Here is a 67,980-nt window from a genome sequence, read left to right as displayed (position 1 = left end):
CGGGATGTGCCGTGGAAATGCGGTCCGTGGTCCTGTTCCCAAAACCAAATTCGAATTGCTCGCGCCTGGCGCAGTCGCCGCTCCGGCCGCTTCCCACCGGGGAGCGCGCCTCCCCAGCGCAGCTGCTTCTCACAGCCACAGATGCCTCTGATTCCCCGCCGAGATGGCTTAGGGCTGGGGGCTATTCCTTCTCTTGCGCCACCCCGGTTCGGGATTCCAGCTACCCAGCAGTTATCTATGGAGTGGGTTTCTGTCTCCAAGCGCAGCCAAGCGTTCTATACCTCTTCCCCAGAGACAGCTCCATGAGCGCGTTCCGACTCTGTCTCTTCCCTTTGTCTCTCGGGCGCTGCGCACTTGCGCCACGTTGGGCTGGGGATCTTACCTCCCCTGCCCGTCCCAGGCTGGCCAGTCCTCGGATCTCCCCCTGTTCGCCCCCACTCACTCAGATATCCTTGAGGTTCTATTCCTTCTGGAGTTCGTATTTTCTCCTTCCACTCTCTCAGATGAACGTAATATCCTTCTCAGTTCGAAAAATGGTGCGGACGGAGTTCACAGAGCTCCCTTCCTCTCCGCCATCTTGGCTCCCTAACAAGGCCCTTTTAACCTGGGTGCAGCAAGACAAGGAAGGAAAAGGGAGTTTTCCAGCAGATTCCCATCCTCAGGTATCTCACTCTTTTCCTGGAAACACTTGTAAAAGTTGAGCTAAACTCTGCTTTAGAAGCTACCCTATGAGTAGCTACACTTTCAAGCATTCTGGAAGGATTTGCTCTAGGAAGTGAGGGCATCAGACTCAGATCATCAGCCATTGTGGCATGGTTATGGAAGAGAGAGGACAAGAGTCCTGGAGTCTTGATCCCCAGGGAACAGGCCATCTTTGAAGGATTTGGGGCTGTGTTTAAAACTGTTATAATCATCACTTTTCTCTTGCTCTTCCACTGTTCTCGTACTGGGTGATCAGGAACCCCACAGGGCCCATGGACAGCATGCCATCTCTTTCCCTATCTCTCCAGGTTGTTCTAGGCCTAGGAGATTTTAAGTCCTGAAAAGAGGGCCAGTGTTATGTTTTACCATTTCAGTCTGGCCAAGAATAAGAGTCAGTCTGCAAGTATTTATTAATTCCTCAAATATTTATTAAGGGCAAAAGGGATGGTGATGTGTGGGGATTCCCCACACACATTACTTTGAGCCATATCTCTTCCTCTGGAACCTTCCCAAGACCCACACACCCGTAAGGTGACATAACATATGCCCTTCTAAGCTGCAGTCTGGGTCTCTTCATTTGGGTTTCAGTTTCAAGGAAGTCTGTAGGAGTGACAGCTCCACATGGCTGGCTAGGTTTGTCCTCAACTGGCTCAGAGACAGTGGGAGGAGTTACTTTCTCTCTTGGCAGGGAGGTGATGCAAAACACTGTCAAACAGAACTCTGGGCCAGCAGCAAAAAGTTTATTAGTGGGCAGTATGAAAATCCTGAAGGTTTTTATTATTTAACTAAAGAGGGTTCTATGCTTTAATTCCACAATTGATTTTGCTCCTCAGGCCCTATAATATGGAAGACGAGGAGGTAGAAGAGAGGGTCCCTTTCTAATTAGCCTGTCTAGCCACAGAGACAGGCATGCTGATGAGGAGCCCAGTGAGCAGCAAACAGCCTAATAATGCACACCTGTTAGTGGGGAGCAGGGCTGTAAGGTGCTCCAGGCCAAGGTCAGGTGAGTTCACCAAGTGACAGGTGTGAACTCGATTCAAACCACTTACTTAGTTTGACTCAAGTGCCAGAAACTGCGGGGGACCAGCCCACGCATCAGAGTCTAAGGGTCCCTGAGTAGGGGGTTGGTGTTGGCGAAATATCTACAAGAAAGAACATAGACAACGTGAATGGTGGAAGAGACCACACTTTACTGTGAAACTTGGTGTCTTATATACCATAGGTGATTACATCTTTCTTTTAATGATTACATTGTTTGCAACTTCTTAGGAATCACATGTTTCAGAAAAGATCATTGTTTTCACAGAAGAGAGAACAGAAAGTTAAAGACAGAAATGAGGTACAATACAGAAGATCAAAAAACATAATTCATCACTCAAAATACATCAGCGGAGGTCTTATTTTGCGTACATAGTGTAATATTAACTGAAGCTTATGACAAGGCTATTTTTCTTTAAAGGTTAACAATAGTCTGTGAGTAAGGTGCCTCTAACCAGGGAGGAAATTTCAATCAGAAAATCTGCCCATTTACTGAAACCGCAATTACCAAGAGGTATGAATAATAGGAGAACTAACTCCAGTCTCTGATCCTACTTAGGTCAAGCAGTCAAGTGCACACATTCTCAAGTAGGAGAAGCAGGGTCCCCATAGGCCACACAGCACTGCCGGCTAGATGGGCCCCAGCAAGAAACCACTTAGTAACCTGGGGATTCCACTTTAGGAACTAACTTTACTCCCACTACAATATATTAAAATCGTATTTACCAGGGATAGGAGGGATATGGAATTAATGTATCAAGGTGATAATATTGTACTATAATTACGTAATGAGATAAATATATGTAAGGTGGTCAGTATAAAAATTATGTAATATTGCCACAACTGGCAATCGTATTACAAATGTATAAAGATAGCAAAGTAACACATTGTGCACTTTCAATTTATACAGCATTATATGCCAAATATATTCCATAAAAACAAGAGCTCTAGAGTGTTCAATGTATGTACTGTTGCTGTCAGCTTGGTTCATTCCCCACCACCCCCATACGCTTCATCTCCCCCTCCTCCATTTCTTTGTTAGTATCTGGCTACTGCCCCCACTACCACCCATTTCACTCTGTCTTCTCTTTTCTCCTTCTCTCCCTTTCTCTCTCCATCTGTCATTCTCATGCTAGATCATCAAGAACTCTCCCCAGCCATCCCCAACTGTGGGCAGAGAGCCACCTCACTCCCCATCTCCCCAAGCTCTTCCTGGCCTCAAAGATTTTAAGTCTCTTGAAGAGAGGACCAAGGGTTGTTATAACCAGTTTCCGACCTGCCTGGGAGTAAGTCAAGAGTCAGTCTGCAAGCATTTCCTAAGTCTCCACTGTGTGCCAGTTACTGCTCCAGGCAATGGAACAGACACAGCCCTAGTCCTCAAGCTATTTCTATTCCAATGCAGAAGACAGAACATAAACATGTAACATGCAGAGAGTGAAGAATGTAATTTTACATGGTTCCCCATTATTTCCTGGTAGCAGAGTGTTACTTACCAGTACCTAAAAACACTTGACAAAATCTGCCTATGCACCAATAAACCAAGTTTGACAGTTCCCCAGTGGTAACAACATTTGCCTTTCCCTTAGAAGGTCCTTCTGCAGCACCCCTTGGGCCTTCTGGGGAGGTGGATAGGTGTGAAGAGACAAATAATGGGTTCCCCTGAGACTCTGGGCCTCCTGGACTAAGGAGACTTCTGGGACTCTGGGCCTCCTGGAGTAAGAATTTCTGTTCTCCCACCCTCTTTTCTAAGGGTTTTAAGTAGAAAAAAGAGGTTACAGGCAGTTCTTATATGCTGCCTATGACCCTGACTCTAGGTGTCAGGTGTTCCTTTAAGCCATTTTAGAAATAGGGTCACCTACAAGGTGCCAGGCAGTGGGGCAGGAGTGGGAACAGGGACACCACCCTAGAACTCACAGTCAAGGAAGGAGGACACATATTTAAAGAGATGATAAGGTGAAGCATATATGAATAGTGAAATTATGCTATAGAAGGACAGAGCATAGGCACAAACCCCAGTTTAGGATAAGGGGCTTCTCATGGAGCAGATTTGCTCTGAGGTAAGTAGGAAAGGATGGATAGGCTGAGGCGGCAATCATGGCCTCCTGACAGGACATTTTCACTTCCTATATTTCTCCTCCATGGAATACTTCCTTCAGAGTTGGCCCACACTCCAGAACCAGCCACGAACCTTCCCAGAGCTACGCAGCTCTCTCACCCTCTCCACTGTCACCTCAATGTTGACCCTGTTACCCCCTTTTCCTGCAGGTGTCCCTGAGTCAGTCCAATGAGTTGGGATGACCCCTCTCGTGGCTGCATGAGTATGGAAAAAAAGGCAAAGCAATCCTCTACCCTTTGCCTTGTAAGGCCTCACAACTGCTTCCTTGTGCCGGGGAGAATTTCCTCTTGTGCACTCCTTTCTCTGGGGCAGTGCCATGGTCTGTGCCCCCGGCACCACCAGCTCACCATTTTCTGGCTTAGAGCATCTCGCTGAGCTGTGAAGACCTCCTAAGTGTGGAGGAAAAGGCTGGTGAGGGCTCCTGCCTGTGCAGAGCCATGTCGTGACTCAAAAGTAAATCGGAAACTCTGGCTCGCAACCTCCATAAATAGTTCTTAATCATTGAAAACTGGAAGGACAGTCTCCTCCATTACTCTGTAGCAGAATGTGAAAATGTGAGATTAGTGGTGTCAGGAACAGAGAGAAAAGCGGTAGCAGCTTATTTCTACATTTCTCTATGTTGTCAGCTCACAAAACCAAAAATGAGAGCTATCTGTGGACCTAGCACCCAAATGCTAGTGCTTGGGCCACGTTCTAGGGCTAAACCCCAGAACACTCACAAATATTTAAATTTTTTTCAGGAGTCTTTACCTCACACCTTCTATCACCATAGGCTTTGCCTTGGAATTTATACTGTGTGTGTGTTGTGTATGAGTGTGTTGTGTGCATGCATGCTTGTGTGTGTGTAAACTTGTATGTACATGTGTTTGAGTGTGTGTAAATGCATATGTGTATATCTCTGTGTGAATGTGTGTGTTTTTCTAGCTGCTAGTGGGGTTGAGGATTGCCTGAGTTTACCTCTTGTGATTAATTTTTGTATTAATTTGGCTGGATCACAGTACCCTGATATTTTGTTAAACATTATTTTTAGATACTTCTGGGAAGATTTTTCTTAGGTGGGATTAATATTTAACTCAGCATTTTTTTTCTCCTTAAGAAGGACAGCCTAGGATGAGTCAGATGTTTCATGTGTGTGTCAGTCCATGGCCATTCCCTGAGGCTCCACCAGGGCAGTTTACCTGAGTGTAGAAACTCAAGGTTAAGGAAGGATCATGATGGGGGTGGCCTCTTGGAGACCAGGCTGTAGCATCCAATTTCTTTCAGCCCTCCACCCCTCATGCTTCTTTAATGCCATATCCAAGATTCCTTTATTTTCTATTTGTAAAAATTTTTAATTGAAGTATAGTTGATATATAATATTATATGTTTCAGGTGTACAAAATAGTAATTCAACAATCTTATACATTACACATGGTTCACCATAATAAGTGTAGGGTCATCTGTCACCATACAAAGTTAATAAATTAGCAACTACATTCCCTGTGCCAAATTCTTCATCCCCATGACTTCTTAATTTTATATCTGGAAGTTTGTGCCTCTTAAGCCCTTTCACCTATTTTGCCTATCCCCCTACACCCTCCCCTCTGGTAGCCACTAATTGGTTCTCTATAGTTGTAAGTTCCTTTCTCCTTTCTTTGTTGTTTTTTAGATACTACATGTAAGAGTTGCCTTGAGATGGCGACCAAGTGGTCACTTTGCAGTCGGGCGTTCCATGTACCAACAACCCCCACCTGCAGACCTGGAATATCCCACGCCATTTGAAATACAGCCAGTCATGGAATTCCAGCCTCCCCTCACTCCGATAAAAAAAAACAATCAATCCCACCCTGCCACGGTCCAAGGATGCCCATGTTTGGCAATCTGCCCGCCTGAGGTCAAACTCGGAGCTCTTTCACCCAGAAAACACCTTGCCCTCCTGTACCAGGCGCGACTTCTCTGTCCCATCCTGTCCGGACCAGGGATCCTTGCCCAAGAGCGCTCCCATTAAGGCCTTTTATATTTATCTCCGATTCTGTAATAAAGGGTGCTCTGTTCTCTTTTCCCAGTCTCTTGATGTTGTAACTTTTTACTCCGCCGACTTTAACCTTACACTACATATAAGTGAAACTATATGGTTTTTGCCTTTCTTTGTCCAACCTATTTCATTTAGCAGAATACCCTCTAAGTCCATCTGTGTTGTCCCAAATGGCAAAAATCTCATTCTTTTAATGGATGAGTAATATTCCATTATGTATATATACATACCAATACCACATCTTCTTTATCCATTCCCAAGGTTCCCTTTAAGTCCTATGCCAAGCTCGTCCTTCTCCACCTTATATTTTGGGCAGATGTATTAGTCAGGTGCTAGAAGCCGCACCAGCCTTGCTGGATGACACGGTCACAGTAAGGAAATGGCAGACGCTGCACAGCTCCTGCCATGAAAGGCAGAAACTGGCATCTCCTTCTGCTCCCACTGCTTATGTGAAATTATGCCTGTTGCTACTGATTAGGCCTCACAATGTTCCAAGTCAGACCGATATTCCCCACACAGATACCTCATGGGAAGAAGCATATTCTCACCTCTATAAAGAGGAATTTAAACAAAGCACTGCAGATGTTTTGTTGAAAGGCTCTTCTAATGAGGCTCACAAATTTAAGGCATAGATAATAATATTAACTCTGGCCTGGAGAAAAGAAGCCTAATTTAGGAATAAGAAATAAACAAGAGCCAGGCATAAATTACGATGCATACATATGCTAATTCGGTGCCCATTGTAAGGATGGGTAAGAGTAGTTACAACTTAAACTCATATGCAAAGGCACCCTTCAACATCAAAGAACAAGGTTGACAAAAGGTTTATTTACTAACCAGCATGAATACATTCTTCTTCTTGTGAGCCAAGCAGAATGCCTCCTAGCCTTGTTTATGCCTGAATCTTAGCGTTATTGTTATAAACCACAGTGTTTGCTATCTGCTTCTCATTAAAAACATCCTGCTATCTTCTTAGTTGTAAGATTTACTACCGGTTCAAACATATGTGTGTGTTATCTGCTCTTCACTGAGAATATCCTGTTATCCTACGATGTGTAAGTCACCTCATTGTAATTAGAATAGTTCTGTAAAAATGCCTCTGTAAAACCTGTTTCTGCACCCTTTTCAAAGCATTGTTTCACTGAGAATTATTTGTAAAAATTCCACTTTTTGATGTCATGTTAACACCTAATTCTATAAATAAAGGCACAAAACCTGGCAAGATAGAGATGTCAGAATGGTGACCAACCAGGAAAGAAAGAAACTCCAGGCTCTCTCACTGCCATTTTTCACCGATGCTATCACCTCCTTCATGGGACCCTGGACCAGCTGGAGCAGGACTCCGGTAGTCAGGAATCTCTAGAGAAACAGAACCAATGGGATGGGCATATATACATTTTTTAAGAAATTGGCCCATGTGACTTTGAAGGCTTGGCAGGTCCAAAATCTTCAGACAGGCTGTAGAGTAGATGGGCAGGATGGAGACCTAGGTAAGAGATGCACTTCAAGTTCAGAGGCAGTCTGCCAGGATGTGGAGAAACAGGAACCCTCTTGTACTGTTGGTGGGAATGCAAACTGGGGCAGCCGCTCTGGAAAACAGTGTGGAGGTCCCTCAAAAAAAAAATAAAAATAGAGCTGCCCTATGACCCAGATTAGCAATCCAAGGAATTTACCCAAGGAATACAGGAGTGCTGATGCATAGGGGCACATGAATCCCAATGTTTATAGCAGCACTGTCAACAATAGCCAAATTATGGAAAGAGCCTAAATGTCCATCAATTGAATGGATTTAAAAAGATGTGGTTTATGTATTCAATGGAATACTACTTGGCAATGAGAAGGAATGAAATCATGCCATCTGCAGCAATGTGGGTGGAACTGGAAGATATTATGCTGAGTGAAATAAGTCAGTCAGAGAAGGACAGATATCGTATGTTTTCACTCATATATATATATTTGAGAAACTGAACAGAAGACCATAGGGGAGGGGGGAATAGATACAGAGAGGGAGGGAGGCAAACCACAAAAGACTATTAAATACAGAGACTAAGGGTGGATGGGAGGATGGGGGAGAGGGAAAGTAGGTGATGGGCATTGAGGAGGGCACTTGTTGGAATGAACACTGAGTGTTGTGTGTAAGCCAATTTGACAACAAACTATGTTCATAAAGACAAAACAAAACAAAACAGAGGCAGTCTGCTGACAGATTCCCTTAGAGGAGGTCAGTCTTTTTTCTATTCAGGCCTTCAGTTGGTAGGATGAGGCCCACCCACATTATGGAGTCTGATCTGTTTTACTCTACAGAATGATTTTCTTTGAGAAATTTGGAAACCATTAACTGTAATATAACATGCTTCAGGTAAGAAAAGTGTGTGCTACAAATGTTAAGTGACTTTTCCAAAGTCCCAGATGGAGGATGTGGAAAAGTTAGGACAAACTGGACAGTGGACATCTGCATTTTCAATCTAATCCTCCTTCATTTTCCTTGGTTTGGATGACATTACAGGCTAAACAAGAAAGTAGGCTTGGGTGGAATCCTTAAGTTAAAAAAAAACACTAAGATTGAGTACTAATATTCGTATATTCTAGGATTTGGATGTTTACCTGAAAAATGACACCTGCTTACAGCTAGCTTGCTTTGGAGAGGTTATAATACCCCCTCAAATATTATCACAGAGTGAGCTAAGCAGGAGAGGATGTGGAGAACAAGATAATAGGGAAGAGATAAAGGGCTAGATACTGGCCACAGAAAGAGGCCTATCCTGAGGTCAGACTCATGACTTTGTTCAAGTTCAAAGACTATGTGAGCAGAAGGATCCCTGGAGAGACAGAGAGCAGCCTCCTTCCTCAGCAGAATGATGTTGGAAACATCCAAAAGTCACTGAAGAGGGTGATTCAGGATGGAGAAGTCTTCCTCTGTCATCAACCCCATGGAGGACATTTTTGCTCATGTCTAAGGTGTGTTGCTCTGACATCACTGCTGGAAATTTCCACACACACACACATATTTCAAGTAGGGTGGCCTTTCAGGTGTTCAAGACAGGAAGCTCTCATGTCCCTCCCTCACCCCAAAGAATCTATACTTCCCTACCCCCAGGCTGAGCATGACGTCTTACTTCCCCCACACACCACGATACAATTTCTGGTTTTTTTCTCCTTGTCTTCTTCCTTTGAACTAACAGTAGATATTCACAGTGTGCTCACCTCTCTATCAAATTTTCTTTCTCTGATTCCTACGATCTTGGATTGTGGTCATTGTTTATCCCATTTTAAGGTGAAACTTGAGTAAAAATAAATGTATTTGGTTTGTTCCTTTTCACATAGCTAGTGGGTGACAATAAAGGGTCAAAGCCAAGTCTCTCTGACCTAAGTCCCTACTTTCTTGGCTCCACATTTGGCTGTGTCGCTGATGTTAGACTTGCTGGCCTCCTTCCCTAAACTGGACACTGCTCAGATGGCAGAGCCCCAGGAGTGTCATCGAAGAAGAATGGTCACCTCAGGGTGGAAAGAGAGTCTGGTCACAGAAAAACGTTCCTACAGTCCCAAAGTGTTTTCTTATTTGGCAGCTGCTACCCATTCTGCATTCTGTGTCACATAGCAGATATGCCAAAACGTTTGATGGGAAGGTTGTCCCTGAGGATACAGCTGTGATGGTTTCATTGAGGAAGTACCAATGGCAAAAGAAAACAAACAAAACAAAAAAATATTTCTTATTTCTTACAGACTCTCTACAATCAAGAAAGATGTCTTTTCAGCAATAGCAACAATGCAAAATCCCTTGCCAGATACCTCCCCAGGTCCCTATGCCCTGCCCTACCCTGAACACTGTGCCCTGCTTTCCCCCCAGGTCCCTGTGCCCTGTCCTCCAGCCAGCAGAAATGCCCGCTGTGGAGCTTCTTCCATGCCAAGAATGCCTGTCAAACAGAAATGACTCATATGAAGCTACCCTTCTCAACCCAGTCATGAAGCAGGTGGATTTTTTCTCACCATAGACTATATTTTCACCCAACAACGGTGCTGAGAGCTGCATCAACCTTGCTGGATGGCACAGTCACAGTGAGGAAATGGCAGATGTTTGCACAGCTCCGGCCATGAGGCAAAACTGGTATCTCCTTCTGCTACTACTGCTTATGTTGAAAATAAGCCTGTTATCATTAATTAGGCCTTTCAGTGTTCCAAATCCGACCAATATTCCCCACACAGTTACCCCATAAGAAAAAACATTTTCCTGTCCCTGCATAAAAGATTTTAGATCAAAACACTATAGATCTTTGACAAAAGGCTCTTCTAATGAGCCTTGCAGATCCAAAACATAGACTTAAAGGGGTTAAAAATACAAGAGTTTCATTTAAGTCTGGCCTGGAGAAAGGAGCCTAATTTGGTGATAAGAAATAGAAAACAAGGTCAAAACATTGTCCATTTAAGTCTGGCCCAGAGAAAAGGAGCCTAGATTGGAGATAAAAAGTAGAAGAAGACAAGATCAGAACATGGTCCCTTCCGAAGGTCCACATTCTACAAATATCCTCCCTTATACTGCCTTCAGTTATGAGGATGGATAAAAAAATGGAAACCCAGGTACAAGGCAACATACATAGGGCCCCTATTGAGCTTGCATCAGGAAAGGGCTTCCTCAAGCAACTTGTTAACAAACATTCTTTCTCTTGTAGCTTATGAGCCAATCAAAATGACTCCTAGCATATCTACATACGACTTAACCTAAGTTTTAATCTTAGCTTTACTAACTTAAATAATATATATGTTATCCTGTTTTCTACTAAAAACCTCCTGTCATATTCTTAGTTATAAGATTTACTCAACTTCACTGTAAATACATTACATGACTTGGTTGTAACTTGTTAATTAAAAACAAAGTCATAATTTTTGGCAAAAAACCAACCCATACAAAATAAGATAGGTTTTTTACTTTCTTAATCTGGGGGACTGGTGCCAAAAATGAATGGGATGGTTTTAAAAAATACTTCTGTAAAACTTGTTTCTGTACACTTTTGATAATTAAAACATCTTATCACAAAAAATTAGTCAATGTAAAAAATTTTATCTTCTGATGTCATGTTATTGCTTGACCAATAAAAAAAGACACCAAAGCAGACAGAGCAGAGATGGCTGCCTGGTGATCAAGAAAGAAACTTGTGGCTCTCTCATCACTCTCTTATGCCAACATCTCATTCCAATATCATCCATCCTTCAGGGAACCCTGGACCTGCTGGAGCTGGATTCTGGCACAACATGGAACCATGTTTGAGGGGGTATTAGATTCAAGGCAATTGGGGTTTGGGAGGCTGAGGAAAAGCAGGTAAGAAAAGGAGTAATGGCTTATCCAAGAAAACAGGGCACAGAGAAATAGGGAGGAACTCCTTCCCCTTGGAAATACCCATCCAGTCTCCAAAACACTAGCTCCCAAAATGGGTTCCACCCTCAGCTCCTTAGCCTCCTTCCCAAAGGAAGCCTTCTCCAAGGTGAGGAGGTCAGGCACAGGGGTGGAAGAGGAATGAGATAACTGAGGAGCTGTGCCTGCAGGACCCACAAGGAAATGGAGAGTAAATATTTCCCTTAAACTGTATTTAGATTATTATACCACCTTTCAGCTACTGTGGTAAGTAAACAGAAAAGATTCAAAACAGCATGTGAGCTCTACTGTGTAAGATATGTATTTGTAATTGAAAACCCAATGCCACCTCTACATTGTGGGATTCATTTTAATACAAGGAATAGCTAAAAGAAAAGAAACACAGAATTTCAAAATTCCCCCTTGTAGCATTGAGGGGTGGGTGCCACAATGTGTGATGTTTCTGTAACAGCTCTGTTTCTTACTGTTCTTAAGGAGATGCAAATATAAGACACAAAATTTGTAGGGGAGATAAGCAAGCATAACAATGACCAAAACTCTAAATGATGTGTGCTTGTGGATGGATACACTCTTGTGACAGAATGGCTAAATAATATTTCCCAAAGATGCTCACACCCTAACCCCCAGAACTTGTGGATACAGTACCTCACAGGGTAAAAGGAATTTTGTAGATGGGATTCTGTGAAGGATCTGGAGATGGGGAAAGTATCCTGGCTTATCCAGGCGACCTCAATGTCCTCACAAGGGTCCTCATAAGAGGGAGGCAGGAGGATCAGAGTGAGTCACAGTAGAGGTAATGACAGATTCAAGATGTGAAGAAGAGACCATGGGCCTAGGAATTCAAGCAGTCTCTAGAAGCTCAAAAGGCAAGGATACAGATTCTCCTTTGAAAGCTCCAGAAGGAACATGGTCCTGCCAATACCTTAATTTTAGAGTCAGACTTCAAGAACTCTAAGAGAATAAAGTTGTGTTGTTAAACTACTGAGTTTGTGGTGATCTGTTATAGCAAATAGGAAACTAAAAGAAACTTCATTCCTTCTGCTTAAAATTACTGAAGGAGACAGGAGGTGGGAGGACAGGGCAGGGGGTAGGGCCATAAAGGAGACTTGGTCCATGAGCCCTGGACCCCCGAGCCTAGGTCCAGTGGCCTGCTGGAGATGATACTCAGTAGAGCTGACAATTAAATATTCAGAAATTTTGAAAACCTGTCATTAAACCATTGGTAGTTTGAAATTGTCCAGGTGGGAGGATTTATACCTTGAAAAACACATGAGTCCGGCCTTTGCTCCCCTCCCCACAGCAGCATTACCAGCCACCAATGGGTAACCCCAGCCTGGGGAGCTGATGAATTCAGCAGTGCTGTGATGGAGTCAGCCAGATGGCAGGAGGCTGGGTGGCTTCTAGCAGTTGAGGACTTCAGTCCTACACCTGGAAGAACCTGAAGTCAACCAACAATCCATTGAACCTGAAAGCTCCAGAAAGGAACACAGGAGCAGCATCTTGATCTCAGTCTCATGAGTCTCTGAGCAGGAGTCCCAGCTAAGTTGGGCACACACCCTGGACTCAAGGACACCATGAGATTATAAGTGTGTGTTGGTTAAGCTGCTGTTTATGTGACTTATGCAGCTATACAAAATTGACACAAATTCTATAAACAATTTCTTGTCCTTCCAGGTCAACCATCCTTACTCCTTAAAAAAATTTTTTTAATGTTTATTTCAGATAGAGAGACAGAGAGACAGAGACAGAGCATCAGGAGGAGGGGCAAAGGGAGAAGGAGACATAGAATCCAAAGCAGGCTTCAGGTTCTGAGCTGTCAGCACAGATCACAATGCAAGGCTTAAACTTGCAAACTACAAGACCTGAGTCAATGTCGGATGCCTAGCCAACTGAGCCACCCAGATGCCCCTCCCTACTCTTTTATAAAATAGTTCTTACACAGCCCAATGTTCTGTTTCTGCCCCATCTTCATCTCTCTCATCCTGAGTTGTTTCAGATATCAATATTCTTCTAACTATAAGGAGTCCTATAAAAAGGTGGGTCTGACAGGACAGACACAATGATAACCCCAGGAGGTAGGCACAGGGTCCATGTTCTGAAATGAATTTCTGTTGGGAGCAGCTGTGGTGGTTCCTGTGATTGTGGCTAACTCCAGGGTACAGATGAAAATCACAGAGGGTAAGAAAATGCAGGAGCTGTTAGAGAGATTCCCCTCCCCTCTGGGTCCCTCGTGGATATTGTGCCACTGTGAGTTCTCAGCCCACCAATGAAAGGCTTCTGTTAAAACTTCAAGAGAGGTGCCATCACAGCAGCAACAATGGAAAGCCCACTCCCAATCCTCCCCAGGTCCCTAAACATTGCCCACTGACCCCAGCCAGCATGGACACCCCAAGTGCAGTGACCACAGAGTCGCTCAGGAATGCAGACATGCAGCTTCTGAGGCCACCATCCAAATTCATACTTGAGGCTCCCCTCATGCACCTCCTTCCCTCAAAGAGCACCCCACAGCCTCACAAAATTCCAGCTTTCATGGGTTCCAAGTATGAAACCTTCACAGTTCACTTGCATTCCACAGGCAGTTAAGTGACCCATCCCAGATCCTTTTGATGAAGTTTTGGGGTGCTGGGGGTTCATGGGGTAGGCCAGAGCCAATGGCCAAGAAAGAATTCTTGAAGATGTCTTTAGTGCAAAAAGGTGATTTTTTTAAAGCATGGGGACAGGAGCCAGGGGTAGGAAGAGCTGCACTGCGAACATGATAGGTAACTCATTATATACACTCAGGTTGGGAGGGGGTCAGGTAAAGAGTAAGTATCTAAGGAATTTTGGAGGAAAGGTCTCATCTCCAGACCAGGGTCTCATGCACCCACTATTTGTGCAGTCCTCATAAAATAGCAAGGGCAGTCAGCTGGCCTGCACCACAGCTCTCCTGTATTTTTCGTTGGCATGTGGCTGGGCTTCAAAATTTGAACACTTAAAGGACCAGGCATTGCACAGTCTACCCTTTCTCCTCCAGAGTAGAGTCTTTCCATTCTGTGTCTGAATTCTTGTCCTTGAAAAACAGTCTCATGCTGTCGGGGGCCGCCAAGTTTTTTGTCTGCCTCAGGCAAGGATTATCACTCTCCAGAGAGTGCACCAGCAAACGAGATGTGCATCTAGAGGCTGGAGACTGCCATTTCCTGGTCAACATAACTTTGGCGTCTGTCATGCTAGGCAAGACGTGGAGTGGCCAAGCTGCACAAAAGATCCAAACCGTATTTTGGATTATTCAGTGTGAACTCCCCCCTTCCCAGCATTGCTGAGGCAAACCTGGGCGTTTCTTTTGATACTCATTTGACTCTGTTTACCTGGTAACTGACCTTGGTCAGCTGCTTTGTTTTCCCACCTTGAAACTTTTATAAGAGACAGTTTTCTGAATAAAGCTCTCTCTCTTTTGCCTGATCGGAAACCGTGAGTTTTGTCTTTACTCTCTGCGTCTCTCCCTCCTGCCCCCCTGTTTTTCTCTCCCTCCCTCAGGAAAAGAACCCGCGACGATTCTCCGCCCTGCCGGTCGGGGCGGACGAAACAGGTACCACCGAGCTCTGGGGACGAGTGTGCCGGACCCGGCCTCTGGGTTAAGACAATTGGCGCCTCAACGCAGGGCTCAGTGAAGGAAAGCGACCCTGGCCTCCGCTATATGACACTGAGTAGAGTGAGGTAGTGTCCTGGGTGACAGTGTAGGCTTTACACTTGGAAATGTGCCTGTTGTGAGTGCTCAATATAAATTACATACAGTCCTAAGATGGATGTGTTATTACTATCACATTCTATGGATGAGGGAACTGAGACTTAGAAAGTGAAGTCATTTACTAGGGGTCATTTGGTAAGTAAAAACATCAAGGTGAGATTTGAACCCAGGGTCTGATCCCAGGATCCCCACTCTTTTTTTAAAATTATTTTTTTATTGAGACAGAGAGAAACAGAGCGTGAACAGGGGAGGGTCAGAAAGAGAGGGAGACACAGAATCTGAAGCAGGCTCCAGGCTCTGAGATGTCAGCACAGAACCTGATGTGGGGCTCGAACCCACAAACCGCAAGATCGTGACCTGAGCCAAAGTCAGCTGCTCAACTGACTAAGTCACCCAGGCACCCCCCAGAGTCCCCCTTCAAACCTCTCTCCCTCTGAGACCCAGCAGCTCCTGAGGCTGTTCTGTATTCAGTTCGGCAGTGCCTTGCTGTCAGCCAGTTGTTGACCAAACCCCTGAACCTAAGGTGAGGCTGAAAGCTAAGAGACTAAACATAATAGTGACAGCAGTGTTGGCCTTTAGAGGAGGGTTTTAAAGACTGAAAAGATAATGGACAAATGTCCTAGTGGAAGTCCAATGGATGATGTACTTTCATTCAGTGAGAATTTCTTGAGCAAGAAAAAGGAAAGGTAAGAAAGTAGAGAGTGAAGAGGAAACAGCCAGACAATGGCCAGTAGAAATCACTACATCTTTTGACATAATTATCACAAATAACTGCCTCTTCCCTAATCAGATTGCTAGCCTTGCTCCAGAGCTGAACAGCAGGTGGAGCTGAGTCTCTTGAGATGGGTGCAGAAATTGCTTCTCAGCAACTTTGAAGAGCTACAGCTCATAATAATGAAAATTATAGAGCAAAGAAAATGAGGATGGAAGGGTAGGCTTCACTAAGACAATGGGTATAACAACACTTATCCTAGTGGCAAGAGGTTAAATTCTGCCCACTCTCCCCTTTCATTTGGGTTCATTTGGGTTTCAATTGTGTATGACATTCTTTATCCTTAGCAAATATCAAACAAACCCTATACTGGGATTCCCCATCCTCCCCAGTACATTTTCTCTTCTCTCCTCCAATCCTATCTCATCCTTATCCGCTCAGCAAACACTTCTTTTACTGAATAGAACTCAAGGACTCAGTCTGCTCAGTGGCACAGGCAGGAGTCACATTTCCAATAACCATTTAAGATGTTCCACCGTGACCACAACTCAGCATGCTCAGACTCAAACTCATCTTTTTCTAACACACATATGTTGTTTCCTCAGCACCCATTTACAGTAACACCCAGGAGTCATCTTTAAAATTTTTATTCTAAATTTTCCATTAACTGAATCCTATAAATATACTTCTCTGATGATTCTTCTCTCATGGGAACCCTTTCCCTAACACTACCACTGCCTTCCTTCAGACTTCAAGATGTTTATAATATCTTTGAAATAGGCTACTGCACATTTTGCTCCACTGCCCCATCCACTAGTCTATCCCACACTTTGCTGTAAGAAATCTCTGTCAACACCTTAGACAATCATTTCACAATTTTAACCAAAAGTCACTCATCGCTGTCAGTGAATGACTGCCAACATGAACTTCCTGAGTCCAAGACACTATGCATCCCACCCACTTGCCTTTCCCACAGCAACCTCCTACTATCACCCCTGAGACCCTGGTCCAACCACAGAGACCAACTGGCCAGGCCTTTGAAAAGCAAGGAAAGAATTTTCTCAGAGGCAAACCTGTCTACTCCAAGAAATTGCAGTTAACACAATGTGTCAGAACTGGCGAGGAGCACCGATTCAAGTCTATACAATAAGCAGAGTATATCTTGGATATCAAGGGATAGCCACTCTCTGATTGAAAAAAACTACTGCAAAGCACAACAATCAGTGAAATATAGGCAGAAACACAGAAAAAGAGCTGAAATAATATTTGGATTTGGGCTAGGATGTGTGGAATGTTAAAAAAAGGTTTCAGAATCTCATATTACAAACTAGGAATGAGAAAAGAATCAAAACGCTATAAGCAATCCAGGAAGCTCTACTAAAAAGGTGGAGAAGGAGCAAGTTCAAAGGAGTTAAAATTTGGAAGGAAAAAGAGACCATATATATATAAACAGAGCTTTCCTGCTGCTAACAACAATAAGCCTCCTTATCCTTAGAGCTCAGTAGTATTCATCATGGTCTGATTTTACCAGCATGAATTTTGAATGACAGCAAAGGGGAGTGAATAAGCAGTCTATTCTCAAGGGCTTGAGTTGAACTAGGAGCCCTGGAGACACACAACAATCACTACCTGATGATGCAGTGATGAGGTTACAATTGGGGCTACCCCTCCCCCACCTCCTAGCTTCCTCAGAGCTGGGCAGAGGAACCAGAGGGAAAATCCACCTTCTCAAGCACAGAAATACCATCCACCTCACTCAACCACTTGTCAAGTTCAACACAAAGGGGTGAGTTGTATTTGAACAACTGGAAATGGCCTGTCTTACTCCTTTCCTTTCTTGAGAGTGACCTACAGTATCCCAGTCATTGAAGAGGGTTGAGACAATGGCTATTTTTGAATGAAATCTTCCTATCATTTTTGGTAGCAATAACTGGGCTTCACCCCCTTTGAAAGAGATATCCTTAACAATTTTGGAGTTTAACTTAATAATCTGTTTCTCTAGAAAGCCATACTGATTTTAAAACTAACTTAGATGAAAGTTTACTTTTATATTCTTAAAGGAAAACAAAGAAAACTTGCAAGTATTGTCAGGAACTGAAAAGCCATGTTCATACCTAGAAGTCAAGCCATCCATAGAAGACCTAGCTCAGGCCAAAACTTAACAGATGGGGGGAAAATTCTTCCTTAAAATCATATTTTGTGGCTCTCACATTCATCTTTTTAGAGGAATTAGAATTTCCCAACTCATCTCTTCCTCTCCTGACTTCTTCTCTTCCTGTAATCATGGGGAAGAGGAGTCCCATTGTGGCCGGTGGGAGTTCAGCCATGGTAAAGATTGAATTATGTTCCCATCCCCAGTTCTCAAGTGAAGAAATCAGGCTTTGAGGTCACAGTATTCAAAGAAGTGTCCTGAGTCCCTGGACCCACTATTATGTTCTCTTGTTTCATCTCCAGAAGGAAGTAGCCCTGAAGGAGCTCTTTAAAACCTTTGTTATGCCATCAATACTTTTAGCAGTCTGACCAAACTTATGACTTCAGGATAGTACAATTAAATGGATTAAAACACATGGGGTTACAAAAGATAACAAATAAATTGATAAATATATGATTAAATATGGTTTTATCATGGGGGCGGGGGGGCTCCAGGATGCTAAGTTGAGAACTCCTATTGGGATATGGAATGGAGGCAAGAGTAAGTGAACAAAAAGCAGAATAAGGATGGAGAGACCAAGAAATGTCACCAACTGACTCCAAAGACAAGAGGACAGCCCTTAAATGAGAATTGGTCTACAGCCAGAACCACTCTGGGAAAGTTTTGATAAGAGCAAGGATGGGCAGGAGATGTGAGTGGGAAGGCTTAGCTGTTCCTCTCCTACCCTGCAGTATGGTCTCCCACATACCACCTGTTGATATTTCTTTACAGGGCCCAGAAAATCAAGAAAGAATGTCAAGTGATGATAAAAATAAATCTAGTGAACCCAAGAATGAGCCCAAGAACTGTGATCCCAGGTGTGAACAAAAATGTGAGGCCAAGTGTCAGCCCAGCTGTCTAAAGAAGCTGCTGCAACGGTGCTCTGACAAGTGCCCACGGGAGAAGTGCCCACCACCAAAGTGCCCACCATGCCCTTCGCTGTGCCCCCCACCATGCCCTGCTCCGTGCCCAGCTTCCTACCCTCCCAATCCCTGTGTCAAGGCCTGTCCTCCTAAATGCCCACCACCCTGCCCACCCCCAGAGTGAAGCACTCAACCCACTACCTCCAACATCTCCACCATGTTCACCATCTTGGTGCTGAAGGCTGAAGCCATGAACTGACAAGTAAACATGTTCCTCTGCTGTGCAAGGCTTTCTTCTCTTGGACTTTTGATTTTTTCTTTTTGTCCGCAAGTTTTTGTTTGTTTGTTGATTTCTAGCACTAAAGCACCAAGAGTGGCTAGAACCCTCATTCTACAATCAACTTTTGAAAACGGCCTCCCTTCAGCTGCATTGAGGGTTATGGCATCTTCTGAGGGGCGCATCCAGAGAATGCAGCCTGAGAGAGTGTAAATATGGCTGTTACAGTGGTTCACCGCAGGAGCTCAAGTAGTCATGACAGAGGAAGAGGGTGGGTGTGAAGGGGAAATAGGAGCGGGACGTTGACAAAAGGTCCAGAAAGGCTTAGGAAAAGTTCTACCTTCAGCTATTGATCCCACTGCATAATGTTTGGGCAGAATACTCTGAAAACAGGCTGTGTGGGCTTAAACTCTATCTCTGCTCTGATCTTTGGTTTCCTTCTCTCTGTAAAAAGAGAGCTGACGTTAGCAGTCAGCTTACAAGGTTGTCATGAGGCTTAGGGGGTGAACATGTGCCAGGCACCTGATGTACTGGAACATAGCCAGCCCCCTCAGATGGGAGCACACAGCACCTTCCTGGGCCTCACATGTCACACCTGAACGTAATTGCCCTGTGCCTTTCTTCCTTATTGGGCTGTAAGTCTCCTGAGGCAATAGTTATGTTCTAAATTATACCTGTAAGCACAGATGGATACTCTTTAAAAATTAAAACAACAACAACAACAACTGGAGTTGTGGACTTTTGTAACATGTCTCCATGGAGAGAATTCCGGTGAAAAGATGTTCTGTTTGGGCAACCTCCTCTAAATCTATAAAATTTCAAAAGGAAAGCTTCAGCACACATGAAAAAGGATAAATCTGGAAGGACCTCTATTAGGAATGAACAGGAAAAGTATTCACAGTTATAAAAAGTGGGATTATTTACAAGTGGCTAGGGAAAGTGCACATCAACCTTGTTTAATTCACAAAAGGGAATAAATTGGTTTACATTGCAGGGAAGGGTATTAGGGTGGGAAGGGGGCATAGAATTAGAACTATAGGACACTATAGAACTATACACTACAGGAACTGTAGAACTTCTGGACACTGGGAGACTCTGGAAGCCTAGTTAAGGGCATTAGGGGGCCTGTGGTCAACTGTTGATAACAGATGGATAACTCTTGAACCTCAGTAGAAATCACAAAGAAGGGAAGAAGTGTGGAAAAGGTGGAGAAGGGAGAGAGACAGAGGAAATAGCACTTACTATAAGGTGACAGCCTCTTCCATCTATTTAATGGTTACTTTTAAATAATAAATCTGAGAAGCTCAGTGCTAAAGAGTGTGCCACTGTTGGTGAAAGCATAAATAGACAAAACTCCTTTTAAAAAGGAATTTGAGGAATATAGAAATATATATCAAAAGCATAGAATCCTTGGACCCAATTGTTATTCCATGTCTTGGAAAGAAAAATAATTCCAAAAAGGGGGGGGGGGGGAAGCCATGTAAAGCAGATTATCACAGTGTAATTTAGAAACACTTTAAATATCTAACAGCAGTTTGATTAAATATATTTAGATCTATTTACTTGATGAAACATTATGCAATTATTAAAATGTACTAAAGGGGAAAAAAGCAAGGCCCCAACTGGAGATATATCATAAAAGCAATGATATTTAACCAAAATGTCCTATGAATAATAATAATAATAGAAGGAAATTTGTCAACATTCTAGTTATTTTAGGACAATGGAGTTATGGTAACCTGTGGTGTATTTTTATTTTCACTAGCCTTGGTATTTTCATTAGTAAGCTTTTATTTCTCATGTAGTGGGAAAAAATTATATAATCAGGAATACTTCAGAAACCACCCAAAGCTTATTTGCTTAATGAGCAGAAACAAAAACAAAAACAAAAAAAGGAAAAGAATGAAGAGTATCTTCTTACACCTGAGTGCACAACATGCAGAGGGCACCCCACTTTGTGTGCCTTCCTCTCATGGGTATGGTCCCTGTCTCAGGTCTCCTGTGGCTCTATGGCAGGATGGGTTAGGGGCTGGTGCTCTCCTGGGTTGCTCTGAGGACTCTGGGCACAGACTGGGTGGAGACCATCTCTAAAAACATGAAACCATCCATTTGCCAATTTAATTCCCTTTTCTCTCATGTAAATGAAACCAAAGATACACATCTCCTAATGGCTACTTTCCAACAAAAACTGGATCAAAGGCAATGCCAGGAAAGATGGCTAGAACATGATGAGTGTACTACCTCCCTGCAGAATGCCATAATTACTGCCAGCCCCAGCGGCAGTCACCAGGGCCCTGCCCCAAATGGCAGAGGGTTGTATAAATAAGTAAGCGACACATGAAGAGTGGCATCATGAGAATCTGTGCAGTGCCAGGCTTGACGGCTCACAGATAATGTGATAGGGTGGGCCCAAGCCCTCTCCTTTCATGGAGAAGCAATGAGAGAAGACCATAGCACAGACCCCCTTGCATCGTGATGTCTCAAGAAACCATACAGCTGGCCTTGCTAAAGGACTGGTAAGTCCTCCCAGACCAAGCCGGCTGGGGGCAGCACTGTGAGCCTGTGCTATATGAAAGGCCTGGCACCCAGTCACAGGGATGTCTTGCTTTGAAACTCTGAGGCTGGAAGGCAGCTCCCTTTCATGAGTCCCTCACATGCAAATGTCAGCTGTAGAGATGGCAATGAGGAACCAGTTACTGAACCCGTCATATTTGCCCCTCTTGCTTCCAAATGACCAAATACTCCAGCCAGAGACATAAGCACCTCTTGGGAGGCCTTATTGACAATGACAAGTCACAACCACTTCTGTGCCACAGCTGTTAATGCTCAGCAAAGAAACAGATTGGTAAATATAGTAAGTCAATTGCCAAACACATAAAGATGCTAAAATTCAAACTGATCATAAAATGCAAAGCAGGGTATTTTCAGCTGTACCTGGTGCATGAGACCTCATCTGCAGAGCTCCATGCTCTCTCCCGGGCTGGAAAGAAATGCTGCTCAGACTGAGGGTTTGTACTTTTTCCAAGAAAAACACCCCCATTGTTTTCACCTATACCAACCAGAACCTAACTGGCTTGTGAGGTTCCAAGTTCACCTTCTAGTCTTGCCTCCAGCAAAAGCAGCCAAGGTACAGTGGCTAAAACCCAAATCTAAGCAAGTCATTTCCTTGCTTAAAATCCTTAAGATGCTTCTTTTTGCCTAAAGAACAGCTCGAATGACTTTGACCAGTCTTGTGAAATTTTTCTGGCACTGGCCCTCACCTCCTTGTCTGACTTTCCCTTGTCACTTCTCTCTCCTAGAGCTGTGCAGCCCAGCAACAGGTAACCACCTGCACTTCCTGGCACAGCAGAGAGTTCATGGCTTGCATGACTTGACACTTGTCTGTCCTTTATTATTCTCCTTCCATAGAGTCCTCGTCTGGATGGTCCTCTTGGGCTGGTCTTCATCTCCATCAGAACCCAACTCAGAGGTTACCCACTCCAGCTTCCTCCACTGCCCCCAGCAGTCTGGTTAATGCCCCTTTCTGTAGTCTCAGAGCATCCACACCTTTCTCCTGTAACACTTACCCTGACATATTCTGTCCATCTGGCTGTAAGTTCTTTGAGAACGGACACTGCCCAGCACACAATAAGGACATTCAGTAATGATAGATGAGTGCTGTTCAGCAGCTTTGGATGCACTTTCCCAAAGAAAAGTAGATTGTTCTGGGGGTGAGGCCCTGAATACTGTTTTGCTTACACTCCTCATATGTGTCATGCCCAGAATTCAGAGATGGGAGAGGGGGACAGGACTGAATATGAGTGGCCTGGAGCTGAGAAAAAGGCATCCTTGGTGTTGATCATTTTCCCCTTAGGTGACAAGATGCAAATCCCACCAGTCCTTCCCCCAAGCTCACCTGGGAAGGGCAACCTGCCTCTGAGCAGATTTCTCAGCTTGGAAGGTGAGATTCCAGGTGAACTCTACACTCTCAACTATGTGGCCCAGGCAATTTGTGTCACCTCAGTGGGAGAAGGGGTCTCAGTTTCTTCTCATGAACAATGAGAAGAGTCTCACTGAGGTATGGAGAGGAGTGACCTTTGAGATGCTATATGCAAAGGCCCTGGCATGGGACACTGAGCTTAGAAAGCCAGGACACCAAAGCACTCAAGAACCTGGTGAGTGCTTAGAGTCCTCACCACCCATCTGCTATGGCACACGTCTCCTGTGTGGCACAGCAGGCTTGAGGGAGAAAGAGGGAGTTAAAGAAAATGAAGGCAAATATCTTTGAAGGCAAGCAGATTTATAGGGCCATTCCCTCCACCCTATTCCCAAACAGTGCCCCAGAGCTCACAAATCACAGTACAAGCCAGATGTGGACTTTTGCATCACTGAGTATAATACTTGCTAGATGTGGCATGGAATGTGCCCAGTGCCTCAGTGTCTGGATGAGGAAACCCAGCTCCAGGGAGGGAACATTTTAACCAAGTTCACACTGAGTTGGTTTCTAAAAGAGTCTAGGATTTTCTAACCCCAACTTAGGCCACAATGAGCCAGGAACCCAGACTTAAAGGGGGGAAGGGCTGAAGGCCAATATAAACCTAAACAATTTGGGTTTACACTTCTCCCCATTTCCTGTGTCAGTAATCTTTAACCTGAGGGCCATGAATCCCCTGAAGGTGAAGATGTGCACATATATATTTCTTTATCACCTCAGAACTGTTTAGAACCACTGAATGGTCTGTGTCTTTGTTGCCTCCTTGAAGTTTATAAAGAATCACCAATATGGTGGTGTCCTAAATGTTTTTACATGGGCCATTGCCAGGTCCTGACTTGAGCTCACCATATGGTCTTGAACTAGGCCCTTAACATCTCTGTACCTCAGTTGTCTCATGTGGAAAAAAAATGCAGTAAATAAATAATTTGGTGCCTCCTATTCAAAGCACGTGTTGGGCTGAAACAAAGAGGAGGAATCAGGTATACTGTCATGTCGCCTCTGGGCACAGTGGCCTGTAACCCACAACGCCTCCCATGACCTTTGATTCAGACTGCCCCTGCAAGGCGACACTGGAGGCAGGGAAGTGAGGGGGTGGTAGACTCTGTTCCAGGAGCCTACAGGCTCTCCAGAGACACCTGCTCCCAGGAAATGGGGTGAGCCACATTCTGCACTCTTCAGCTTTATCAGAGCCACTGCCCTGTAATATGCAGACTGGCTAGTCAAGTGAATCAGAAGAGTCTGGGAACTTTTATGATCTGAACAAAGGAGATAGTTATTTGATGGGAATGGGGGGAGGAAGCATGCTCTGCACACACCTGACTCTCTTCTGCTGATCCTGTGTAATTACGCTCTGGCTCCCAATAATGACAGCTGCAGAAATTTAAAATCTTAAATCTCAGATGGCATTCAATCAGATTAACCCCAGTCTTACCGGAGGGCTGGAGATGGTTATCAGAACCATTTAGGCACCTAATCTTAAGTTGTACAGTGGGACAATCAATCTCCCCAGAGCTGTCTAGGCCACAACCCCAGATACTGAACCACTAAGCTTGTTTATTGAGGACCCCAAATACTCCCACTGTGCACCTACGTAACGATAGGCTACCTAGGATCATTCAGCCACGTGGCTAGGTCATTGCTACCCACAGAAGACTAGGTAGATTATAAATCATAACCTAATCAGGGAGGAAGAGACCCCCTCCCCCTCTTCCTACATACATGCATCCACATGCTTACAAAGTCATATAGATGCCTGGGCTAATCATATGACCACATTTATGGTATTACAGAATATCAAAGTTGCATTAGACCTGGCTTGACTCCTAGCTACCCTTACTATTTTAAAGATGATGAACCTGAAGCCAGTAAGGGTCAGGGGCTTGCCTGAGGTCACACCCTTTGTTAGGGAGAGAGCCAGGTCTCTGGGCCTCTGTGTAGTACACTCTCTACTGCATCCCAGTGATGAGAAAAGCATAAGAAAAGAGAGTGCTGGAGGGGCAGAGTAGATGAGATAGGAGAAGAAGTGAGGGAACTGGGAATATGCTTCATAAAGGATTTAAGTCCTGAACAGATTCAGATGACACTAACATTCTATAAGTAGCTTGAGGGCCGTAAGTGTTGGTGCATATGTTCTTGAGTTTATTCCTCACAAGGAATCTGTGAAATACTGTTATCCTTTCTCAGAAAGATATTAAGGCTCTGAGGAGCTAAGTAGTTCATCCAGTACTATACATACTCTTTGTAATTAAGTCAACTCCAGGTCAGTGGGGGTCTTGAGCCCAGTTTTTTTTTCCATGAATCACCAAAAGCTAGTCTTTGAGGAGTTGACATGACCAATGAGTAGATACTTAAATGAGGCAGAGCTAAGTGGGATTTTACTTCTTCATTTGAGACTTCACAAGAGCTTCAGAAATTGGAAAGGTATATTAATGTTCTATTGCTGCTGTCACAAGTTGCCATAACTTTAGCTTTAGTGGCTTAAAATGACATAAGTATATATTATCTTAGAGTTCTGGAAGTCAGAAGTCTGACACAGGTCTCTCTGGGCTAAAACCAAAATGCCAACAAAACTCTCTTTCTGTAGGCTCTAGGGCAGAATCTGTTTGCTTGCCTTTCCCAGCTTCTAGAGGTGGTCCACATTCCTGGTGCATGGTCTCCATCTTCAAAACCAACAAGGGCCAATCTTTCTCACATCACATCACTGTGAAACTGACTCTTCTGCCCCCTTTTACACATTGAAGGACCTTTGTGATTACATTGAACCCATTTCAATGTCATCAGCTCACTGTGAGGCAGAGACAGAGTCTTTTGAAAGAAGTTGAACTCTGGCCTCTTCCTAACTGCATTACCTCCTCCAAAAGAACATGGCCTACTTTCTTCATTGTTCTACACATCCTTATTTGGTCTCTTCATGAGTCTCAGCCAAAGACATAAAAATGCATGTAGCACAAGCAAGGTCATCTTGTGCATCCTATTGTAGAAAACTTCTGGAAATCTCAAAGAAGCCAGCTCTCCCCCTACCTTCGACTCACCACTTTCTTAAGTCAGCCCCAGGCTCTCCTCTCAGCTGAGTTCTAGCAGCACTCCTTCTTCCAGGCACCTGCAATACCTTTGCTTACCCTCCTTGCCTGCTAATTCCTACTATCTAGCAAAACACAGCACAAACAACTGCCCCAGGAGTCTTCCAGGACCTTCCAGCTATCCAAGACTGATGAAAGGGCCTTCTTCTTGCGCATGGGGGGGGGGGTAATTTCTGCCAATCTTTTCCATGAGACTGTGGACACCTTGAAAAAAGAGCCATGAATGACTGAAAAGATGAATAAATAAACCCAGTATGGAGAACTTCTTGTCTCCTAGGACTCCAGAGAGTCATTTTGTTTCTTAGACAACATGTCATGCAAAAGATGGAGGAGATGAAGAGGGAAATGAGAAATGGAAAGAGGAGATTAAAAAAAAGAGAGAAGGAAAAGGAGGAGACCACCCCCCCATCCTATACTTGATAATTCAGTCCCCAGATTCTCCAGATGACCTTGTCCCTTCAGATATAGCCATTGATCTTCCAAATCTATCTCCTCATCCTCCACAGCTTCACTCCCACCCCAGCCCCCAGAAGATCATGTGCCAACAACATCAGCATGACCTCCCACGGCCGACCTCTGACCCCTCCCACCCCAGGGAATCTGTATCTTACAGGACACTGAGGGGACCCATAGTGATGCTCTATCAATCCTCTGTGCACCAGTCCTAAAGGCCAAAGTGTCACCTGATCTCTCCCAGCTTACCTTTTAAAAACTATTTTTGGGACCAAGCATGCAAAAATTGTGTAATCCTTTAAAGGAACCTCTGATTTTAGCCAAATACTTTTTCCTAAGAAATTACCTAAACATACTTCAAGTGAGAGGGTCCCATCATCTTTTAAGTCCCTGGGTTTGACCAACTTTAGCAAATAAGCCACCACTTTGTTCTTCGGGCCTTCTTTCATTAAAAAAATTTATTTTCATCCTCCAGCACATGAGGTCCTCCTCTACTCCAACTGTCTCCTATACTTAGCTTCTTTATTCCTTAATTAAGGCATTCACTGCATTAATAGTCATTGGTCTTCCATTTCCTAGCCCCTACCCTCTAGAAACCTACAACCAAGGTAGCAATAAGATCTTATATACAAAGAACTAGAATTCCTAATAACTATAGTAGATATCATATAAATAGCACCAACAATAGACAATATGGAAGTTCAGAAGGAGGTGAATTCGTTTCTGGTTTGGAATAATTAGTAAAGGCTCTTGGAAGGTGGTGGACCTGAGTTAAGCCTTGCAGTATGCTTACAGTTTCACAAGTCACGGAGACAAAGGGCACCCAAGACAGAAGTGGAAGCCCACACAGAGGCTTGGATGTGGAGAAAACTGGGTGTGTTTGCTTTGAAACTTTTCCTTTCGTCCCCTGGCTTTTATTGACCTGAGTTCTGAAAAGCTTTTCCAGAAGGCAAGGAGGCAGACCAACCTTGTTATGTCCTGTTTTCTTGCTCACTGTGACAACTCTGTAACTCCACTTTTAGAAATGACATAAATAAAAGTTAAGAAGATGAAGATTACCTGCCCTTTCCTTCTTCTCTTCTCCTCCACCCTACGAGTAACAAATGACTCCAATTTCTTTCAAGACCTCTGCGAGGGAAAAATCACTCTCTTCAGGAGGCTGTAAGAACTTCGTGTGCTTGGAACCACAGGACAAGCCATCTTCTTTGGATCAGGAAGTGTGACTTTCCAGGCCCAATGAAGAAGTATGCAGTGGAAATGCCTGAAACAGGCCACACATGCCCTTGACACAGACAGACCCCAGGACTTAGGCATAAATCTTCCCATTGATGCAGGCAAGATGAGTAAGGTGGATCTTATCTCTTACCACATCCTGAACCAGTTTGGACATACAAGGAACACAACCCCAGTTTAACAGACTGAGATAACGTTTTATGAACATTCTTTTGCTGCTACCTTTAATGAGAGAGATCTAAGAGGAGCCCCTCCCTGCTGAGGTCTGGTGAGGACCCAGCGCAAATTGAGGCTGATTAACAGGCATCCCAAGCAGTGACTCAAACCATGGGCAACTTCAGAGGAAGCTCGTTATGGTGACTCCACAATTAGAACATTGTCCCACGTGGCCAGTCAGTCCTGTAGGACCTGGAGGAGCAGGCACTATATAAAAGTCCCTACCTTGCTGGGCCTGGCAATCCATGTTCTTTGTGGAGTCTTGCTGAAGACAGGTAAGTGGAGACATCTGTGTCCTCTCTCCCTCTCGCTTTCTTCTCTGCCTGCAGGAGGCTATTCTCTTCCTCCACTGGACTATGTACTTTCCACTGATTCTTAGTGGTTTGCCACTTCCTGAGCCTCTCACTCCAACCTGTGTATTCTGTCTAGTTTCTTGCAGCTGATTTTTAAAAAGGTTTGTCAAATAGAGAAGGGAACACCTGTAAAAGAACTATGGTGTCAGGTAGGATTGGGCTATGGTTACCCAGACAAGAGCTATAAGAATATTCCCATTTAGGAGATGGGTGTCAGAGGGAGCTGAAGTAAGGATAGAAAAGAGAAAAGGATAAATAAAACAGCAAACAAATAAGTTATTCACTCTCCATTTTCTTCTACCAACCCTTAATCTCCCAGTTCCCAACCTGGTACTATTAATGCAATTAATTTCAAACCTTGTGTTTGTTTTAGGTTCTGCTATCTACTCTAAGATGTCCTTTAATGAACAACAGTGCAAGCAGCCATGTGTGCCTCCTCCATGTCTTCAAAAGACCCAAGAGCAGTGCCAAGGAAATGCTGAGGATGTGTGCCTCCCACCATGCCAGGACCCCTGCCAGGAGAAGTGCCCAGTGCAAGTTCAGGAGGTGTGTCTTCCTCAGTGCCAGGAGTTAAACCAAAAAAGTTGCCCACAGCAAAGCCAAGACCAATGCCCACCTCAGTGTGTGGAGCCATGCCAGGAGCTACCTCAGACAAAATGTGTGGAAGTTTGTCCACAGAAAGTCCAGGAGAAGTGCTTACCTCCCAGCAAGGGAAAGTAGCTTCTCATAATGCCATGTGGGGTCAAGATGGCCAACAGATAAAAACCCAACCCAATCCAAGCTATTGTAGCCTTCACCTGTACGTGCCTCTCTGTGTACCCTCTTCTTGCCTCTTGGCTTCCTCAGTATTCTAGGACTGGGTATGTTTTCTCTGAAGACATTTCTCTCTGTATTTCATCAATCTCTGTGAATTAAGTATTGTTCTCAGCAGTCTAAGAGAAGATTGCCACTGTAGGAATAGTGCAGTTGTAAGGGGAGACCACAGAAGCCTAGTTCAGCTTCCTTGAGGCACAAAACCACCCAACCTTGAGTGTGTAACAGACAAGGATGCTTTCATTCATAATTCAGAGTATCTGCCTCTCACTCAAGCCTCAAAGCAAGCTGAATTTTGATGGACCTTACACGATCACCACCACTACCACCATGAATACAAAGAAGATTACAGAAATAAAAAATTGGATCATTTAGTCTCTAAAAAAGAACAGCAAATGATTGGACATTGAAATGTTAGTTGTGCTTTTAAAAATGAAAAACACGTATACATAAACGGTTGAATCTTAACAGCCAATAAGGACTGATGAGATGGGATGTCTGGGATCCTGGTTGATCTTTGTGCTTGATGTCTGATCTGCTTTGGGCCCTGTAATTTCATGTACATTCTTTAGAAATGTGATTTGTGTCTGTGTGGTGCAGGCTTTCTTCTTCCTGGTGAAGGTAAAATACAGAATAAAGTTGATCCCAAGGCTGATGTCTGACTTAATGTGTGCTCTTTCCTTGGTACCACCCAATCATAGGCCATCCTTGTGATGATTATGTTCCCCCTTTTATGGGCAATCTGGAGTAGGAATGAAAGAGACCTCACAGGAGCATAGAACAACAATGTTGACAGAGGCTTCCTTACAGAGGATCACCTGGACTTCTCCACCCCTACTCACAACACATCATGGACTCACCTATGCACACAGTTCACACCTAGGAGAATCCAGCAGGGCCTAGGACCTGCCCTAAGAATTTTATAGCCAGAATTCTTGCCACTAGGAGTTCTTTCCTCTCTGATACTTGCTTTTGGGAAAAAGGGCTCAAATGGGGAAGAGGAGAGTTGTATAGAAGAAGGGGTCCCCAGTGAATCCATGACACCTTATAAACATAGCATCCTTGTCAAAAAGAAGAATTAAGCATGTCTCTGAGATAAATAGAGTTGAGGACTGAAATTATCTGCCATGCCATCCCAGATTTAAGGAGAGCCATGTCAGCCCAGGTCACCTCCCTGCATCATGTTGCCAACTTCCTCATGCTGAAATGGTCCAGCAGGAGAGAGACTTATAAGAAAGAACAGAGCTGCTTCCTCAGTGGTGCCCCAAGGTCTGACTTGGACCCTTATGTCAAGGGCCAACCTCTTGAGAGCTGAAGGAACCCCTTACTCACCTTCCCAGGCCCCCTTCTGAACCAGCCCATATGGGTGTGTCCAGTGGAGAGCTGCTTGGCTGTCATGCAGCACTGGAGTCACCCCAGTCTCTTAATCTTAGAGATTTTCTAAGCAAGAGATGAGGGGGCAAGAGGCAACTTGGGGGAAGATTTCAAACAGCAACACAAAACCCTAAGAACTGTCTGAGTCTGCAGATGACAAACATGGGCCCTGATCCCTGTGCACATTCTCTGAGGGAATCCTGTGCTGGGAGACATTTCTGAAGTGAGGCAGGTTTGCAAGGCCTCCCATTTTCAGATGACGACCTGCATCTACACCTACTCAACCCCCACTCAATGTCTGCTTGAGCACCAACCCCCAAGGCATCTGAGTGACTGATATCAGGAGTGACTTGTCTTCTTATGCTAAAAATATTTGAATTGTGCCTTGTGAAAAAACTTGTTATAGGAGTTTCTTCTTTTGTGATTATAGGAGCAAATGTTACATTTCTTGAGAAAACCTGTTTTTCTTCCCCTCAAAAACAGGCTATTGACCCCTGCTCACAACGACCTAACTCGTGCCTTTTGCTATGCTTAAAACTTTGCCTTATATTTGAATGCTAAAGATCCCTTCCTTTCCCATATGATAAACATCTATTCACCTACTTCAATCTCTATTGGTAAAGATTATGCAGGAGTCTTCCACCAATCTATGTTCTAGGACATTTTTACATACCAAAGAATTTGTTATCAGTAATTATTGTCTAAGGCAATCGCCACTTTTGTTTTATACCCAATACATTTTTCCCGTAAATAAAGCTGACTCTCTGGTCAGGGTACAGTAGCCAGCTTGTGACCAGAAAGAAAGAAGCCAAAGCTCTCTCACTCTCTTTCTCCAGTTCATCCTTCAGGGAGCCCTGGACCTGCTGGAGCTGGACTCCAGCAATCCTGGAAGCAGGGTTCATGTGTTGCCCCTTTATTAGGGAACTGGTATGGCCTCACAAAGCAAGTAAGTGGTAAAGTCAAGATTCTAACTGGAATCCTTCTTGACTCCAGAACAGAGCTCTTACTTGCATGAGGAAGTGCCTATGGCACACAAGAAAGATTTCGGGAGCTGTCTGCACATTCATTCATTCATTTATCCACCTACCAAGTGCCAGGTTCTATGCCAGGTGCTGGAGAACAGGGAGGCAGCACCCCTGTGCAGGGCTAGAGAACTTCTTTCCACAAACCTCACATGCCTAGGGGACCTCTCCAAAACTTGGATATCCCAAGTCCCTGAACATCTCCAGGTTCCTGAATCACAGTTCTTTTGCCTCCCTGCTTGGTTGGAATAAGTTATTCTTTTTAGAATAAGACTGTGTTCCCCCAGGGCCACAAGCTACAAAGAGGCACCAGAGAGCCCTCCTAGCAATAGAGCCTCTGACTGGGCTGAGGGCGGTTCATGACACTTCTTCAGCCAGGCTCAAGACCAAGAAATGTCTTTGTTTTCCAGCCCTAATTGGAGTCCAAGATGGGACACTAAGATGCCAAGAGGAAGCATAGGGCTGACAAGCAGAGAGAGCCCAGCAATATTAGAGGAAAGACAGCCTAATGATTATAGGAGAGGCCTTAGTAAATGGTAAGGAGACAAACCTACAGATTGCAGATGAGAGAACAGATGTCATGAAGCCAGAAAGTCTTCATCAAACTCTTCTGTGAGAACTGCCACACCTTTCTCATGGTCGCAGAACTCTGGCCCAGGCCCTACCTGTAAGGTTTAATAGATGGAGGCAGAGATGGGAGGACAAAGAGACCACGTTATGGAGCCAAGAAGGCCTTTATTGGGATCTGCGATTCCCGGGCGAGGTTCCGTGAAGTCGCGCCTGATATGGGAGAGCAAGGTCTTTTATGGGTGCAGAAGTTCCGGGTTTGAGCTCAGGTGGGCTGATAGCCACGTAGGGTCATCTTTGGACGGTGGCAGGATTCAATTGGCTGCTCGCTTCGGTGGGGAGGGGGATACTGGAATTCCATGGTGAGGCACTCCAGTTTGAGACAGTCCAGATTGAGAGTGGGGGTCGTCAGTCCTGGTGGCACCTGGATCTGTTATCCGGCCTGCAATAAAATGGCCACCGGTGCTTTCCAAATGGCTCGGGTCATCCCAGGTCTGCAGGTGGGGGTTGTCAGTGCTCGCAGCTCTCCACAGCAAAGTGGCCGCTCAGTTGCTTTCCCATGGCAACTTTTACACTACCCACACTGCTACTTTGGGTGCCAGGGCCCTAATGACATGGGACAACTAGGACCCACCTTTTTGTATCTGTGCCTTTCAGAGAGAGGGAGAGGGACAATACCAAGGGGAGTCTAGATTTAGAAGTTCTAGTGGGCAATCAGTAAGGAAAAAACCAAAACGGAAGCCATAGTTTGAAAACCAAACACCCATACCCACATAACTGAAATTTACAATGATCTTGATTTCCCTCAAAATGTGGGCTCTGACCATAAGTGAATTTAAACTTTCATCATATTAGCATGACATTACAGCTTCCTTAGCCAATTGGTTTTAAACAAGTATGTTTATTTAGCACTGTTCCCCTAAAAGGAATATAGGTATCTAGTGGTCAGTCATTACTAGAGATCAATGTACTTCATTGATCAGCTGAGCTATAACACTCATTTTGTGTGCTTCTTGCCACTTTCAGCTTGAAACCTTCCAGTTTTGTGAACTGTTCTTTTGTTCTTTTCTCTAACTTGATTTTATCTCAGTTTTGATACAGTTAACTCAGTACATACAAGTATGGACCTATGGGCTCCACAAGTCAAGAGGAAATGTGTCAAGAAAACATCAGTAGACATTTATGGAGAACCCATTATGGACAAGGCACTATACCAGGCTCTGGAGACTCTGGGGGGAAGCCTCAGTGTGAGAGCACAATGACCCAGAGACTTTTCATATTAGAAACTGTTGGAATATATTTAGACTACAGAAGAAAATACCTGAGGGAGCAGGAGAGCTGTTCTCAATATTTTACGTGCTTTTATGAGAAAGGGTCTGGTTCTATGAGGTTCCAAAGGACACATTTGGGACAAATGGATAGAAGTTACGGGGTTGTTTCAGTTTAAGAGTTTTCTTGTGAGATCTGTTTGCTGGTGACAGGAGCTGCCTTTGGAGGTGTCACGTTGCCATGAACTGGAGGAATGCAACTAGGAAGGGATAGCAGGTGTGAGTACCAAGCCTCCCCAGACTCATCTAACTCATCTAACTCACCTGAGCAAAATTGGGACCCGGGGCAGAGGACCCTAACAGGACAGCAAGACTCAGAGGGCCTGACCCTGAGGTCAAGAGATAGAAAATTACTCTGGTTTCTAGAACCTGGGGACCCTGGAAACAGTGTGAATTAATGGCTTGAGGCTAAAGGAAAGGAGAAGGATATGTAAGTGATGGGAAGTGGCTCCCCCAAATTTAGGTGTTTTGGGGTCTAAACACTTCATCCCTGGGTGACACTTGATGATAATTCCTCACTGACTTCCAAATTCAATCTTCCCAGTCCAGGTTTAGTGTGCGTCTCCCTTTATTCCTTGCTTCGTTCCTTTCTGGACCTCCTTCCTCTCCTGGGCCAGAGTGGTCCATCTAGTCCATGTGCATGTGCACCTGACAACCCATCGCGGCCTCCTTTCTACTTGTGCCTCCCTCTCTCCCTCTTACCCAGGATTCAGCCCCTGCTTCTGTCTTTCAGCCCATGGGTTTCAGACTCTCCTCCTCCAGGAAAGCTTCCATGTCAAGGAGGCAGCAGGGGCACTTGCACAGGTTTTGAGGGGCCTATTACACCTTTGCAGCCACCTCATATGTAATTACTGTGTCTCCTCCAAACATGAGAGCCTTAGATGACAGCCCTTGAGCCTTGCTCTGCTCTTTGCTTATCTTCATAGGGCCTACTACACTGAGGTCTTAGGCACTCTCCGAATCAGCCAACCAGAATGCCCTTTGAGGCAGAGATGAAAGAGGATTTTTTTATTGTTAAGGTAACCAACCATCCTGGTTTGCTTGGGACTAAAGGGGTGTCCGGCATGCAGGACATGGGGGTAGTCCCAGGAAAACCGAGACAAGTTGGCCACCCTGCTGTGTACCTGTGTGTAGAGAAGATGATGCTTGGGGCTGTGGGAGCAGAGAGGGAAAGCAAAAGAAAATTCGGTAGGAATTCAAAGCCCAAATCTCTGGAAAACTGTGTACCCAGAAACCTTGAGACCCACTGCCTGCCCTCCTTCACAGCTCTATTCTGTGTGTGTGTGTGTGTGTGTGTGTGTGTGTGTGTGTGTGTGTGGGCGCGCGCACGCACGCACGTGCTTATCTGTGTGTGCTTTGGATGAGGGATCAACTAGATCAACAAGTAGATCCCTAAGTTAGTCTTGTATAGGCACAAACTGTCAGGTCCTCAGACAGAGAGGTAGTGTAGTGAGGAACATCCCCATGCACGTCCCTCTGTCCCCACTGCAGTCATTAACCTCAGTACACCTTGACTAATGGGCAGCAGGTCTGGACCTGGTCTCACCCACTTCTGTTCTTCCTTCTCTCCCATGGATACTTGCCTACCACCTAGAGATGGCTAGAAGAAGAGGGTGGGCTGGCAGGGTTCCCCATCTCCCCCACTCCAGTCTTATAACCAACCAGCCCTCCTTTAAAAGCCCTGTGGACTGCTTTTCTCTTTCCAACAGCACCACCTACTGGCCACAGAGACAGTGGGCCTTCCGTGGGCCACACGCAGTCTGGCCATATGTCAGAGATGGCTACACTTGGGGCTGGCCAATGCTAGGTTCTGGTGCAGGCAAAAGGAGAGATGTAGTATCTAATAGAGAGGGAGGAAGGCTTAATGTGCAAGAAAGAGTTAAATAACGTTTGAAGTAGGGGACAATAGGCATGGTGGTACAGGATGCACACTCAGGAATCAGACGGCAGGGATTCAAACCTAGACTCATCACTTCTGTTTTTTTCTTTAAAAATATTACTGAGAGCCTTGTCTCTGCTGAGCATTGTTGCAAGCACTGAAGATACAATCTTGAACTGGATGCATAGAGTTCCTGCCTCCCAGAACCTATGTGAACAGGAGACAGACAAAAGGCACCTAAGTGAATGCATAAATTTTTAAATGTAAGAAATAAAACAGGATGAAAAGACACTTTTCAGCAGAATAGTCTGGAAAAAGCAGCTCTGAATAGGTGACATCTAAGCAGAAACATGAAGGACACAGAGAAGCAAGCCATGCAGGGATTAGGGTGTTAGGGGAAGATGTAAGCAGAGTGACAAAGGAACTGCAAGGACGCCTTACAGGCAGTGGCTTCTGGAGTATCTCTCTGGACACACGACACAATACAGGATGCAGGATGCAGGAACACAGGGTTCTACTGGTAACAGGAATCAAATGTCCCAGCGATGAAATGGGCTGCTTGTGCAGGAGTGAGTTCCCCCTCACTGAAAGTATGCAAGAAAAGACCAAATGACTAGACAAGGTAAATGGGATGTTTATTGATTAGATTTTTTAAAATCTTGTATCAACACAAAATTGAACAAAGCTTTTCTAAAATTTTAAAGAGAAAGGAAAACAGTTTTATTTGACCTCTACTTAGGATAGCTTCCCGGGATGTGCCTGAGGTCTGACTCTAGATTTTGGCTCAGGTCATGATCCCAGGGTCATGGGATCGAGCCCCACGTGGGATATGAAATGAGTGTGGAGCCTGCTTAAGACTTTTTCTCCCTCTATCCCTCTGCCCCTCATCTGCTCGTTCTCTCTCTCTCTCTCTCTCTCTCTCTCTCTCTCTCTCTCTCTCAAGCTAAAACAAAACAAAACATCATCTGCCATATTAATAAAAATATTTGGGGGAAAAAAAAAGGAGAGCTACCTGGAACACACAATATTCACAAAGAGTGCTCGGGGGAAGGAGCATTTGGTACAAGGTTATATACACCGTTTTTACATAGTGTCAAGTCATTATGATAAGAACATTCCAGAAAGCTATAGACTTTATCTTATGTTTTCAGTATGTGCAAGACTTCGACTTTAATCTGATGGTTAATCAGACTTTAATATGATAGAAGGGGTTTTTTTTGTTTTTCTTATCTTTATTTTTGGAATGCTCCTTTTTGTTTTTGTTTGGTTGGTTGTTTGTTTAAGAATGTAGAGTATAATGTGGGCCTGGGGCAGAAACAGAGCCCAAGCTTTGAGGTTTTGCCAAGTCATTTTGACCCTTGTAAATGTTAAGGTATAGCTCCCCTGAGGTCCCAAGAACAGGACCTAAAAATGTTGAAAGTTGAGAATTTCCTTTATCACTTTTAAGTCCCATCTACTCTAACACTTGAATCATTTGCAAGTTGCTCTGAATATAGGGAGAACTGCTTATTCCAGCAAGTCACTGAAGGGACATCTGTCCCAGAGTCCCAGGAACATGCCACTCAGGGGCAGAAAATTGGGTGTCATATACAGAACAAGCTTTTGCTCAAACACAGGATAGACCCTGACAAAGATGAAAAGTGGAAGTCTTCATCTCCTCTCAGTTTGCTCCCTGCCCCCTTTCCCTGTCACAGCACTGGAGAAGGAAGTAAGAGCTTCCTCTCCTACAGTGGTCTGAGGAAAAAGTAGTCCAAACTATTCAGGAACATATCCTAGTCTCTCTGAGTCTTGAAATTTTTTATGTTGCACTCCCTGATAGTAAAAAATATTTGCGCGTGACCTATAAGCATGTGAAGACGGTGTTCAGCCTCACAGTTCATCAGAGAAATACAAATTAAAACCTCAGAGCACACCACAACCCACTGGAATGGCTGGAATTCAAACACTGGTGGGTGAAGTTGTGGGAGTGATGTGTCTGAAGTGCTGTGTTGAGATTCAGAGCTAATGTCTTCAGTACAGAAGAATGTTCTTATTGACACGCAGGGGAAGACCTGGGGGCCGAAGAAGCTGCCTGGGCCGTGAGGAGTGGCTGACTATACACTCGGGAGCTGGGAGCGACAAAGGCAACAGGGGGATTCCCAACGGGACTACGTATGTTCAGGAAGACTCACAAGATCCGGAGGCCTCGTTATTGTCAAGCTAACAAAGAATTAACAGCAAGACAGCATGGAGTTCCTGGAGGAATGCTAAACTCTGCTTGTCTGAAGTATTTGTCAACTGGCTGCAGGTTATAAAGAAATTTAATTTTATCCTGATTTCTTTCTGCCTTTGTTCCCCACATCAAGAGTGCAAATTGGAGAAACCACTTTGGAAATCTCTTTGGTAGTGATTACTGAAGCTGAGTTTGTGTGTCATCAATGATGAAACAACTTTTTTCATAGGCATACATCCTGTGCTAAGGGAACGAATAACATGGAGCAAACATTGCTAATGTTATACCCAAGTTTCCAATATCGTCCCCAAAACCAGAGACCACCAGGGAGACAGAGTCACGCACGCAAAAGCAAAGGGCTTTATTATTATGGGCTTATAAGCTCAGGCTCACAGACTTGACCAGCACAGTGGATCCATGTGGAGAGCCCTGAACAAAGGCGGGGTAGGGCTTTTATGAGTTTGGGAAGGGGGAGTTACAGGAAATTGTGACACAGGTACAGTGATCCAATCACTATCCCCTATCAATACTGGCAGTAACTTTAACCATACATTGATACTTTTAGTGAGAGCCAATCACAACATGTAGAGTATTGACCAATCACAGAGTGGGCCCAGGACCCTCACGTAGGGCGTGACTAGCCTTCTAGGCCTGCCCTTAGAAGTGTTAAGGGTGTTGGCTGGCCTTTCCTGATTGGGTGTTACAAGGGTGGTCCCTCCTTCCTTGGGCAATGTGTGCCCTTCTATTGTCTAATGATTCTGAGAACCTGAATTCAGACCTGTGTCCTTACGCTAACAGGGGTATTTCCAATGATAAAGTCCACCAAACACCGAAGGCAAGGCATTTACGGCAGGGCCAAACCTGATCTCCTTAGTGTTAAGGAGCAGAGGATGGCCCTGAACAAAGGTAGCAGTGAGCTTATATTGACTTTAGCAAGGCATCAAACATCATCATTTAGTCAACCAATTAAATATTTCAACATTTTAGGACACCCAGTCACATTTCTACAAACAGACAGTAGTTCTGGCGGGACCCTATCAGTTTTAAAGTTCTTTGTCTTAGGAGGGTCATGAAATGACCAATTATAGTCAGGCACTCCAGGTTCTGTGAGATAGTGAATACGTGACTTTCCACGCGTATGCTTTGTCTGGTCAGCTTCAGATAGGAGGGTGGGAGTGTAATTTACAATCTAGGTTGTCTGTTTAGAAAGCAGGGAAATTTACAGGCAAGGTTAGCACCTTCTGATAATTCCAACAGAGAGCCACATAGTGGATCTCCACATAGTTAGTCAGAACAGTGAACAGAGAGATACATTTGCAAAGCAATTTACAGAAGCCAAAACAGCAAGTTAATGATTTTCAATTTTTTACTCAGTTTGCTAACCTACAACACAATGGAGCTGGGATCACACTGAGGAGATGGGATTTATGCATATCTCCTGTCTCAGATTCTCACAGTTGTTGCCGAACTCAGCTAAAAGCCAAGGCATCTGCTGCATGTTAAAATGGACACAAATGAAATTTCTGCCCAGCACTAGCCTTGGCAATCAATCACACATAGATTAGTGTAACTGTATAAACAAGCGCCAATCACATTTTGCTCAAAACAATATAGGTAAATTCTCTCTTTCCTCTTTTAAAGCCCTCTTTTGTCTTTCCAGAGCACATTCAATTTCAGTCCACTCTGTCTTTGAGACTGCAATCCCTTATATGATAGGAAGGAAAAGATAGGATAAAATAGGCAGAGAAGGAAAGGTTAAGACCTGAGGTCCCTGGGTGGGGAAAAACACATATTTTGGAACAATGCTGAGAACATCTGACCACACCAAACTCTCTCGGGTATAAGGTCCCTCTTAAGAATGTAACAGACCTGACCTACTCTCCCTCAGGTTCCCCTCAGGAATTTGACAATCAAAATAACTAACTAAAATAAGTAAACCATAAAACTTATGCTGTACGAGGGACACTATGACCAGAGCCTTACTCCTCACACAATGGAATTGAGCCAATCAGAAATAGACAAGCCAGCACCTATAGTTATCAGGCCAGTAAGGGTAGAACCTGAGAAGGAACAGGAGGATGGGAAGGGGGGGTGGGCATAGACCAGAACCTTATTAAACAAAGACACTTGCTTATAATTGGGAGCATTCACTTTTTAATACCCCCTTTCTGCAAAGCAAGCTTTCATACTATTCTTTCTTCCTAATATTATATTCTTTTTTTTTAATTTTTAAAATGTTTTATTTATTTTTAATACAGAGAGAGACAGAGCATGAGAGGGGGAAGGGCAGAGAGAGAAGGAGACACAGAACTGGAAGCAGGCTTCAGGCTCTGAGCTAGCTGTTAGCACAGAGACTGACGCGGGGCTCGAACCCACAAACGTGAGATCTGACCTGAGCTGAAGCGGGAGGCTTAACCGACTGAGCCACCCAGGCGCCCCTCTAATATTATATTCTAATAAACTTTTGCCTGCTGTTCATTTTGTGTCCACCGCTTCATTCTTTGAAGTGGCAAAGCAATGAATCCTGAATATTGAGGTAAAAAATCCTGCAATACTAAGACCCAAATAAAAATGCACATTTTATTTAGTAGCTTGTGGTTTTGTTTTTTCTTGGTCAATATCCTCATATGATCCCTAAAAGTCAGATATTAGAATGTTCACTCTAGTATAATTCATAATAGCTAAATATCAGAAACTGTTATGGAATCAGGCTGTAATGCTGGCAGGAAAACCAAGTGGCACTCAGAGATCTTGGTGAATCAGAGGTTTATTTAACACAAGTGGCTCAGAGGAGACAGTTTATCCAGAGGTCTGAACCCCAAATGCAGGTGGGAAGGGTAATTTATAATGTCAGCTTCCATATTCATGGCGATTTTCACGCACATGGCAAAACAGGGCAGGAAGAACCCGGAAGAGGAGTCTTTAGGCTAGGAACTAGTGTAAGGACCAAACAGACTCCATGACAGGCTTCAGGAAGCCTCAGAGGACACAGAACACAGTCTGATTGGTCCTCTCTGGATGCCAAAAATTACATATTCAGAAAGATAATCCTACCTCTGGTTGGTCCACTTTGAAAACCAAAAATTTGCATAAAGGGGCATGGCGGATGACTCCTGATTGGCCAGGCCGACATCCCTCATTTACAAGAAGGGCAACCAATCAGGACGACTTCCCCTTCTCAGGACACACTCTGCCTGGACTCACTCTGTAATTGGTTAATTTCTAAGATACCTCAAATATTGTGATTGGGTCCCGCCAAATGTAATGATGTTCTAAATAATATGTATGACTGAAACTGTTGTCAATACCATCATCTGACGGTGATTGGATTGCTATACCTATGTCATAATCTCTGGTAACTCCCTCTTGTAACTTCCCCTTCCCAAGCCCATAAAAACCCTGTTTCTCCTCTGTTTGAGGCTCTCAGCATGGATCCACTGTGCTGGAGAAGTCTGTGAGCCCAAATTTAGGTCTGGCGAGCCTACGCCATAATAAAAATGCCCTTTGCTTTTGCATGCGTGCCTCGGTCTCCCTGGTGGTCTCTGGTTTGGGGGGACAATATTGTGATCTGGCCACAACATTTGGTGCATTGGCCGGGAAGTTCCTCCTCCCCAGAACCCTTGGGACCCTGACACGCTGGGCCGGATTGCCAGCTGGTGAGTGCACTCATTTTCTTGTTCTTCTATGTTTGAATCTTTTTTGTTTGTCTGGTATGTTTGGTGCTGGTCTCTGGGGGCCTCAAAGGAGCCAGGAGGATGCACCACGAAAGCTCGAGGCTGTGGGATCCAAGAGATATCTTGGACCCACAGGAAGGAGAGACTGTGGGTCAGGTCCCATGTGGGTAAGGTCTCGGGCCCAGAGTGGAATTCGGGTCAGGTCCCCCGCGGGTCAGGTACCATGGCACAAAGGGCAAAATTCAGGTCCTAAGGAACCCTGCTGGTGGCAGCAGCAGGATCTCATTTGGGTTAAAAAAAAAAAGCCTTGTTGTCTTTCCGATCGTTGGTCTAAATGCTTGTGTCTATTTCTCTGTGCATATGTTCGGCTATGTGTAATTTTTGTTATAACTCTGACAAGGACATTTAGGGAAGAGGGGCCCCTATCTATATTCTTATGGGAATTTGGGGTCTCAACCTCACATACTTTTCTTTGGAAAACGTGCAAAGACCTTCATCCCACTTTCGTTTTCTCCTCCGTTGGCCAGAAGGACTAATTCCTATGTTCTGTGGCTTAACTCTGTTTTTTGTGTTTCTCTATTTTGTTTGGACTGATGACATGGAACAGTCTACTTCAAATCCCCTAGACCTAGTTCTAATTCACTTCAAGGAAGTTAGGATTCGAGCTCACAATCTATTGGCAGATGTCAAGAAAGGAAAATTCCTTATCGTTTGCAGAAACGAGTGGCCAACCTTCGATGTGGGATGGCCAGAAGATAGGACCTTCGACCTCCCCACTCCAGTTAAAATCTTTCTTCCTTCTAGGATGCATATTAAATAACTTCTCCAGTTACAGGAAAAGAGGAAAGAACTACGGCTTTAACCTAAAGCTATCCTGATGATGGACACACTGCCTGCTGGAAAGGCCGACATTCTCTGGGATTGACTAGCCCCAGAAGGCTTCTTTAATCTTAACCTTGCTTCTTCTGGCTCCCCTCCCACTCTTTCTGCACCCACTTGGAAGTGATATGCCTCATTGCCTCCTCCCAGCCTCATGGGCTAAGAGCAAAGTGCACTTCCATAGTCCTCTAGGTTTTGGGAGCCAGGAAACACTCTTGTCTTTCCTGCCACCCTGAAAAGGGCACCAGTAATCTGTGAGAGTTACCTGTCTGAACCTCCTGAGGTAAGCTAGTTTATCATCTAAGTTTTAAATGCACATGTGCTTTTGTCTGGAGTATTAAGTGGAAGCCTGGACACAAGACTTCCCACCCCAGGGCTACACTGAGATGTCAATCGGGCCCTTTAGCAAATCTGTAAACACCTATTTTGTGGCCACTTCTGTACCTGTTTTGTCCTGTCATTGTTTTTGGTCTTGTCTGTGAAAATTCTATGGGAGGGAATGTAATAACCTCTGGTGTGTATGTGAATGTGAATGTGTGGCTCGGTCTGGCTTCCCTGCCGAGTTCGAGTCTGTGGCTCCACAGGTGGGCACGCTTAAGGCCCCCAAAAGCCTACAGAGTCTGAGTGGGCCCATCTGTGATTCCGTGGTAAACAGCATACAGTCTATTGCAGCATTGGAATAGTTTCCGATCGTAAGTCACAAAGCTGAGACCGCTATGGCTAAGCATCACCTAAGTTCCTTCAGGACACAGCCAGATGGGCATCTGACTGGTCTCCTCATTAGAGGGGGCACCCTTACCCCTTTGTCTGTCTTTGTGACACTGCCTCACAAGAACATTATGGGATTGGGACTATGCAGAGAAGGAGACCTTATTGGTCTGGCTGAGATAAAGTCATACTGAAGGGGACACTGACTCCTCTGTGTTCCTTTGCCTTGTAGAAGTGAGGGCTTCTCCCTCATTCATTTCCCAGATTAACAGCTATAATTGGAGAACTGGAATTAAAACTGGAAACTCTCCTCTGCCCCCCTTAAGGGGGAGCCTCACCTCTTGCCCTCCCTTCCCCCATTGTTTTTCTGTACCACTGGGTGGGGAAGGACCAGCCTGCATAGCCGACTCAGGCCATCAAAAGGTAGACAGCCCCATTGCCCAAGGCAACCAGAGGGCCAATAAGGTTGCTAAAGAGGCTACCTTAGGTCCCATCCTTATTGCACCCTTGCCGCTGTGCTGCTGGACCAGGGGTCACCCCTCATTCCCGAGCACCCTGAATGATCTAAAAAAGATTTAGCCCACATCCACTGGGTGGGGAGAGGCCAATTTGCATAAGTGACTTCTCCAAGTCTCAGGCAACATAGGCTCCTCCCTCTGCCCTAGGTGATAAGAAACAAAAGACCACAGAAGTCAGATTTTTGAACCAAATTTCCAGGTCAAAAATTAACTGCGGGAAACAAAGTGTCTCACCTGGGCTCATTCAGTGTTTAAATTCATCTAAGTCTGTTGGTTTTGCTTCTACCTGGGTTTGCTACAGTTCAAATAAGTTCCTGTTATCTCTGCTCCAAGTGGGTAACAAAGAATAGCTTGAAGTAATAGTTAACTTGGTCTGTCTCGGTTTTCATGGGTAATTGTTAAGATAGTTTTAAAGGTTCTTGGTAACCTAAAACGTTAAGGTTTTACTTGATGATAAATTGAGATTAAATTCATTGGCTGTCTAACGAGGAAAAAAAAAAACAAAACTAAAGCACAAGCCACAACTAGTGATTGGTATATTAGTATAGGATGAGGTCTGTAGATGGTTGTGCTTTTGACTTGTGGCAAAACAAATGGGGATATTTAAAACGTTTAAAACGTGCTTTGTACTTAATCGGTTCATAAAATTACCATCTAAGAAAAGTTCTGGTATAAACATCTTTCAGCTGGTTACTAAGTCCTCAATGGGAGACTAAGGTTTCTAAGAGTTAAAATTCTGCTAAGTGTACATCAGACTGATGGGAAAAATTAAAAAAAAAAGCTACCCTATATGCAGGAAATTGGGGATATATAAGAAAAATATAAGAAATGAAAATGCATTTTTGTCGAGGGTAAAAGAAAGTAATTTGTCCTAAATAAGACTGGTTGTTTAGAGAAAAATGACTTTGAGACATCTTATTCCTCAGAGTGTACACCCTCCCTCAACTGCCCCCGTAATCCCTGGCTGTAGATGCAGGTGAAAGGTTATAGCTGGTGGGTTTGGGAAGAAAAAGGACCAACACATTCCAGACCTGTTATCCAGTTGTGAGAAGTTAAGTAAGAAGTAAGTAGTAAGTAAGTAAGTAAGATGATTCATTTTCAGAAATACCAAATAAAAGCTGTGCTGTCTAGTTAGCAGTAAGTTTACAACCTATTGGAAATACATACGAACCACCCCCACCCACAATGGAGTCCCAAACCCTTAGACACTTCACTACCTGGTTCTTCTTCCTCTCTCCATTTTGCAGGCTTTGCAATGAGCATGCACCAAAGAACAAAGGAGGGACTGAAAGTCTGGATCATCTCAGGAAATGTATATTCATTCCAATCAGACTACTTTTTGCCTTACATGGGCATAGGCAAATCTGGGTAAGGCTGTAACCTCTGTAGTACTCAGCCAATGAGGAACGGGGCAGGGGGGGGGGACTTAAGTGCTAGGAGATAAATTGTCTGCTGTAACTGTTCCGAGTGTGCCTGTCCCTCAGACACCCACTTGCTAGGAGCTGCACCGGCCTTGGCTTTGCTGGATGACAGGATCACAGTAAGGAAATGGCAGTCGTTGCACGGCTCCTGCCATGAGAAGTGGAAACTGGCATCTCCTTCTGCTACTACTGCTCATGTGAAATTAAGCCTGTTGCTTTTGATTAGGCCTCACAATGTTCCAAGTCAGACAGATATTTCCCACACAGATCCCTCATGGGAAGAAGCACATTCTCACCTCTATAAAGAGGAATTTAAACAAAGCACTGCAGATGTTTTGTCGAAAGGCTCTTCTAATAAGCCTCACAAATTTAAGACATAGATAATAATATTAACTCTGGCCTGGAGAAAAGGAGCCTAATTTAGGAATAAGAAACAAACAAAAGCCAGGCACAAGTTACTGCACATGCCTATGCTAATTGGTGCCCATTATGAGGATGGGTAAGAATAGTTACAACTTAAACTCATATGCAAAGGCCAACACATCTAGGGAGCCTATGGCGCTTACACCTTCAACATCAAAGAACAAGGTTGACAAAAGGTTTATTTACTAACCAGCATGAATACATTCTTCCTCCTGTGAGTGAGACAGAATGCCTCCTAGCCTTGTTTATGCCTGAATCTTAGTGTTATTGTTATAAACCAATGTGTTTGCTATCTGCTTCTCACTGAAAACATCCTGCTATCTTCTTCGTTGTAAGATTTACTACCGGTTCAAACAAATATGTATGATAACATGCTTTTCACTGAGAATATCCTATGATGTGTAAATTACCTCCTTGTAATTAGAGTAGTTCTGCAAAAATGCCTCTATAAAACCTGTTTCTGCACCCTTTTCAAAGCATCTTTTCACTGAGAATTATTTGTAAAAATTCCACTTTTTGATGTCATGTTAACACTTAAATCTATAAATAAAGACACAAAACCTGACAGGGCAGAGAGATGCCTGCCAGGTGACCAAGAAAGAAACTCTTGGGCTTTCTCTCATCCCTCTCATCTTTCGTCAACACTGTCTCTCTTTCAGGGGACCCTGGACCTGTTGGAGCTGGACTCTGGCACCCACTGTTTCAAGAACATTGATTAAAGCCTTGCTTTACTGTGCTCAGAGTCTCCACATCCCTCCTTTGATGGGTCAGTGGGCTTATTTCTCACACAGTACCTGATAGGTCCCAATAAAAAGTCAGAAACAAAAATCTTTGGTGGCAACCCAGTAGAGACCCCTCTCACCCTCAAGAGCTTTGTACTTTCCCTCAGTAAACTATCACTTTGCTCATTCTCATTTGTCCTCAAGATTCGTTCTTTGGATCTGTGAGACAAAGATCAGTGTCTCTCCTACCCTCCTGTAACATACTCATATAACAGGACAGCATTATTAGGGTAGCCAGTGAATTGGGCAGCAAAGAACTGCAAAGAGTAGAGTGACAAACAAGACAGTTTTTTTTTTCACTCTCCAAGGGAGGAGATGGGCCAGACATCAAGAGAGATGTCAGCCCCAATCTTCTGTTCTCCTGGGCCTTTTAAGGTCCTTTTTTTATTTTCTTAAGGACCTGAGAATGTTGCAGTTGTGCTCGTAGGGTTGTGGGGAGGTGGCAGCTCTTGGCCAGGTAGAGCAGGAGGTGGCAAGGGTCTCAGAAGGGCTCCGTGCAGGGCTTCTCTGGGATGTGAGCTGTGGTCAGGCTAGAGAAGAATATGTTTTCTCCTTGGGGACTATTTTCTGAGAATGTAGGGACCTGTGACCTAGAAAAACAAAGAGATTTGTCTGTAAGCTTTCCTGGTGGGCAAGGGGAACTTTAAATAGGTTCATTTCAATCATACAGTGATATCACCTACTGGACCCGAAGACATTACACCTACTGCCCACATGCTTACACTCACTAACCATTGCCTTACATTTTTCTTTAACCTCTTCTTTCCAGTTTACCTCTCGACTCAGGCAAATGAAACCAGAAAATACTCTTAGGTGATGGTAACTTCCCTGACAAGACCTCCTGCTGACCCAGACCACCCAGACCTTTTGAGCTGAACCCCTGACTCATGCCTGCACAGATGGAGTATGAAGTAACCTCTGGAATGATCTAACATTACCTTTACCTCATTATTATACTAAAATCTCTGTTCAAGGAGAAGCCTCAGCCTCATTTGTGGTAGAGCTCCTCCCTAAAAAATGTGGTGGAAATCCTCAAGACAAGGGAAGGCAATCTGGCTATGTGTGTGCCCAAGATTACTCATGACTCTGTAACATAGACTTTCCATTCAGAATGAATGTTACCATATATAGGAGACAAAAGTGAAAAATTGCATAAAAGGGAACCTCACCCCCCCAACCCCACTGCACTCGGAGCTCACCCTTTTCAGTCTTAGCCCACTGAGCCTGTGCCAACACGAATAAAGTGACTTCTTCGAAAAAAAACTTCAGTGTCCTGACTCTCTGTGTGTGACTAACCACAACATTTCATGGGGGCTCTCCCCAGAGGCAGAGAAGATGTTTCACCTCCCTTGTTTCTGGGGGACAAACCTTGGGGCAGCAGAAGTGGAGACCTTGCCTAGAGGTAGTGGACCACACAATCCATAGGAGACTATTCTCTCCTGGCACACTGGTGTGAGGGCCCTGGATGCACCAAGGAACTGAGTGAGGTTCAGGAAACAGCTCAGGGAGCACTGCCCATCAGACTGGTAAGAACTTGGGTTTGTTTTGGTAGACCTGCCCCTAGGAAGCAGAATGTGAGCCTGATCACCTCCCACTTCCCAGATTTACCCGAGTAGTTCCATAAGGAACAAAACCCCAACTCCAAGGCTCTGGGTGCTGGGTGCTGGGCAGTGCTTTGGAGTCACTATGGGGATTTGTGTGAATGAGATGGACAGCAGAAAAGTTCTGACCTGACCAATGGGTCAAAGAGAGTATTGAGTCCCAATCCATGGCTCTGTGACGACCTCATATGGCTTAGGGTGATATCAGACTTCCTCGGGAATCTGATCCAGGTTAAGGCTTGATATTGATCCCACCAGTGCAAAGAAGCACCTGAAATGTGAGAGGAAAGCGACTGGAAACAGAGGAAGCAAGTATGCATCCTCAACAAATTAGTCCCTCGCTTCCCCGCTTTTTCCTCTCTTGTACATGAAAATTGTCCGTTGAGGAGAGGAAATGGGTGGAAAGAAGAGTAAATCAACTCCCCTAAAGTATATGTAGAGGAATTTCAGAAAGGTATATTTACAAGATTATGGTGTGAAATTAACTTCTAGAAAAGCTTCAGACACTCTATGAAATTGATTGTCCATTATTTGGGGTAAGCTGGCCCTCTGAGGGCTCATTTGATAAGGAACTAGTTGACTGAGTGTTCGGGGTCATTGGGACCAATTCAGGGACCAATTTCCTTACATTGACTGTTGGCAAGACCTGGTCCTATCCAGGCTGCCTTGGCTAAAAGTCTGTATTGAGGAGAACTGTAAAGTTATGATGGCTTGTGTCACGGCTTCCTCCAAATGCCAGCCAAAACCTGAAAAACTCATACTGTCAAGAGAGGCTGATGGGACCACACTACCATATGTCTCACTGTACCCCTCACTGCCACCTGTGCCTTCAGCCACCCCGGCTTCTGAAACCCCACTGGAGCCTGCCACTAGTCCCAAGGCCTTGCCACCTCTAACACCACCAGCCTCTCCAGATATGACTCACGGGACCACTGGTCCTAATCCCATTCACCCCTCCTGGAAAGAGATTAGAAGATCAGGCCAGTGGAGATAGTCCTTCCCTATAGCAACACCAGAGGGCCCTACCGATGCCACTGAAGGAAATTAGGTGACCTGTCTATTATGATCAGGAAGGCCATATCCGAGGAGGTCAGAGTGTTTTTGTGTGCCAACCCTTTACCACTACAGGTCTCCTAAATTGGAAGTACCATACTCCCTCCTATACAGAGAAGCCCCAGGCTATGATAGAACTAATACAGTCCATAACTCAAACCCATAAATCTACCTGGACGGACTGCCACCAACTCCTCCTGATCCTCTTTGACGTGAAGGAGGACCACCGAATTACCCAGGTGGCCCTAAAATGATTAGAGGAGAATGCCCTGGCTAGAATGCTAGGCACCCATGCTTATGCTCTGGCTCACTTCCCTGGGGAGGACCCCAAATGGGACCCAAATGACTCAAGTGTAGATAGATGTTGGGACCCAGTAGGCCAAAAAACCTCCTGCATAGGTTGATGGCAAGGCTGCCGGTGTACAGGAGAATCTATATAAGTGACAGTTGATGGCTATGCCTTCAGGGCGCAGGTGAACTATTTGGGAAGTTGTGGAACAAGTCGAAAGATGTGAAACAACATTTGGCCTCCTGGGCCGCACATGCGGCTTCTGTTCATCCTGTCTATGACTTTCTCATTTCTTTACAAAGAGGCATATACTTTTAGGCTTTGAATCAACTTGGGTCAATCAGTGGTTCCAACCTTCCCTACTTTGCTTTCTAGCTCTTTGTCTGCTGTTTGGAGTAAACATAATCCTCTGCCAAAAGATTTGCTTATTAAAGGATAAGCATCTTGCCCATGAATAACTGATGAGGGGCCTTAAGGAATGTAAATCTCCTCATAGAATTCTTCAGGCTCATCTTATGCTTGGAGCCAGACTATTATTAGGGAATCCCTCTCTTGTAATGACTTAATAATTCCTGTTATTTACTACTGTCCCATTAAGAATAACCCTTTCCGAAGCATGTCTTTACTTCAAAGACCTTGAACTATGTAACCATTAAAGAAATGATGTAATCACCCACGGTATATAAGACCCTGACTATCTTAGTAAAATGTGGTTTTACCACCATTCACGTTGTCTGTTTTCTTTCTTATAGATGTTGCACCGACACCAACCCCCTACTCGGGACTTTTCAACTGGGGTGTGTGGGCTGGTCCCTTGCAGATAGAGGGCTTGCAAGCACTGAACGGTATCAAGAAGCCCTTCTAAATGGCAGAAGGAAGTGAGGGGAGGTGGATGGGAGGGGAAGGCCATAGTATGAGTAAAACATCAGAAGTGCTCCGAGATCCAAGGAAAGCCTGAGCCAGTTCCATGATTGCCTATGTGAGACATTTCATCTCTACAGTCCTTTTGATCCAGAGGTGCCTGTTAACCAGCAGATGGCCAATGCAGCTTTCATAGGTCAGGCCCAAGGGGACATCTGGCACAAGCTGCAAAAGCTAGAGGGTTTTGCCAGCATGAATACCAGCCAGTTGCTGGAAGTAGCAACTAAGGTGTTTGTCAACTGTGACCAGGCAGTGCAGAGGGAAGAGTCCCAGCAGATGCAGAGAAAGGCAGACTGGTTAGCTGCTGCCATGGTGGCGCAGTTGAAACACTCTCAGAAAGGTGCCTCACAGGGATGGAGCTGGGGCAAAAAGGGAATGGCAGGGAGGGTCATCTCACCCAGGACCAAAGTTAGGACAGAACCAGTGTGCTCACTGTCGTCAAGAGGGCCACTGGAAAAATGAGTGTCCTCTCTGGCTGGGTAATTCTCAGCAGGGCCCCAAACAGAAAGAAAGAGGCTGTGTGGTACAGGGCCAGTACCAACCAGCATCATGGCATCAGGGGACCCCCAAACATGATTTTGTGGGGCTAGCCACCATCGAGGACTATGAAGAAGACTGGGACAGACCAAGTTGATTTTGTTAGGACCCCAAGAGCCTACAGTTTGAATGAATGTGGGGAGCTATGTTCAATTTCATGGTAGATACTGGGACAGAACACTTGGTGGTGACCCAACCCATGGGCCCACTCTCACACAGACAAGCAACCACTGTGGGGGCCACAGGCAGTCAGACACACTGTCCCCTCCTGCTGCCTTGACAATGCAATGTAGGCAGCCACAAAGTCATCCAAGAGTTCCTGTACCTCCCCAACTTCCCTGTGGCTTTAATGGGTTGGAGCCTATTGGGGAAGCTGGAGGCCCAGATTACTTTCAACTCCCATGGACAAGCTGGTCTGACCCTACATAACTAGAAGCAAAGGTTATGATTCTCACAATTCCCCAATGGGAAGAATGGCACCTCTACAGTCTCAGGGAGAAGCCACAACAGGGACCTGAGCTGCCCTTCAGAGTACTGGGGGTGTGGGCTGAGAACAACCCAACAGGACTGGCCTAGAACATATGTCCAATAATTGTAGAACTAGAGCCAGGGGCAGGGGCCTCCACCGAAAACAATATTTCATCCCTTGTAAGGCACAGATTGGGAAAACAGAAGCACCTGGAGAGACTTCTAAAATATGGGTTCCTCCAACCCTGTCCCTCATCTTGGAATACGTCTCCTACCAGTCCACAAGCTGGGCACTGATGACTATTGGCAGGTCCAAGAACTGCGTACAGTAAATCAGGCTGCTGTTACCCTGCACCCAGTTGTCCTGAACCCATACACTCTCTTGGGTCTTATACCCCCCAAAGCTGCCTTCTTCACATGTCTAGACCTCAAAGATGCTTTCTTCTGCATCTGCCTGGCCCCAGATCAACCAATCTTTGTCTTCCTGAAAATGGTGACAAAGGCCAGTTGACATGGATTAGATTGCCTCAGGGGTTCAAAAATTCCCCAACTATTTTCAGCAGTGCATTAGCCCCAGACCTAAGATAAGAGACTTCCCAGAGGATCAATATGGCTGGGTCTTGCTTTCATATGTAGATGACTTAATGGCTGGAAGGTCTCAGGAAGATTACTTGGAAGAAACTCAGCAGCTCCTTACCCTCTTATGGGAAACTGGCTATAAGGTCTCAAGGAAAACAGGCCCAAATCTGTCAAAAAAAAGTCAAATACCTTGGCTTGCGCCTTTCCCAGGGGCAGCGCCAACCTGGCCCGGAGGGAAAACAGGCTATTTATTTCATCTTGGTTCCATCAACCGGACATCAGTTTAGGGAATTTCTCAGGCCACAGGTTTCTGTAGAATCTGGATACCTAACTTCTTAGTCTTGGCAAAACCCCTTTATGGTCACAAATGGGCTAGAGCAGGAACCTCTATTATGGGAGTAAGTACAATGGCATCACGGTGGGAGTCCTAACTCAGATTTTGGGGTCACGGTATTGACATAGCTCTCAAAGCAGCTTGACTCTGTGACCCAAGGCTGGCCACTCTGCCCACAGGCACTTGCAGCCATGTCTCTCTTAGTGTCTCAGGCTGACAAATTAACTATGGGACAAGAATTGGTAGTCCAAGTGCCACATTCAGTATTGACATTAATGGAGTACAAGTGACAATACTGGCTAACTAATGCCTGAATGATCAGGTATCAGGAAATACTATGTGAGAACCCGCACATTCACCTAGAGGTAGTACAGATCTCAAACCCGGCAACCCTACTGCCTGTTGGGCCACGTCAAACAGATCATGGCTGCATTGAAGTCAAGGGTGAGGTGTTCTCCAGCCAGCCAGACTTGAAAGACCAATCCCTCAAGGACCCTGAAACTGAGCAATTCACTGACAGTGGCAGTTTTGTGAAAGAGGGAGAACGCCTTGCAGGATAGTCCACGGTGACCCTAAATTCTATCACTGAAGCCAAAGCTGGGCCAAAGGAGGCTTTGGCACAGAAGGCAGAGCCCATTGCACTAACCCAAGCCCTCCAGCTGGTGGCAGGAATACATGTTACTATATACACACACTCTAAGTATGCCTTCACCACTCTCCACGTACATGGAGCTTTACATAAAGAGAAGGGTCTACAGGAGGAAAAGACGTAAAGTATGGTCAGAAAATCCTTGAACTCTTAGATGCTGTGTGGGTCCCTAATGCTGAGTGGCAGTCCTGCATTGTCAGGGATATCAAAGGGGAGACACCTCGGCTGCATGGGGAAACCACGAGGCAGAGAGAGGCAAAGCTTGTGGTCTCCAGAGGAAGAGCAGAATCAGTGTCATTAACCCCCCCCAACCCCGCACTGTCCCTAGTCCACTGGCAGAAGGAGACCCTAATTACCTACAACATGAGAGTACCTGGTTTAAGACTGAAAACGGAGCTACTTCTCAGGTGGATGAGGGAAATTTGGAGATGGCCAAGTAGCAATTCCTGAGGCCCTCGCTCCAGCTTTTGTCAAACCCTTCCATTAAGAAACCCATATTGGCCGGACAGCTCGGGAGACTACATTGAGCCAACATTTCTACATCCCTCGACTCTACAACATAGCCAGAGCAGCATGGGAGCAACGTGAAAAGTGTGCTCAGAACAACCCCAACATGTGCCCAGAACAAGGCCGCCCCTGGGCTGCAGAGTGTCGGAGGAGCCCCATTTGAAAATATGATGGTGGACTTCGCTGAGCTTCCCCTGGTCCGAGGTTGTAAATATCTGTTGGTCTTTGTCTGTACTTTCTCGGGCCGGCTGGAAGCTTTCCCTACTTGCACTGAAAAGGCACATGAAGTGGCCCGACTTCTTCTATAAGAACTCGTTCCTTGATTTGGGATCCCTATCATTATGAGATCAGATAACAGGCCAACATTTGTGGCTGAGATGGTGCAGCAGGTGGCAAAGGGGTTAAAGATCATATGGAAGTCACAGACAGCATATCGATCCCAGAGCTCAGGGGAGGTGGAATGAATTGAACAGAACCCTGAAGCTGTAATTAAGTGAGCTATGTCATGAGAGCCACATACACTGAGACCAGGTGTTGCCAAACACCTTGTTATGAATCAGGTGTATTCCCACTAAGCAGATAGGGTTCTCTCCTGATAAAATGCTGTATGGACTCCTTCCCTCCATTTTCAAGGGCATAAGGATGGATCTAAATGAGACAGGCAATCTAACCCTAAGGCAACAGATGCAGGGCTTTGGTTCTACCCTAACCACCTTACACTACTGGGTTAGGGAGTGACTACCTGTGAGTCTGACCACAGATGCTCACCCCTTTAGGGAGGAGATGCTGTATGGGTAAAGGAGTGGAATGTCCAACACCTACCACCCCTAAGGAGGGGCTCGTTCACTGTCATTTTGTCCACCCATACCACAGTAAAGGTGGCCAAAATGGTTCCCTGGATTCACCACCGTAGAATGAAGCCAGCATCTCAAAACTGGGAGTGCATTCCTGATCCATCAGTGCTGTGCAAGCTGACCATATATATGGTAGAAGCAATCTACAACTCCAGAGCCTCTGGGAGACTGCAGCCCTGCTTTAGTCACTCGAGAAGCCGACTAATCTATGCACCACCGAGGAATCAGCTATCTGGTGGAACAGATTTTCTATATCTGTTTCCTTACTGTGATGCACTGTCACCCCTTGTCTCTCACTGTTATTGTGATTCTTGCTCTACCCTTCGCCATGATTGGCAGAGGCCACCTCAGTAGCTGGGAGTGTGGTGAGAGGTTTCTGTTAGTACTCACCTTCCTTTTCTGGATAGGATGTTTCATTAGTATTGGTTGCATCTAATTTGCACCCCTCTGTAGACCTAGATTCCGCATCATGTGACTCATATATTTACATAAACCAGGTCAGGCCAGGGGGGGTCACTTGGACCTCACTATACCATACCTACTTCTCATGCCAAAGAAAAGTCCTGGGCCCTGCAGACACAATAAGACCACCTCTTCTATCTGTCAATGGGAGATTCAAAACCCTCATAGGTATCATCCTCTTTATTTTCGGAGCTTGCTTAATCCTAGTTTGCCTAGCTCCCCTGGTTATAAGGTCATCTCCAGCCTCATTGAGGTAATGGTTGAAAGGAAAATGGCCATGCATGTGATATGTAATTTATATAAAATATAAACCTCTAAACCAAGACATGCTCTTTGACCCAAAATAGGATGTCCAAGCATGAAAGGGGGAAATGTAGTAGAGATCCTCCTTAAGGAATGTGGTGAAACCCTCAAGACAAGGAAAGGCAACCTGACTATGTGCTTGTAAGTGCATGATATTCCTCATGATTCTGTAACACAGACCACCCATTCAGACTATTTGTTACCATATATGAGAGACAAAGGAGCAAAACCGGTATAAAAGGCAACCTCCCAACCCAGCTCCCTGGGGGCTCAGCCTTTTGCATCTAAGCCCACTAGACCCGCGCTAGCACAAAACCAGCTGCTTCCTGGAAAGAAAAGCCTTGGTGTCCCGTCCCAACTCTGTGTGTGTGACTGACTGCTACATATTTACACAATATACATTATATGTATAGGCATGTTTCCTTAAGACACATGTGTAACCTTATGCCCGCCTATACATTCAATGACAAGGCTTCCTTTTTAAATATTTATCCTAAGTATAAACAAAAGGAGCCCTTTCACCCTTTCTTGGGAAGTTATTGCTTTGGAAACTATTCCCATGATCTCCTTATTTGCTGCAAATAAAAGTTTTCTTTGCGTGACAATGCAAACTGGTGCAGTTTCTGACTTGCTAAAGAAGGAACTCAGGTTGGTTTGGTTACCATGTGTATAAGTGATACACAGCTGCGCACAGCAGTATGGATGACTCTCTTAAACATAATTTAAGTGGAGGAGAGAAAATAGACACACAAAAAACATTAGGATGAACCTTGTGAAGTTGCTTTTATGGAAGTCAACAACTGTAGAATATTGACAATTTCATAGTTCAACATAAAACATACTGTAAGGTTCCATTTCTATCATTTATGATGGGGTTTTGGAGTGGTGGGAGTTAGGAGCTGATGGCCAAGAAAGAATTCTTAAGGCATCTTTGGTACAAAAAGCTTATTTTATTAAAGCACGTCAATAGGACCCATGGGCAGGAAGAGCTACATTGGGGTTGTGAGGAGTGACTATGGCAAAAGCAAAAGGGAGGTCTCCAGGGCTTTCATATATTAAAGAGGACTCCAAAGAGGCCTTGCTATTTTCAAGCTAAGGTTGTTTTCCCTCTAGTAAGGCATTAACATTAACATTAAGAAGTAAGGGAAATTTTATACTCTGTATTTGCCTCAAGTACTTGTCAATGGGCTGCAGGTTATAAGGAAATTTAATTTTACCTGACATTTCCTTCTTGCTTTTGTTCTCCACATCATTACTGAGGGGTGATGTTGGGACTCCAGGAAATGGAGTCTATAGATTTCTGGAGATTAGTCTATTGGTAATATTGCCTTTTTCTTGTAATTTACTAAGGTATTTGTGAACTAACGGAGACTCATGTCTTGTATGACTGTGATCTCTATCAGTTAACTATTTGCTTTCTTTCCTTTCCTTTGTTCTTGGGCAGCCGGGAGTGCAGGAGGACTGTCACACATGTCCCACAGGGGCAGAGGCGGGGGAGGTGCAAGGTATCAGCTTGCCTTATGCTCCCTCATCAATTTTATAGCCTACAGAAACTGGCAAAGCAAACCAGTGTTGTAGAGGTCAGGACAGTGGTTATACTTGAATTACTTGAACTGAGGGCAGGATGGTAGTAACTGGAAGGCAGCAGGAGGGAGGTTTGTGCCTTGCTAATATTCTCCTAATGGCGGGGGCAGGGGAGGGGGGGGGCCGGGGAGTCAGCTTGCCTGGTTGTGTTATCAGTGAAAATTCATTGAACTGTGCATTTAGGATACTTACACTTTTCTGAATGTATACTTTAATAAAAAGTTTGAATTTTAATTTCATCATGTGATATGTATATGTACTATTTATAAGCAGTAGATACGTACTAACACCCTAATATTTTATGTTATAAACAAACACAAAATATAGATAATTTTAAGAGATGAGACAAAGATAAACACAGAGAAACATTTAAATATTTTGTCTGGGCTCCAGTGGATGGTTTTATGCTCCTTCAGGAGACAAGCAGCTCCTGCTGGAGATTTTTATAGTGGAGTCCTGGGTTACCTAGCAACTGCATGGCATGGAGCAAATCTCCCAATCTCAGTTTCTGCATCTGTAAAATTGAAACATTGATCGCTTATCCACCCTTCTCCTACATGGCTATCCTCAGGACCAAATGAGATATTTGTGAAAGCACACTATAAGAGGTAAAATATGAGAGATCGTTGATTATTACTGTGATATTGGATTTATAATAAAAATATATATTTGGTTTTCGTTGTCTCTTAAACAGAGCTCTTACTCCTTGGCATTTCTTGAATAAGAAAAACCATAAGGATACCTTTTGTTGTGTTAATAACCTGTGACTTTTGGACCACATCTAAGAATGGGCGCTGGTTGTCAAGGGAACCAACCCTGTAATTAAAGTGTTGGAACTTTTAATCCCATCCCAGCTGAGCTCCAGGAAGAGGAGCGGGGCTAAAAACTCAATCCTGATGCCCAATGATTTACTCAATCATGCTTATATTGTTGTACCCAAGATTTCTTTATCGCCCCCAGAAACCAGAGACCGCCAGGGAGGCCGAAGCACGCATGCAAAAGCAAAGGGCTTTATTACGAATTTAGGCTCGCCCGGGCCTAACCTCGGGCTCACAGACTTTACCGGCGTGGTGGATCCATGCTGAGAGCCCCGAACAAAGGTGGGGTAGGGCTTTTATGAGTTTGGGAAGGGGGAATTACAGGAGATTGTGACATAGGTACAGAGACCCAATCATTATGGTACAACAGTATTGGCAGCAGCTCTAACCATACACACTGTTCAGAGTGTTTGTTACTTTTGGCGGGACCCAATTACAACATTTAGGGTATCTTTGAAATTAACCAATTACAGAGCGAGTTCAGGGTCTTGTTTGGTGACTATAGGATTAACTTTAACACTAGGTAACAGGGGCTTATCTAAAGTTCCCATCTGGAGGCCTCATCCTTAGGAATGTGGGGTGAGGTAGCTGGGCTTTCCTGATTGGATACCCCCGGGCAATGTATGACTGCCAAATGGCCAAATGGCCAAATGGTTCCGAAGAGACTGACTTTAGACCTTTTAGCTTAGAGGGGGAAACAGCCAGTCATGGCGTCTGTTAGGTTCAGACTCGTTTTCTTACAATATAAACTCAAAAACTAAAAGCTCAAAAAGACAGAGTTTAGAAACTTCCCAGGTTGGCAAGCTTGTGTGTGGAGAGAGTGCCGCCCAGACAGAACCCTCCCAGCTCCTATTGATGAGGTTTTGGGGGGATGGTGAGGTCTGGAGCTGACTCTAAGAAAGAATTCTTGAATACATCCTTGGTGCGAAAAGGTGGTTTTATTAAAGCACGGGGACAGGACCCATGGTCAGAAAGAGCTGTGCTGGGTTGTGAGGAACAGTTGGTTTTATACTATGAAGTTGGGGGAAGGACATAGAGTCAAAAGGGAGGCTTCTGGAGGGCTTTGATGTGCTAAAGAGGACTCCTAGGATACTTGAGGCCTTGCTATGGTCAAGCTAAGGTTGTTTTCCCTCTAGTAAGGTATTAACCGTAGGAGGGTAGAAGTTTCCTAGAGAAATGTTATACTCTGTATTTGTTTAAATATTTGTTAATGGGCTGTAGGTTATAAAGAAGTTTAATTTTACCTGCCATTTCCTTCTTGCCTTTGTTCCCCATATCATTACTGAGGGTGACGCTGGGGCTCAGGAAACTGAGTCTATCAGTTTCTGGAGATGGCCTTTTTCTTTTAATTTATTAAGATATTTGTAAACTGGGAGAGACTCATGACCTATATGACTGTAATATTATCAGTTGGTCATGTAATTTCCTTTCCTTTGTCTTTGGGCAATCAAAAGTGCCTGAGGAATGTCACATACATCCCACCTGGGGGAGGGGTGCACTAGCTTGCATTTTGTCCTTAGCCCACCCCAAGCTCCCACATCAGTACGCATCTCTTCATCTGGTGTTCCTGAGTTATAGCCTTTTATAATAAGTCAGTAATCTAGGAAGTACAGTGTTTATCTGACTCTGTAAGCCACTCTCCCAAATTAACCATACCCAAGGAAGTGGTTGTGAGAACTGACTTATGGCTGGTGGGTCAGAAGCACAGATAACAATCTGAACTAGCTACTGGCTTCTGGGGAGGGGGAAGGGGACAGTCCTGGGGGACTGAGCCCTTCACAGTGGAATCTGATGCTATCACCTCCATGTACATAGTGTCAGAAATAAGTTGTTAAAACACCCAATTGGTGTCTGAGCATTGCTTGTTAGTGTGGGACCACATTGGAATTGGGATCCAGAAACATCTTTTAATTGTAATTAGCATGGAGTTAGCATTAGCATAGTCACTATTAACATAGTGTTACATGCTAATAAAGGCAATCCTACAACAAACCATTGTGAATTCAGTTAGAAATAGCTCAAGATTTCAGGAAGAGCTTTCCCCATCACTAGCATTGGCAAAACTACCTGCCAGGAACGTTGCAATCTTTTTTTTTAAGTTTACTTATTTATGTTGAGAGAGAGAAAGTGCAAGCAAGGGAGAGAATCCCAAGGGACTTCACACTGTCAGCACAAAGCCCAAAGTGGGGCTCGATTTCATGAACCATAAGATCATGACCTGATCCAAAATCAAGAGTCAATTGCTTAACCAAATGAGCTACAGGTGCCCTGCAATCATTGCTGTACCAAGTAGAGAGTAGAGCTAGATTAGATAAATAGACAAATAGATAGGAAGAAAATTATAATACTGGAAAATATTATGTAACAGATATTTTCTAAGCACTTATTGTATATTAACTATTATAACCCTTATAACAACCAAAAGAAATAGGTCATCTTATTATCACTATTTTATAGGCAAAAACTAAGGCTCAGAGTAGTTAATTAACTTAATTAGAATCTCATAGATAATAACTGAGAAATTTGAACTTCAAATCCAGGTTGCCTGGTTCTGGAGTCTGTATCACACTTAAAATAGATGTATTCCATATTACCTTCTAAAGCTGATGCTAACATTTGTAGTCTCTTCCCATTCTGATAGCAAATAAACTTCCTTCATTAATTATTATTTAATAACTATTTGTATACACCAATTACATACCAGGCACCATACTTTGAATTGGGTATGTCAAACACTAATGGGTCCCTGACCCTGTAGCAATAAGGTTATCTTGGCATATGGACATCATGGCCAGGGTGAATATGTGCATGCATATGTGAATACTTGTTTATATGAATAAGCATGCACCTACCTGATTGTGTGTCCCACTACACTTCAAACAACATATATGGTGTTAGATTTTATTCAAAGTGCAGTGGGAATGTAACTGAACCAACATGAGTCGGCTTCTTCGGGAGTCACAGCAATTGCATCAGGTGAGTTGTTGCACAAAGAAAACTTTATTTGCAGCGAATAAGGAGATCTGGAAAATAGTTTCCAAAGCTATGATTCCCCAAGAAAGGGTAAAAGGGTTCCTTTTGTTTAGAGTTTAGATGAATATTTAAAAAGAGAAGCAATGGGGCACCTGGGTGGCTCAGTCAGTTGGGCATCTGACTTCAGCTCAGGTCATGATCTCATGGTTCGTGGGTTCGAGCCCCGTGTAGGGCTTTGTGTTGACAGTTCAGAGCCTGGAGCCTGCTTCACATCTCTCTTGCTCTTGTTATGCCCCTCCCCCACTGACTCTCTCTCTCTCTCTCTCTCTCTCTCTCTCTCTCAAGAATAAATAAAACATTTTTAAAAACAAACAAATAAACAAATAAATAAAAAGGGAAGCCTTGTGATTGTATGTAGAGGCAGGCATAAGGTCACACATGTGCCTTAAGGAAATATATATATATATATATATATATATATATATATATATATAACCTGTTATGCAAATGAGGCTCTCCTCTCCTCCTCCCGAGGCAGAGCTTTTAACATTATAATAAGGTAAAGGTAATGGTAGATCATTCCAGAGGTCACTCTATGGTCCACCTGTGTAAGCATGAGTTAGGGGTTCAGCAGAAGAGGTCTAACTAGTCAGTAGGACTTGTCAGGGCAGTCACTATCACCTGAGGGGTGTTTTCAGGTTTCATTTGCATGAATTAAGAGGTATACTTAAGCTGGAAAGAAGACCTTAAGGAAAAATGTTAAGACAATAGTTAGTGAGTACTAGCAGTTGGATAGTGTCAGGTCTTGAAGTCTAGCAGGTGAGAGTAAGACCCTGAAAGGTTTTAAGCAGAAAAGTGACATTTGAATTGACTCAAGAACTCAAAAGATTTTCACTCTGCAAAGTGGATAAAGGAAGGATAATAGAGTATGCCTGAAAGGGCATGTAGTTATGAGTAAAGATAATGGATGGTAGCAGCAGAGACAGAGAAACAGATGGATCTGAGAAGGGTTTTGCAAGAGAAATTAACAGGGTTAACAGGTAGATTCACTGAGTGTGGCACAAACGAGGGGAAAATTCAGTGCTCCCAGCTATTGATCTTGAGTAGATGGTAGGGCATTTACAGAGAGGTGAAGACTAGGAGATATTTGGATATAGAATTCTCAAGTTCAGAGATATTTAGAGCAGAAATATAAATTTCAAAGTCGCTGAAATCACCCAAGGAGAAAAGCAGGTGACCCTGTAGGGTCTCAGGTTTGAACAGTGGAGGAGAAGCCTGTTTGGCCAGCCAGCTGATAAGGAGCATGCAGTGAAGGCGAGTGAGGGCTCAGAAGACAGAAGAGAGGAGTCAAAGAAAGCATGGAGAATCCATTGAGTCAAACATTACAGAGGTCTCCGACACCTTTGACAAGACTGGTCTGAGTGACAGCAGAGAAACCAGAATAGAATGGGGGACTGAGATCTAAGGAACAAAAGGGAGGTGCCAAAGTTAGGATAGTCTGTGTGGACTGTTCTTTCAAGGTCCTTGACTGTGAACATGAACAGAGAAAGGGAGTGATAGCTGGAAGGAAAATAGGAGTCAAGGACTCTTGAACTGTTTGGTTTTTTTCTTAGGGTAAGTGACACTAAGAAATGATCCAGGAGAGGGGGAAGACTGAGGACAGAGAAGGAGGAGAAACTGAGGACTGAGGTGCTTAGAAGCGATACCTGGCGGAGCACCTGGGTGGCTCAGTTGGTTAAGCTCCCAACTTCAGCTCAGGTCATGATCTCTCATGGTCCATGGGTTCGAGTCCCACATAGGTCTCTGTGCTGACAGCTCAAAGCCTGGAGCCTGTTTTGGATTCTGTGTTTCTCTTTTTCTGCCCCTCACCCACTTATGCTCTGTTTCTGTCTCAAAAATAAATAAACATGAAAAAAAAAGAGAGAGAGATACCTTGCAGCCTCACTGTTTAGGTCACAGCTCATGCTAATTCTTGAGAAATTCTTTCATGCCTCCCAGCTGTACATACACACACACACACACACACACACACACACACACACACAAATGGCTGTCACCATCACCATTACCACCACCACCATCATTCTGTTTTTCTATGTGTTGAGTTTATGTTCTTTTTAGGACTTACATAACCACAATAATAATATAGATAAAAAAATGTTTCTATCCCTTCACCCACCTCCCCTCTGGCCACCACCAGTTTGTTCTCAGTATTTAAGAGTCTGGGTTTTTTGTTTGTCTCCTTTTTTTGTGGTTGTTCATTTGTTTTGTTTCTCAAATTCCACATATGAGTGAAATCATATGTATTTGTCTTTCCCTGACCTATTTCAGTTAGCATTATACTTTCTGGCTCCATTCACGCCCTGGCAAATGGCAAGATCTCACTCTTTCTTTATGGCTGAGTAATATTCCATGGCATACACACACCACATCTTCTTTATCCATTCATCTATTGACATTTAGGACCTTTAGGTTGCTGCCATATCTTGGTTATTATAAATAATGCGACAATAACCATAGTGGTGCATATATCTTCTTGAATTCGTGTTTTTGTTTTCTTTGTTAAATACCTAGTAGTGGAATTACTGGATTGTATAATAGTTCCATTTTTAATTTTTTAATATTGTTCTTCATAATGGCTGCACCGATTTGTGTTCCCACCAACAGTGCATGAGGATTCCTTTTTCTCCCCCATATCCTCACCAACACTTGCTATTTCTTATAATTTTGATTCTAGCCATTCTGACAGGTGTGAGATGATATCTCATTATCATTCATCAGATTTGCATTTCTGTGATGATTAATAATAGTGAGCATCTTTTCATGTGTCTGCTGGCTAGACAATAATTTTTGTTTGGGTATTTATTATGGTTTTTCCTATTTGAATACGAACTCCAAGAGGGCATGGATTTGTCAGTCTGGTTCGTGACTGTATTCATATCATCACAGCAGTAAGCTACCCAGCAAGTATTAATAAGGTACACAACAAGAATTAATAAGTATGTGTGAATCAAAAGGTCCATGTGGAGAGAGGGGAAGAGCACCTGCTTAGTGGCAACAGAAGGGAGGAGGGAGAAAAGACAGGTAAGACAGGGAGGCTGTTTAGTTGGTTGTGGGAGACAAGGGGGTTCCCAGCTGAATGCTTCTGTTTCCTCAATGAAGCCCACATAGAGGTCCACAGTCATGGGCTGAGAGTAGGGGCAAGGGAGAGTAGGAGATAGAAAGTATTAAGGACTCATCTAGTAGGCAGTACTTGGCAGCCATAACTGTTCCAAACCACTGGAAGTTCTCAAAATATATTAGACTTTACATATGTTCTTCCCTCTGCTGGGAATGTCCTTTCCCCAATTTGTCTACCAAGCAAACACCTCCAAGCCTTAGCCTAAGTGTCACATCATCTGTTAGACTCTCCAGCAGAGCCTTTTCTCCTGACAGCCTGAGCTTTGCTCACCTACTTTGTGTCCCCATTTACACCTATTCACACAAAAGTCATCCTTTTGTGGTGACCCATTGGATGTAATGGTTTCTAGGCATGGTAGTCTCCCCAGCCTGCCTGCAAGCCCCCAGAGAGCCGAGCCTATCATTTTCTTCCCTTTATTCCAACGTTCTGCATGGGGACTGCCACACAGTGATATTAAATACGAGGTCTCTAGGTTTAGTTGGATTTGCTTGCTGTTTGAAGAAAATCTCAGAGCAAAGCTACCCTGGGACATAAGAGGCCTTATTGAAAGATGTGTAGCTGTGGATGTCAGGTGTGGACAAGCTAATGGGCAGAATCATGGCTGAGCAGACCGCTTCCCAAAACCAGGGAGAAGTCAACACTGAAGCCTGGGCTCCAATTATAGGGCTTCCAGGGTAGACCTGTAACTTGCATGAACACTGTGCCCCAGTTATAAAGGCAGCCCGACCTGAGGCTTTAACACCACAAAGGCTACATCAGGTATAAAAGGTGAGTGTGCTTCAGAGTATAGTCAGATTCCACAGGGAGCTGTACCATGAAGTTCACACTATCCACCCCTGCCTCTTGGCCCCCAACATGTCCCTGGAAGGGAGCACTCCTTTCTCTTTACCCTTTAGAGTCTCACACAAACATGAAGTTTACACCCTATTCCCATCACACATATGCCATGACACATGTAAACAAATACATACACACACCCTCCAGGGAGACACACAGCCCACACACACATGAACATGATACACATGCACCCACAAATATAACACATGTGCTCATGCCTACATAAACATAACACACAGGCATGCACATGCGTATAAAACACACACACACACACACACACACACACACACACACACACACACACAGAGCTGACTTCCTCCAGAGCCAGTGCAGGTAACTCTGGGTGCTGGCACCATGCCTGTCCCTTGCACTTTGCCTACTGCTTGAGCCAGAAGCATAAGCCACATAGCCACAGAGGCAAAAGGAAAATTACAGTTCTGTCACTTGGTAACGCACCTCTACCATTTTTGTCCATTACAGGGTCCTCAGTTGAAGGCCTGAGTATCCACAGATTCCATCCAGCATTAGAGGAATCATTCTATCTAGTGATCCAGCCCTTACCACCAGAGACCCCCAGTTTAAAGACAGAACACAGCTAACCTCAGAGAGACCCCAAGCCTACCTTCTGGACCTCCAGAGAGACACACCCAGTTTGAAGGGCAAGGAAAAGCCCTTGGCCTCAAAAGACCCCCACAGGCTAATGATACAGAGTTTGAGAGTACTCATCTCACACACCTTCACCTCACCCTTTCCAAACTTTGGTTTTTATAAATGTTTATTTATTTTTGAGAGAGAGGGAGAGAGAGAGATTGGGATTCAGAGAATCAGAAGCAGGCTCTGTGCTGTCAACACAGAACCCAATGCAGAGCTCGAATTGAGCCAAAGTTGAATGTTTAACCAACTGAGCCACCCAGATGCCCCCAAATTTTGTTCTTTCAGAAGACATACTATAGGGGCACCTGGCTAGGTCAGCCAGTAGAACATATGACTCTTGATCTCAGGGTTGTGAGTCTGAGCCACACCAAGGGCATAAGAGCTTAAAAAATTAGAAAAATAAATGTGTTTATTTTTTTAAAAAAAAAGACTATAGAAACATTATCAACAATAGTCAAACTATGAAAGAGCCCAAGTGTCTATAGACTGATAGATGGATAAAGAAGATGTTTTATATATGCACAATAGAATATTATTTAGCCATAGGGGCACCTCAGTGGCACAGTTTGTTAAGCATCTAACTTCAGCTCATGATCTCATGGTTCATGGGTTCAAGCCCTGCATCAGGCTCTGTGCTGACAGCTCAGAGCCTGGAGCCTGCTTTGGATTCTTTCTCCCCCTCTCTCTGCTTCTCCCCTACTTGTGCTCTGTCTCTGTCTCTCTCAAAAATAAATAAAACACTAAAAAAGTATTATTTAGCCATAAAAAGAAATCTTGCCATCTGCAATGGCATGGATAGAGCTAGAGTATATTATGCTAAGAGAAACAAGTCAGTCAGAGAAAGACAAATATATGATTACATTAAATGTGGAATTTAAGAAACAAAAACAGATGAACATATGGGAAGGGGGAAAAGAGGGAGACAAACCATAAGAGGCTCTTAACTATAGAGGACAAACTGAAGGTTCCTGGAAGGGTATTGGGGAGGGGGCTAGATTGGTGACGGGTACTAAGGAGGGCACTTGTTGGAATGAGCACTGAGTGTTAAATATAAGTGATAAATCACTAAATTCAACTCCTGAAGCCAATATTATGCTGTATGTTAACTAACAAGAATTTAAATAAAAATTTGAAGGAAAAAAAGACAGGCATGGTATAAAAAACAAATGAAACACACACAAAACTAACTAAATTATTCATGTTGAATGAACTGTCTAAAATCTGGGAAGCATTTTTCCACCCATGTCTTGAGTACTCAGCTGAGGTTTAACCCAGGGTAGGATCAAAACATTGATTCTGACATTTCCAGTCTATATATAATACACTACCACCAACACCATAACCCACATTTACCTTGACCCAATTTTATATTCAATAATTTAAATTCCTCTCCAAATCCCAGGTGACATTCCCAAGACCACATCCACTTGACTGATGACAAAACTTATGAGAGCTGACTCAGAATGAGTTGCCTTGTGCACGTTTGAAAGAAGAGGACAGTTGTGCAATGTGTGTTTTGACAGGCTGTGAGGAGGGCCAGATGTGTGACAGCAAGAAGAAGGACCAGCTAATAATTATCACTGCTTCTACTGGAATAACTAGGTGACAAATCCACCTTGGTGTCCATAGACCCAGATGTTGTGAAAACTAAAAATGGGTGAGTCTTATTGGCTGTTCCACCCATGAACTCAAATAGTATAAAAGGATTACTCTGTTTCAGCTTCACCTGGGATCAAATCATCAGACCCATTTTGCGCCCTCTTTTCTATGTCTGGGGTGATAAGAGCCAGGGATATAAATCATGTTGAGTCCCCTTACCTGTGAAGAGAAGAGATTGTACTAGATGGCCTCTAGCCACATTCAGTGCTCAAAGCAGGAGTCAATAAGAACTCTGGAGTGGGAAATCACCTATACATATATGAAAAAAATGAAACAATGGGGGACCTAGCCAGAGCACCCAGGTAAGGTCCCAAGAAAGGAAGGGCTGGTCTCCAGCTCCACATTGCAGACTAGTGACAAATCCCTGGCATAAAGAATGCTTGACAGCTAAATATGAATGCAAAGGCTGCTCATGAAACTGGCATGCTGTGTCCATTGGTCTGTTCATTCATTCAATACACATCTAATGGGAACCTTCTGTGCCTGGCTCAATGCCCTAGGAATTCAGAGAAAAATAAGACAAACTCGCTGCCCTCAAAGGGCTCAAAGTCTACTTGGACAACCAAACACATGAACAAAGAAAAAAATACAATATGATAAAAGAAATACAATGCTAGAAAAATGTCTAGCTTAAACGATGGCCAGAGTGAGCAAGCGGATGAGGAAGTTAGTTCATAAAAGTAGAGAAAACTGAGCTGTAACTTTAAAAAAATGGACCTGGGATCCCTTTAGCTTGACCTCACATTCTCTGTATTAATGAGCTATCAGGAAGTTACCTGTGTCTTCAGTGTTTTGGTTTATAAGATGAGGATATGCCTACAAAGCTCTTGTCTAGTTCATAAAGTTCTGAATATAAAAGAATCAATACAGTAACTCCAAGTGCAAGCAAGGACCCGAAACACAAATACAATCCAGTCTCTATAGGCCAAAGTCAGCCATAAGCTCAGGCCCTAAGTAAATTTCAGGTTAAGTGCTCAGTTTTTAATGTTTGGCAACATTCAAATCTTCATATAACTGCAATATCTTAAGTGTCAGACATTTCCTAACATTGGTCAATTTGAAGATGTTTTAAGCATCCCCTTCAGGCCTATCTAATAATGCAACGACACTTCAGGATATAATAAATTTATGCCTTCAGGCCACGTAGAATTGGAAGGTCTGTGATATAGTTCTATATCATGGTTCAGGTAAGGTCTCAAGGGAGCAGAGTCTAGACTGCAATTACTGCCAGAGAGTATGGATCAATACTAATTTATCATTAGTGAAAATAGCTGTCTTTGGCAAATTTTTTCCAAGATTCAGTTGACTCAGTAATTCAATGAAGGAAACATGTCCATTGTGCCAAAAAAGATAGGAAACCATTTTGCATCTAGTTCAAAATCAAGGGGTCCTGAGAGCAGCCGCTTGGCTCAGGACCAGAGGAATCTTGCTAAGATATTACTGTAATAAAACTTTTTGTTTTCAGAACAAATTAATTCTGCCTGTGCTGTGGGACAAGAGTGGGGATTCATTCAAGGACCACTATAAGGGTTAGAGCTGAGCCTTAGCTGCTTCCTAGAGAAAACTCAGCCTTAGCAGTAGGTGGCTCCAAAGCCTGGCTCTCTATAGACACAGGCCACCTACTATATACGTTTAAGCACTGGTTTGACTTCTCATTTTTCTTAACAGATTATCAAGCCTGAGTCTTACTCCTCTAGTTTCCAAATCCTGTATAAATAGACTTACCAGCAGTTCAGGAATTTATCTGAAATAGTACCTTCTCACTCAGTGGTCCAGAATCCACCAGAAGGTTCAATCAAGAGAA

The 67,980-nt window shown here is 44.2% G+C and overlaps 2 protein-coding genes and 1 long non-coding RNA gene across 6 annotated transcripts; all 3 read left to right on the top strand.

Moving 5' to 3' along the window:
• The first annotated feature begins 17,340 nt into the window (after positions 1-17,340).
• Positions 17,341-19,015, top strand: LOC115299175 (late cornified envelope-like proline-rich protein 1). Its single transcript, XM_029948520.1, has 2 exons — positions 17,341-17,460; positions 18,598-19,015. Exon 2 carries the CDS (start codon positions 18,619-18,621, stop codon positions 18,910-18,912), a length of 294 nt encoding a protein of 97 aa, XP_029804380.1. The 5' UTR covers positions 17,341-17,460; positions 18,598-18,618; the 3' UTR covers positions 18,913-19,015.
• A 100-nt stretch (positions 19,016-19,115) lies between these two features.
• LOC115299174 (proline-rich protein 9-like) lies at positions 19,116-29,781 on the top strand. 3 transcript variants are annotated; one of them, XM_029948517.1, is made up of 2 exons: positions 19,116-19,276; positions 28,687-29,781. In XM_029948517.1, exons 1-2 carry the CDS (start codon positions 19,261-19,263, stop codon positions 29,031-29,033), a joined length of 363 nt encoding a protein of 120 aa, XP_029804377.1. In that variant the 5' UTR covers positions 19,116-19,260; the 3' UTR covers positions 29,034-29,781. The 3 variants fall into 3 exon arrangements, with proteins under 3 accessions (XP_029804377.1, XP_029804379.1, XP_029804378.1); XM_029948519.1 differs by lacking the exon at positions 19,116-19,276 and adding an exon at positions 20,229-20,253; XM_029948518.1 differs by lacking the exon at positions 19,116-19,276 and adding an exon at positions 28,187-28,235.
• Positions 29,782-42,249: 12,468 nt separating this feature from the next.
• On the top strand, positions 42,250-47,170 carry LOC115300369. Of its 2 annotated transcripts, XR_003912621.1 has the most exons (4): positions 42,250-42,344; positions 44,535-44,655; positions 45,791-45,897; positions 46,683-47,170. It is a non-coding gene; the product is annotated as an uncharacterized LOC115300369 (long non-coding RNA). The 2 variants fall into 2 exon arrangements; XR_003912620.1 differs by lacking the exon at positions 45,791-45,897.
• Positions 47,171-67,980: the final 20,810 nt, after the last annotated feature.

The sequence above is a fragment of the Suricata suricatta genome, chromosome 8 (genome assembly GCF_006229205.1).
Source record: "Suricata suricatta isolate VVHF042 chromosome 8, meerkat_22Aug2017_6uvM2_HiC, whole genome shotgun sequence".
Taxonomy (NCBI): domain Eukaryota; kingdom Metazoa; phylum Chordata; class Mammalia; order Carnivora; family Herpestidae; genus Suricata; species Suricata suricatta.
The sequence above is the reverse complement of the archived record's forward strand: the minus strand, read 5'-3'. Positions and strand labels throughout refer to the sequence as shown.

Bases quoted from the DNA above. Each gene is read 5' to 3' on its own strand.
- LOC115299175 (XM_029948520.1), top strand. From the start codon at position 18,619: ATGTCAAGTGATGATAAAAATAAATCTAGTGAACCCAAGAATGAGCCC.